The sequence below is a fragment of the Culex quinquefasciatus genome, chromosome 3 (genome assembly GCF_015732765.1).
Source record: "Culex quinquefasciatus strain JHB chromosome 3, VPISU_Cqui_1.0_pri_paternal, whole genome shotgun sequence".
NCBI classification, from domain to species: domain Eukaryota; kingdom Metazoa; phylum Arthropoda; class Insecta; order Diptera; family Culicidae; genus Culex; species Culex quinquefasciatus.
Window position 1 is genome coordinate 143,285,018 of NC_051863.1, and position 69,191 is coordinate 143,354,208.

The following is a 69,191-nucleotide window of genomic DNA, read 5'->3' on the forward strand; positions in this document are numbered from 1 at the left end:
ACTTTATTGATCGCTACTTCCCCGAACCCGGTCAGGCGGGTATGGCCGTTGCCCAGAACCGCGCGCGCGGGGAAATGATTTTCAGGGATGTGGAAAATTAGGGGAAGTGGCCATTCGGGAAAATGGTTTTTAGGGGAAGTCGCCATTCGGGGATGTGGCCGTTCTGGGAAATGGATTGTTCGGGGAAATGATTTTCGGGTAAATGACATTTCGGGAAAGTGTCTTTTCGGAGATGTGGCATTCGGGGAAATGTCTCTTCGGGAATGTGGGTTTCGGGGAAATGTCATAGATTCCTTAAAAAGTCATCTTTTGAGCCATAGTAGTACGTGATGGTGCACATCTGGTTGGACAAAAACAATTTGTTATAGCCAAATCGACCAATATTTTTGAAAAGCTGAGAAAATTTCCTATTGTTTTCTCTCTGAAACTTTGAAATCGGGCAATAAGTTTCTACGATACAGCCCTAATACAGCCTCACAAAAAAATCGAATCGATGAAAATGAATTTCTTTAAATGTCACCTAATTGTGTCCTAAAATTAAGTTTAGATTGCTCACAACGATAAAGCTTATTTTTCTGAGTACAATGACCCTTTGTTTGACCACAAAGAGTTTAAAATGGATTTTTAATTCAATTAAAAAAAAATTAACCTCTCGTTCCTTCTTGACAGAAAATGCCCTACTTGACAGCTCGTTCCAAGCGGACCATAGTTGATCCATCGAATGAATGTTTTCTTGTCATTTTATTATTTTTTTGCGTTAAAATGAAAAAAAGTGATCAGAAATGGTTTTTATTCGTGTTTTTTACCGTTGTACATAAAAATTTACATAGGGCTTTTAGGACCCTATCAGCCTACCAATTTCCAACTGACGATATCTCAGAAACTATTGGTACGATTTTCGTTTTTGTGAAATATTCTGCACTTTTGAAAAGCAATATATCAAAATAAAATATAATTTGGATTAAAACATGAAAAAATAAAAATTATCTATTTTTAGACATTTTCAAAAGTTAAGCTTGATCCTAACATTTTTGAAAATATTTATATTTAAAAAGATCAAAATATTTCCCTAAACATTCAATATTTTATCTCAGAAACTATTGCCCGATTTTCAAAGTTCAAGAGAAAAAAATATAGGAAATTTTCTCAGCTTTTCAAAAATATTTTTTTGATGTGCTTTTCATTCAAGAATTATTTTTGAAACTCAACAACCCTTTAAAAGAATCTAAAATTAATATCTTAAAGTACCTAGCTATAACTCGAAATCGGTAAAGTTTATCAAATTTAAAGTACATACTTTCGATTGAAAATTTGATTTTGCTAAATATTAAACAATTTTTTTTTGTTCACATTTTCGCTATAATTTAAAATAAAACACTATTTTTCAAAATTAGTTTCTCCTTAACCAGCTTTACACGCTGAAAAGATGTAGTTAGTCGCCTAAAACATATCAAAAAATAAAAAATTAAACAAAAAAATATTTTACAGGCCCATTAAAAAATATAATTTAACCCAAAAATGACGAACTTCTTACCACAGTATGTCGATTGAAATTTTTGCCCTTTGATGTTATGTATGCGAATTCTGTTTTGTTAAATTCCAGCGTTCAAAACAACTTTTGAATTCGAGCTGATACTTTGTAAACTTTTGATGCTCTATCATTTTAAACCATTTTTTTTTCAAAATTATTTTATTTTCAAAATCTTTTTTATTGCGTTAATTTATAGAGGGCAAAAGTTTACACTCGTACTACTTGATTTTTTTTTCTCAAAAGTTGTTCTAAGAGCTGTAAATTGGGGTGTATCCCATTTGGCATAATGCCATTTGGCATAATGCCGTTTGGCATAACGCCGTTTGGCATAATGCCGTTTGGCATAATGGACGTTTGGCATAACGGTCATTTGGCATAATGACCATTTGGCATAATGGTCATTTGGCATAATGATGTTAAAATTCAAAATAAAGTATAATATTGGAATTGCTTTAAGAAGACCACATTAGGTTGTGATAGCTGCCGGCGAAAGCTGATTTTTTCATTCCTTAAGATTTTTTTTCTTGATTTTAAAAACTGCTGGCTATGGGTGCCCACAACTTGAAAGGTTTGTTCAAAACGTTGCTCCACATGCTGAATATTGTTCCCAGGGCTATTTTAAGCCATTGAGCCCTAGATTGAGCCAAATATGTTCGACATTTATGGAGCCAAGAATTGAAATGACTTTTCTTCGGACTGGTCACTCTGGGTTACTCTGTGGTTAATATTTCCTTCAAAGAAAGGGACTTGACTTTTTTGAGTAATATTACCTAAAAAAAAATGTAAAAATGTGAACCTGATGAATATTCATCAGAAACTGATGAATATTCACCAATTTCTTATGTAAAATTAATCTATTTTTTTACACAAGATCTGTCACCATTTTCTGATGAATATTTCCATCATTTATTTTCTGTGTGCTAAAAAAAGTTGAATTTTCTTTCTAAAACTGAATTTTCTTTACTAAACAGAGGAGAATGCGCTTCAGCTGTGGTCGCAACTCAAGCGAGTTTTCCCTTCTTTTTAAAAAATATTCACCCATATTAGCAGTCAAGAGAGTTTTCCCTTCTTCAAAGAAGGGAAAATTCAACTCATGTTAGTAGTTATCTCAAATCAAAGAAAGTTTTCACTTCTTTAAAGAAAGATAAATTCAACGTGTGTCAGCAGTTAACACAAGTCAAGAAAATTTTCCCTACACAAAGGGAGAGAAAATTCAAACATATAGGGATAATTCAACTCGTGTTAGTAGTTATCACAAGTAAAGAGTATTTTCCATTATTTAAAGAAGAAAAAAAAACTCACTGACTTGTGATGACTACTGGCACAAGTTGAATTTTTCCTTCTTTAAATTATGGAAAATTCTTTTACTTGTAATAACTACTAACACGAGTTGAATTATCCCTATATGTTTGAATTTTCTCTCCAATCAAGAAGGGAAAATTCTCTTGACTTGTGATAGTTGCTGACACAAGTTGAATTTACCTTTCTTTAAAGAAGTGAAAACTTTCTTTGACTTGAGATAACTACTAACATGAGTTGAATTTTCCCTTCTTTAAAGAAGGGAAAATTCTTTGACTGCTGATATAGGTATTTTTTTAAAAGGAAGGGAAAACTCGCTTGAGTTGTGACCACCGCTGAAGCGCATTATCCCCTTTTTAATGAAGAAAATTCAACTTTAGAAGGAAAATTCAACCTTTATCAGCAGTTGTCACAAGTCTAGAAAGTGTCGCTTTCTTTAAAGGAAATATAAACCTTGAGTCAGCAGTTGAGTTGAGTTTAGAAAAAATGACCCGCAGCTTTTTTGGGTTAGATCCAAAGCTGAAGACGGTGAATTAATATGAAATTCTCACTTTTGTGTATATTTGAATGGAAGTAGCGCCACTTGCTGATAAAATATTCAATTAATATTCACCCAGTAATATGAACGAGTATATGTGGGTATGATCCCCTGGATGCACTAAGCTCGAATCACAATTATGAGCTTGATTGATTGTGACAGGACCTGGCGCTTTGACTTTGAAATTTAAATGGGATATAAACACGTATAATCAGTGCGTTTTGGTTTTGAGTTTTGAGTCCCTTAATGATTTTTGAATTTTTCATCAACCTCACAAGCTCATAGTCCATGTTCCAGGGCACAACCCAGGAACAACCAGGGAACCGAAGAGTGCGGAAAGATTCGTCAAATATTAAGAATGTTACAGAATTTATAACACCACCGCTGAAAACTTTCAACTTTTTCTTTAAGCTCTTCTGGCAGCACTTGCTGCTACTGCAGAAAAGATTGAGGCATGTAAACACTCACTGAGAATTTTGCTTGAGCCTCGACTCAATTCAGGCTCGATCTCGAACCAGATCGACTCGAGGCTCGAGCCAAAATTCTCAGTGGACAAGCAAGCTGTCAGAAGAGCTTAAAGAAAAAGTTTAAAATTTCCAGCGGAGGAGTTCTAAATTCTGTAACATTCAAAAAAGTGTATCGTTTTCTAAATGTCACGCTTTAAAATGTACTAAAAACTGCTGTCCTCATTCAAACTGTAGTGCCGATTGATCCCAGTCTATGGAATTGAAATAATTTTGAAAATTTAATATCATTATGCCAAATGACCATTATGCCAAATGGCCATTATGCCAAATGACCGTTATGCCAAACGTCCATTATGCCAAACGGCATTAGGCCAAACGGCGTTATGCCAAACGGCATTATGCCAAATGGCATTATGCCAAATGGGATACACCCGTAAATTGGGTTCTAAAATTAAGCTTAGATTGCTGATATTATTGTTTATAGCGATAGAGCTTATTTTTCTGAGTACATTGACCCTTTGTACGACCACAAAGAGTTTAAAATGGATTTTTAAATCAATTTTGAAAAATTATCCTCGCGGTCCTTCTTGACCATCCATCGAAAAAATGTTGTCTTGTCAAAAAAAATAATTTTGCATTAAAATGAAAAAAAAAGATCAGAAATGGTTTTTAATCGTATTTTTTACCGTTGTACATAAAAATTGACATAGGGCTTTAATACCCAATTCAATTTTAAGTTTGCATTCCTATATAAACGAACAGCGAAAATTTGAATCGTCATTCTTCGATGCTTTGCGCCATTTGCCGAGATTATGGAGCTTTTAATCGCGAATTGTATTGTACACAAACTTGCTGCAGGATCTTTTCTGGAAAATATCCGGCTGCAGTTTTATATCGTTTGACGTTTGCTGGGGGCGTCGAATAAATGAAAACAAATCACGTTTTAAATCACATACTCAGAGCTGTCAAAGTATTTTTTTAATAGAAACTCGTTCAAGTGCTCAAACCCGTGCAAACCAAAATTTAAATTTATTTAAGAGCGAGTCCACGAACAGGGCATACCCCTTTGTATGGGACGTCGTTTGGACCTCACCAATCTGCCTGAAATATTCAGGGGTTGTTTGTACATATATAACTAGCATCTGGCCAAAATATGAGCACTCTAGATCAACGGGAAGTGGGGCAAATCGGGACACAAAGTTTAAAGGTTCAAAAACGTCAAAAATCTTTAAAATGCTATAACTCAGGCAAAATTCAAATTAATTTCAAAATTCAAAATGCATCTAAAAGGGCTTAAAAAATGCAACAAAATGCAGGGTAGAGCATCTCAATTGGTTATTTCTAAAGGGAGTTATTGGCATTTTAGTGAAAAAATAGCATAATTTTCAAACTCAAATAAAAAAGTGTTCCATCCAGATATCAACTCGGTTCGACCTGCAGCTTGTAGGGGACATCTGGGACTACCATCTGAGATTGAGAACGCTTTGGGTAAGGCAGTTTAACATATTAAATAGACACTTTGACTTTTAGTGAATTTTTTGGTTGTAAATTTTTGCTCGGGGGACCCTTAAGATCAAAATTTTCGGTGATAATTTCATCATATTCGTGTTCTTGAGACAATTTCACAATAGAAACATGCATGAAAATGTTTATTTTCATCCATTTTAACCCTTTAAAAAATGAAAGTTAAAAAAAATCTTCGATTAACATTTACTGAAAATCAAGTTCGTTTCCAAGGATACTAGATGACACCAGAAAAAAGCAGCTTCTCAATTTTTATTAACTTTCATTTTTTAAAGGGTTAAAATGGATGAAAATAAACATTTTTATACATGTAAATCTTCGATTAACATTTATTGAAAATCAAGTTCGTTTCCAAAGATACTAGATGACACCAGAAAAAAGCAGCTCCTCAATTTTTACTAACTTTCATTTTTTAAAGGGTTAAAATGGATGAAAATAAACATTTTTATACATGTTTCTATTGTGAAATTGTCTCAGGAACACGAATATGATAAAATTATCACCGAAAATTTTGATCTTAAGGGTCCCCCGAGCAAAAATTTACAACCAAAAAATTCACTAAAAGTAAAAGTGTCTATTTAATATGTTAAACTGCCTTACCCAAAGCGTTCTCAGTCTCAGATGGTAGTCCCAGATGTCCCCTACAAGCTGCAGGTCGAACCAAGTTGATATCTGGATGGAACACTTTTTTATTTGAGTTTGAAAATTATGCTATTTTTTCACTAAAATGCCAATAACTCCCTTTAGAAATAACCAATTGAGATGCTCTACCCTGCATTTTGTTGCATTTTTTAAGCCCTTTTAGATGCATTTTGAATTTTGAAATTAAATTAAATTTTGCCTGAGTTATAGCATTTTAAAGATTTTTGACGTTTTTGAACCTTTAAACTTTGTGTCCCGATTTGCCCCACTTTCCGTTGATCTAGAGTGCTCATATTTTGGCCAGATGCTAGTTATATATGTACAAACAACCCCTGAAAATTTCAGGCAGATTGGTGAGGTCGATGCGAGATGGGTATGCTTTGCTCGTGGACTCTTAAATAAAAATGGAAAAACAGAAAAAATGCAAAAAGGACTAAATTTCATCCAAATTTTTCGGTGTACACCTAAACTACATTGATCTTGAAGTCTTGAACAACAGGTCCAAAAATCTGCGAACGCATCCCAACCCTCTCCACTTCGCTTCAAAAAGCAACACACCGACCGGCGCACACCTCGCCCATTACATCCACCTTGCCACCAACTGACAGCGCCGCGCAGCCAGAAGGGAGCAAAGAAGAAAGCCAAAAAGAAAAGTCGATTTTCGTGACTGGTTGCATTTACTGCTGGTGAAATTGCGTCTTTTTCGCGTACAAAACCCGCCCAAAAGTGCCGAAATTGTGCGCGAAAGTGTTCCCGACAGCGTAGGCAACGAGTTCCGCTAGCAGGATGTCCTCCCGGGAGATTGTGTAAGTGGAAAAAGTGGATTTTCGTTTGGGACGTTTTGCCGCCCCACTTCCCTTCCCGGTCTTTCCCTCTTTTTCACTTCATGACAAAACGTTTGCAAACGCAACTGTTGGGATGGTGGGGAGGGGAGGTAGCAATGGTTGTTTGTGGGGTTGTATCCATCTTTACGCCATGCGCCTCCCTCGATTGTCCCGCTACAAGTTGGGCGCGGTGGGTTCGATTGGGACGAAATGCGTTGTTTTAATTTATACTTTTAAAATTAAAAAAAAAACCAATAATCAAGCAAATTTTTCCACAGAATCGCCTCCGACAGTGACTCGTCCGCGGAGGACAAATCGCCGGAAAAGTTGGACTCCAAGAAGAGTTCGAAGAAGCATAAGAAACACAAGAAGCATAAAAAGTCGTCGTCCTCTTCGCGCCAGGAAAAGGGCGAAAAGTCCAAATCGAAAAAGCACAAAAAACACAAACGCAAATCCCGCGCCGAGGACGGCGAAGTCAGCGATTCCGCGGGAGAGGATGACGGGTCGCAGAACCACAAGAACGGCTCCAAGATCGACATCAAAAAGCTCGAGCACGCGGTTCGCGTCAAGCCGGCCAAGAATGAAGACGGCGGCAACTTGAAGGCCCTGCTGGAGAAGTCCAAAGCCGTGCCGGAGATTTCGACGGATCCGGAAAAGTTGGTGGCGATTCTGACGCAATCGCTGGACAAGGGCAAGCCGGACGTGGTGTCGGTGGAGAGTGACAGCGACGGGACGGCCGTTGAGGACGCGCCGAGTCCGGACGTGGCAGTTATCGAGGATGAGCTGAACTTGGAGGATTTGATGCGTCAGAAGGCACTGTTGCAGGCCCGGCTCGGGGAGTTTGCCTCGGACGAGGAAGAGGACGTGGTGGAGGAGGGCAAGTCGCGGAGGTCGTCGGACAAGCGCAAGAAGAAGCGAAGCGATGAGGTCATTACGATTGAGGGCGATTCGAGCGCGGAGGACGTCAACCGGCTGCTGAAGAAGGCTAGACAGCGGAGTCGGTCTCGAGGACACGAGGAACCACGCAAGAGGCGATCCCCGGACACGGAGAGACGCGTCGTCCGAGCGGAACAAGAATCGAAGGCCCGAGCGCGGCAGCAGGAGCAAGATCGAGAACGCGCCAGGGAAGATCATCGCCGCCAGCGTGAGCATGAAGAGTACAACCGAAGGATGGCCGAAGAGCGGTACGAGCGTGAGAAGGCACGTGAGAGGGATAGAGAGAGGATGGATCGCGAACGGGCGAGGGCGAGGCAGAGGGAGCGTGATAGATCCTTGGATCGTTACAACCGTGGACGTCCACTGGACCGCAGCCGTGACCGAGGAGGACGCCGTTCAATGGATCGAGGCAGGCGGAACAGCTCCAGAGATCGCTTCCGTGGTCGAAGCCGCAGCCGGGACCGTGGCAGGTACGACCGAGATGATCGAGGTGGCCGAAACGGACGAGATCGCGGAGGACGTCGCAAACCCGAGGACGACAAGTACAAGGACTCGCTCAGCGAGGGCCTGAAACAGCAGAAAGAGTCCAGCAGTGACAGCGAAATCGGGGACATTGACATCGACGACGAAGAAGACGAGGAGAAGATCATCGAGAAGCGCAGAAAGCAACGCGAGGAACTGCTCAAGAAACTTGGCGCCAACAACGACGACAGCAACCCACCGCCATCCGACAGTCATTCGTCACCCCAAATCGTAACAAAACAAGAACCACCACCAAAATCACCCATCAAACCACTCCCAGCCAGCAAACCCCGCAAAAAATCCAACGACTATTTCATCATCGAAGAACCGTCCAAAGCCTCGGACCGGCGACGCTCCAGCCACAACGACTCGCTGACCCCACCGATCCCCATCACCAGAGTGCAAACCAGCAACGCCGAAACCAAGAAGACAAAAGCCCAGCCGTCCCAACCCGCGTCCGAGGACGACGAAACCGAAGACGACGACGACCAGTCGAAGCAGGAAAAGTCCTCGAAGCGCGCCGAGTGGGACATGTTTGCCGAGCAGGACATCGATTCCAACTTTGACTCGCCCAGCACGGTGGTGGCGAGCAAGCAGGGCGCGGAAAACCCCGCCCTCACGGACAACTGGGACGACGCCGAGGGGTACTACCGGGTGCGCATCGGCGAGGTGCTCGACAGTCGGTACGTGGTGGCGAACTACACCGGCCAGGGCGTATTCAGTACGGTGGTGCGGGCGAAGGATCAGGCGCGCGGGAACGCGATGGTGGCGGTGAAGATTATACGGAACAATGAAATCATGTGAGTGAGCGTTTTAGACCATTTCTAGCTCATTGCTAAATGATGATTTTCTCTTTTTCTAGGCACAAAACTGGACTGCGTGAGCTGGAGACGCTGAAAAAGCTGAACGACACCGACCCGGAAGATCGCTACCACTGTTTGAGACTGTTCCGGCACTTTTTCCACAAACAGGTGAGTTACTTAAGTCAAATTCGTAAGTACAAGTGATTACACTGAACAAACGGTACTTTTTTAAAAAGTACGCAAGGTGAAGTTAACAAACTAATGCAGGTTGAACAAAGTTGAAAAATTGCATGGTTGCAGAGAAATTTAATTTTGAAGACAAAAATTAGTGGTGCTCTTGAATAACTATGAGCGTTAGGGTTAGAGGGTTAAGAAATGTTGCGCATTATTTTCGTGACTCCCCCAAGAAAAGTTGACAGTTCGGTATGATCGCGTTTGACGGTGTGCGGTGGTGCTAGAGGTTCTTTGGGGGAAAAATGAATTAATTTTTAAAAAAATCAAAAAGCTATAAATTAAACAGATTAGAAACGTTTATTTAAACCTTTTTAACTTTTTTTTATCATAAACTAAATTAAGAAATCAATAATTTAAAATTTCTTAAATAAAAAAACAAAATTAGAAATTTCTATATTCTAAAACTAGAAATACTAAAATTTCTAAATTATAGAGCAACTCCAGCTCAAATCAAGAATTTGTCTGGTACTTTTGTACCCGACCCCGGTCGATTCTCCAGACAATTTAAAAAAAAGCATCCATATTGTCCAATCCTTGTTAAGATACAGCGGTTTTAAAAATTAAAATCTTGAAAACAATAGCATTTTTTTTTTTTTGTTATTTTCTTCACGACAGACTTGATTTTTCAGCCTCGAAAATATTTTTACCGAAAAGCTTGTCCAATTTCCTATAAGTTTGACTTTGACAGCTTTTTAATTTAACTCGTTTTAATATTTACGTAAGCTTATTTACTATCCAAGTATCTACCACACTGAAAAAAATATTCTATTTTCAGTTATGAGCAATGTAATTAAGCTTATATCTGTAAGCCTATAAAACATAAAAATTGAAAAATCACATGTAAGTGTAGTTTATTTTTCTTTCAGTGTATTTTTTAAGAAAGCCCGTCCAATTTCCTACAAGTTTGTCTTTGACCAGAGTTACAGTAGTTTTTAAATTACAAAAAACAAAAATATTAAGGTAACTCACGCCCTTCGTAAATGTAATTTTCGAGTGCAACTGGCTCTATATACACAAAAATGGCTTATATAGGCCTTGGATAACATGTCTACAAAGTTTCATTGAAATCGGATAGGGTCGGGTACAAAAGTACCAGAAAAATTCCTCATTTGAGCTGGAATTGCTTTATAAAATTAATAAAATACGAAATTATGAAATTATTAAGGCTGGTACAGTCGACTCTCTGGTTGTCAATATCCAAGGGACCGTCGAGGAAGAGAATCATCAGTTTACAGAACGATGCAAAATGAAGACTCGATTGATAATATTTTTTCTTGATACCCAGCTATGGGAGAGAATCATGGCAACGTCCATCAAACAAAAACAAACTAATGTCAAACACCCTTCAAAGCTTCGTTTCGCCAAGAAAAATGTCTATGCAAGCCATGAGAAACTAAAATTTTTGACAACCGAAAGAAATTTTTAAAGCAAACGGAATCCAAGGAACCGTCGAGGAAGAGATCCTTCAAGCAAGAGAAAATATCGAGGAATGAAGATAATTGAAGTATGCAGATTGAAGGGACTGAAGAATTCATCGATAGATGGAGAATTATTGATATCGAGAAGATCGACAGCCAGAGAGTCGACTGTACAAATGTTTTTAAAGTTTTTATTAAATTCTGAAATGTTTAAACCTTATATTAAAAATATATATATACAGTGGACTCTCTCGTTGTCGATATTGAAGGGACCGTCGAGAGCGGGAGTTATCAAATTAAAGAACGAAAAATCAAAGCAATCTGTTTGAAGGGACTGAAAAATTTATTGACAGCTGGAGCTTTATTGATATCGAGAAGATCGACAGCCAGAGAGTCCACTGTATATATATATTTTTTATTGTTATGCCGTTGCAAATATTTTTCAAAGTTTATGTCCTTCGACCTTGGCCAGAGTCGAGGGGAGGGGCAAAAAAATAAAAAATACATATAACAGTTGAAATTACAAGCCATGGTATTAACATTTGAACACCTGCCCAGTTGTTTTGCAATCATTAGTTTGGGACCATCCATAAACCACGTGGACACTTTTTTGGGAATCTGTTACCTCCCCCTATGTATGTTTTCTTAAAACTTTCAAGTTTTTGAAAAAAATATTTTTTTGCCCCCCGATTTTTCGGAGCGATTTTGAAGGGGTGACATAAACTTTGAAAAATATTTGCAACGGCCTTATTTTTAAATTATTAAATTCTTAAATTCCTAAAATTCTTAAATATTAAAGTTTTTAAATTTTTAAACTTTAAATTTTTTATATATTTTTAATTTTTAAATTCCATTTTTTTTTTTTGATTTTTTTAAAATAGAGTTAGAAGGATTTTCGTAAATTTGTATTTTCGAATTTCTTAAGTTCCTCAATTTTAAAGTTTTAAAATTCAAAATGTTATTTTTTTTTAAATTTTTCATTTTCTAGTTATATTTTTTTATTCTAGAATTTTTAATTTTTGAAAAACTTAAGTTTTTGAATGTTAGAATTTCGGGTTCTTCGTTAATTTGTTTTTTTCGAATTTCTATATTTCAGATTTTAAAACTTTTGAAATTTCGAATTGTAATTTTTGACATTTTTCAGGCTTCGAATTTTAAAAATTTGTGAGCTATTGAATTTATAAATACTTTAATATTAAAATTATTGTGCAACTCTACATATTTTTTATTATGAATTTCCAAATTTCAGGTATTATAAAATGTTCAAATTTCCTTTATTATTTAGATTTTTTTTTTGTTTTTTGAAATTTCTGAAATGTTTGTTTTTCCATTTTTTGAATTTTTATTTTTGAATCAATTGGAAAACTTCACAGAAGCTCGACAGAAAGTTTAACTCCATGTTGCACTTCTAATTTCTTGAAAGAGGCCTAGTTCTCCAAGTTGCATAAATCATTTGTTCAAAACAAAATTCTTTTATCGCTCAATTAAATTCATTTAACTTCATTCATTTCATTTATCATCCCTTCCAGCATCTGTGCATGGTCCTGGAGCCGCTCGCGATGAACCTGCGCGAAGTGCTGAAAAAGTACGGCAAAAACGTGGGCCTGCACATTAAGGCCGTGCGCAGCTACACCCAGCAGCTGCTGTTGGCACTGAAGCTGCTGAAAAAGTCCGGCATCCTGCACGCGGACATCAAGCCGGACAACATCCTCGTCAACGACAACAATCTGGTGCTGAAGCTGTGCGACTTTGGGTCGGCGTCCGCCGTCGCGGACAACGACATCACGCCGTATCTGGTATCGCGGTTCTATCGTGCACCGGAGATCATTCTCGGTCTGTCGTACGACTACGGCATCGACATGTGGTCCGCCGGTTGCACCATCTATGAATTGTATACTGGCAAAATCTTATTTAGTGGTAAATCAAATAATCAAATGCTTAAATTTTTTATGGATTTAAAGGGCAAGATACCGAACAAGATCATACGGAAAGGCCAGTTTAAGGATCAGCATTTCGATCAGAACTGCAACTTCCTGTCGCACGAGATCGACAAGATTACCGAGCGGGTGAGGATCGCTTGTTATTCGAGCATTTCAGAATAATTTCATTGATTGTGCCCTTCCCCTTCGCAGGAAAAAGTCGTCGTCGTGTCGGTGATCAAACCGAACCGTGACCTGCAGCAGGAGCTGATTGCCGGCCAAAATCTGCCCGATGACCAGATTCGCAAAGTGGGCCAGCTGAAGGATCTGCTGGACAAGGTGTTTGCGCTGGATCCGGCGAAGCGAATCTCCCTGAACCACGCGCTGGCGCATCCCTTCATCCAGGATAAGATCTGAGCGAGATAATCCGCGAAGGTGGCCCAGCGCCAGAAGTGGTGGAGCGCTTCGTCGTACTAATTATATCAATGTGTGATAAGCCCCATAGAGGAAGAAGAGTTGACACGTTGACGATCTCTTGTTTTTACGATGCAAAAATAAGAGAGGTAAACAAACGATTGAAAACAAAAAAAGTAGTAAGAACATCAACCAACAAAACAAAAGCTTGTAATTGAACTAAGAACTTTGATCACGAATTTACAAACATGTAACGTTGTAGAAGTATTAGTTGTAATGTGATTAATTCTGGACGTTTTTGAGCAGTTGAAATTCGTTTTAACCAAACCATACACTCCGATAAATGGACAACAACAAAAAATAGCTAATTTTATGCAGGAAAATATTTTGTTTGCCACAAACAAAACATTTCCCCCCGGTTCAAAACTGCATCAACAACCAACAGACAAAAAGAGAAACGAGAAAACATAAAAAAATCTTAGCTTAGAATCTGAAAAAACTTATGCAAAGAAAAAAACAAACAAGATAAATAAAAACAAAACTTTAACAAAAAGCTACCACAAACAAAACCCGCCAAACCAAGTGTGTGTCTGTGTTCATGTGTATTTCGCTACAGAGTCTAATCTTCGTTTCAGCCGCGTGGATCACCTTACACAGTGGGCTGGCTGGCTGACGGCGGCGGCGGCGGCGGACGACTCGCCCTCCTACGCATGGCCGAACCACGCAGCACCACCACCAACCTCTCTTTGTCTCAGTCCTCGATCGTCGCCACCGCCCACACACGCATCCCGGAAGCCAAACGAGTGCTGTAAAGATGAAACAGTCCCTTCAAAAAAAAGTTAAGAATCTTTGGAGCAATTGTGCGTGTGCTGCTTGTGTGTGGGTGTGGGTGCGTGTGCACGCAAGGTTGAGCCAGTGCCTATTTTTTCCGGGCGCCGTAAGAGGTAGTGACATAATTGACATTTTCAAGTCATTCTTAGTTTTACGTTTCGTTTAAACTCCTCTATTTTACACTTTTATTTTTCTTACTCTTGCCTCCTTTAATCCCAAATGCCCATCCCAACTCTTCCAAATTTGTTCAAATTTAAACCAAAAACAAAAATCAAACAATCTAGCCATTTCAATACGATACAATTATCCTGTGAGCGAGTGATCTTCTGCTGTTCTTTTTTCTTTTCTTCTTTTGGTACTCTTTTCAGGTCTGAAGGACGATTTCCCCCCAATCATATGCGTGGCAAACTTAAAACCAACAGCGTTGAACAGGTAAGTATGTTTTGAATGTTGTTGAAATTACACAAAAAATAATTTTGTAATTTTAATTCAAATTACAAAATATTGAACCAAAAATGTCACGAAATGCTTAAGTCACCCTTACAATTATGTTTCTGCCAAAATTTTACAAAATATTTACGATTGCATGGTACTAGGTATATTGCTGACTGAAATTTTTTACGTGTTTTTTCTCACTCTTTAAAAAAACAATTTTCATATTGAATATTTGACCTTTTTAAAAAGTTAGTCTTGATTCCAAAGTTCAAAAAGTATATTTTTTTAGAAAAGATTAGAAAATTTCACAAATGTTTCATTATTGCGCGTACCGTAAACTGGGGTCAATCGGGACACATGGGGCGAATTGGGACAGCAGTTTTAACCATGTTGGAGCTCAATATTTTGATTTTCCTGGTTGGTTTCGGTTAGAACAGACTCAGGCCAACAAAATGTGTACATCCATTTCCAAATTTAAAAGCTATAAGTGCTCTAAAAACTGCTGTCCCTATTCAGACTGTAGTCCCGATTGACCCCAGATTACGGTATTCCCAAAAAGGCACGCGGAAAACCAGCCTAGGAACGACGCGACTTTCGGCCAATACGCGCCGTCAAATCCCATACTTCGCGCTTGGCATTGTTGCCAGGTATGTTTTTTTATTTCACTAAACTGCCCCTGATCGCATAAATGTCCCATATGCATTCATCACTTTTAAGTTACAATTATCCATGTCTCAGGCAATTTTATTGGAAATTTTCTGAACATTTTGAACAAAATGTATAAGAACTATTTAAAAATAATGATAAAAACCCGGGATTTTTCAGTTAATATTTTACTTTAATGTGAAGCCTTTAATTATTTTTTGTCAAAGAAATTTGATCATCACTTTAAAATGCTTAGTTCTATTTTACGAATTGTGGCACTAAAATTTTAAAAACTTGAAACTTGAATTTCACTTAGTGCTTAGTTTTGGCTGACGATGCGAATAACCCAACGGCCAACATGCTACTCTTATAGGAAATCGCCTTAAAAGAAGATTTGATATAACACTAAAACGCGTTACTTGATTTGGCATAATAGCCGAATTTTCGGGTCTCCTACGAAAGGCCGAAATTCAAAAAGCCGAATTACTCGAAAGGCAAAATTCTCATCAGGCCGAATCCCAAAAGGCCGAATCTCATAAGGCAAACCGCGCCCAAAAAGGCGGAAACGCATTCCAAACTTCGTTTGGAATGCGTTTCCGCCTTTTTGGGCGCGGTTTGCTATTATTATTTTTATAAACCAGAGACAATTTCACGTAAGTTAGAAGCATTGGAGTTGTAATTTTGATTTAAAAAATAATTGAATAAAACATTTTTGAATAAAAAATAGATCTTATTTACCCTATGATCGATACGTCAAATGCTGTATCAAGTAGGCGAAAACTTGTTTTACCCCTGGTCTGACAAAATACTAAATAATATTTTAATTAATTTTAAATGGCATTTTTTCCAATCAAATTCAAAATTCCAACACCTCAATCTAATGTAAAATTATCTGAGGATTCCGAATAGGTCAAAATTGAGACCAAAAAGTGCTTCTATGAAGGCCTACAGGGCAAAAACTAACGTTGTAAAATGTTTGTTCTAGAAAAATCGTAAAACTATGAGAAAATTTGCGATTGGCCAAAAAGTTAATACCGTAGGCTTATAGTTCATGAAATTCCCTAACTTTTGACCTATAGGAGTATGGGTGTTGGAAGCTGTTGCAAAAAGTTATTGAGGTTTTAAAAAAATCCATTTTTAACAGTAATTTGCAAAAGCTATGGGAAAAAGTCAAACCAATCCTGGATGTCTATAGCACATTTTGAAGGGCTTCAAAAGACCATTCGAATGCATCTAAGAGAGTTGGAATTGATGAAGTTTTACGGAAATGCGAGCAATTTTATGATTTTTCATGTGTTTTGGACCTCAAATTTCAATGCCCGTTTTAACCCACTTCCCTTTGTCGTAGAGGGCTCATATTTGGCATGAGTTCATCTCATGTATAGACAAACAAACCCGGAAAGTTTCATCCAAATTGGAGCACCTCGATACGACCTCTAGAACAAACCGAGCAGAATCTACAAATACTGCCTCTTAAGAAAATTTAAAAAAAAATAAAATTTGAAAATTTAATTGTTAAACGTTAATTCAGAAATCGGCGATTTTTTCCGTGTAATTATTATTTCTGAATAGTCCTCATCTAGACTACAACTTAGCTCAAGACACAAAATCGATAAAAAAATTCAAGATTTTCGAATATTTGCGTACCATTTTTGTATGGACAGCTGCAAAAAAGATGCAATCTAAACTCAATCGTAGGTCCCAATTATCCAAAGTTTCGATTATCCAGAGTTAGTTTTTGATTATTATTTTGCCTTCCTCACTGAGGTACACTGAGCAAAACTCACACAGCGCATCGAAGTGTTTCGCACATGATCTGACCCTGCAGTACAGAGCACTCAAATATCAATCGCAAAACACTCGAAATTGCGGTTATTGGCCATGAAATAATTTCAATAGTCAAACACTTGAATTTTAAATGGTGTTGAAAAATAATAGTACATACAAGCGACATTACATTACAGGTTCTCGCTTGCTAGTCGTGCACGCTACCACTGCGCCGGCAGGCCAGTTGAAAACGGGAGAGTTTTTTGTGCTACTCGTTCTAGCCTCGCTTCTAGTTATCGATAAAAGTCGCGCTAAAATCGATCAGTAAAACACATTAAATTCAAGTGGAAAATCACGTTGACTTTGAATAGTGCTTGTTTTGTGTAGATCTTATGATCAATTTCAAGTGTTTTCTTCATCACTTTGAATAGTTCAAGACAGTGGGTCAAATTCATGAGCAAAACACTTGAAAAGCTTGAGCCACCCGAATGACAATAACGTGTCGAAAAATATCAAAAAGTTAATCGCCCAAACACTTGCATTTGATAGTGATTTGGATTGATGTTGAAACACAAACCAATTAGATCTATGGTGTGGCTACACTCAAAGTCAGAAGTATCCCTCAAAAGGGTACTTTCAATCCTCAAAAAGGATACTTTCTATCCTTTTTTAATGTTCACCCGGCGTCACCCTTTGTATGTCAAATATGTCAAATTCAGTACATTTTCGATACCCTTTTAAAGGGTGACGACGGGTGAACTTGAAAAAAGGATACTTTTTACTTTGAGTGTATATTCAATCATTCTTGTTTGGGCACTTGAATCAAAAGTGTGGCGTATTTTCAGTGTATAATCCTGCTCTAAAAATGAACGTTTTATTAAAAGCTCAAAGACCCACCTTCATGTATACATATCGACACAGAATCGAAAACTGAACAAATGTGTGTGTGTGTGTGTGTGTGTGTGTGTGTGTGTGTGTGTGTGTGTGTATGTGACCATAGTTCTCACTGAGTTTTCACAGCACTGGCTGAACCGATTTTGATCAAACCAGTTGCAATCGACTTGGTATAGGATCCCATACATCGCTATTGAATTGTTTGAAGTTTCGATAACTAGTTCAAAAGCTATGTATAAAAATGTGTTTTCACATATATCCGGATCTCATTTATATGCATGTAAACGATGTCCGGATCCATCATCCGACCCATCGTTGGTTAGATAATCGTGAGACCTTTCCAATGAGTCCACAACATTGAAGATCTGGCAACCCTGTCTTGAGTTATGACCACTTAACTGCCGCTCCAATCTAGTCCGTCCCATATGTAAAAAGTGAGTGCTGAGATATCGCCGTGAGAAGCCCAGAAAATGTTTCACCTTTTTTTACATTTCTAATCACCAATTTTTATATACTTTTTTCAACAATTGTTTCAATATTGGTTCAAAAAGTACCCCTATCCTAAAATTTACTCAAAAAAAATAAAATTTATAGGTAAATTTGATAAATTTTCATGCTGGGACTGACCTGACTTTATTTATCCATCAATAAAGGCAAGTCTGTCAGGTTATCAAGGTAGGCTTGAACAATTACAACAGAAATTTGCCTGTCATTAAATGTTTGTTGGTTTGTTTTGGTGGTTTTCCAAATTATTTTTATCAAAGATCTAAAAGTTTGTTTGTTCCAGGTTTATTTAATTGGAGGATGATTCTAGAAAAGTTTCCAGCAGCGAAAATTTTGCCAGCAACGTTGTATTATTTCTATTTCTTTTGCTGCAGAACAAATAGATATTTGATTGCATGTATTAATATCTGAGCCCTTAAATTGAGTAATCCAGAATCGTTTAACGGAAGGGAACCTAATCCAGAACCAGACCATGGCTATTCATTCAAGAAGGAAAAGTACTGATTGTATTGAATATTAGCTCAATGGTATGTAGTTTATTTTATTACCGTGGTTATCCCATGAATGAGGAAAAAAAAGGCAAAATAAGTTTTCTACTATTACGCTTCAAAATTCAAAATATACCGTCAATATGAAAAACTTTGTGTTTTTAAGTTCTGCGAGTACTTAGGTACATAGTCTGAGTAAATATAATTATTTGACAATTTTTGCTGTTGATTTGTAAGACATTTTTATACAAGGAACTGACTTGCCTTTATTTTGCATATGGGACAGCAAAAAAGTGATTTTTATTTTGGATTTTTTAGAACAAACATAACTTTTTTATTAAATAGGCTTAAAGTAGAAGTTCAAAGAAGAAAATTTTTATGTTTATCTCAAAAGCGACAAAAATACATATGGGACGGACTTGATTAGAGCGGCAGTTAAGTGATATTTATGTTCTTTATTGCATCCGGATCTCACTTAAATGTATGTAAACGATGTCCGGATCCATAATACGACCCATCGTTGGTTAGGTAATCGAAATACCTTTCCAACGAGTCCACAACGTTAAAAATCTGGCAACCCTGTCTTGAGTTATGACCACTTAAGTTATATCTGTGTACTTATTTTTCTGGATCTAAAAAAATAGGTGAAATATGTGTCCAAACCACTCATATTACCCATTGTTGGTAAAAAGTGAGGAAGGCATCAACCACATAGGTGGATTAAGTGAGTTTTTTTTCTTACTTTTAACATTAAAATAGAGTTCTGGGATCTGTAAATTTGTAATGCAAAATAAAACCAATTTAAATTTGTGAGTACAAAAATTGAAAAATTGAAGAAATACAAAAAAAACGAAAAACACAAATTCTGAAATGTTAACCTTCTACTGCCTAAATTGTTTTGGAAATTTAGAAACTTTACTTCTCTTTTTTATATTTTTCTTGTTTCTTTTTTTGTATTATAATTTGCATTTATCTTTTTTTTTTATTTTATGTTTGTTCCTGATAGTTTTTGGCTTACTCTTCCACCTCCTATCATTATATTTCGCCTATCTAGTTTTTAAATGTTTTTACAGTCATTTTTAATTTTTTTGCTTATTTTTCACACTTTGGGGAAATATACCCATTTTAATCAGTTTAAGCCGTTCGACTAATTCTCATCACTTTTGCCGTTTTGCGCTATTAAATCAAAATTTTCAGATGTATCAACAATGGAGAGTTGCTTGCTCACTTTTGTTTGAGCTATTTATTACTTTGGAACAGTCAAAAACACTTTATGAAAGCTGAAATTCATGATCAAAGTACTGATAGGCCGATAATAGAAATAGGCTGAGAAATGGTATATTTCCCCTTCTATTGAACTGTTTCGTTATCATTTAAATATTGAAAAAAATGCAGAGGCATAATCTGGTACACTACAAAATTTACTGCATACATATTTTCACATAATAGAAAGGAAATGTTAGTAAGAAACACAGCCTAAGTCCCTTAAAAAATACATTCTTTTAAACATTGGCAAAGTCACATAAAACCAATGAAACTTCTGACCTTAGAATTTCCTTAAATTTTAAGAGTTCTTCTTTCCATTAATATTTCAAATACCTATCGAATACAAAATTATTGATACGTTTGTAGGTAATTTTTAGTCGCATTCAATTAGCAAATCCATAATATTTGATTGCAAATGCTATTTTTTTCTACAATAATTGAATCGATTGCTCTAAAATCTTTATATACACTTGATTCTACATTTCACTTTTTCAATCTATTTAAGAATGAAAAACCTTTTTAAAAGACATTCAACATGGAATCCGTCCGTGTGGATCATCATTGGCTTTTGCAAGTTTGCTACAAAACTATTCAAACCCGCTGGCGGTTAACAGAGTATTTTTTTTCAAATTTGATCAAAGAATCCAAAATGCAATTTCGTTTAGGAATATCTTTCATTTCTATTATCAGTAGAAGAATTGAACAAATTTCGTAAACTCAAATTATTTTTATTCCTATTCACGGTACTCGTTAACAACTTTTTTTTGCGCACAATTTTCGTAGACTCTAAACAGCCTACCAGCGTTTTACATCTATTCTAGTACGCTTCTATTCTACATTAAGGCACTCTCACACACTGTCCAGGGTCAACGGGATCAGCAAACACTCGGTAAGCATCTTACTGTTGGACAAGGCAGGTAAATTCTCCACCGGTTTGTACCGTATGTACAGCTTTAGCATTACGATCTTCCAATTGTTGTTGTCGTGCGGATCACGCCGCAGTCCGATCATGCTTTCGAACTCGCCGAGCGTCGCCAGTCGGTTGTCCACGCCCCGCCGGTTGCTGTAGACCACGCCCACCGAAAGCACCAGCACGCCACCCTCCGATATCCGGCCCTGGCAGCCGTCAAACATGACGTTCGGCACAAACTGGAAGCTGTACTGAAACTTTAAGCTTAGAATAAGGTTGATGATGTCCTTTTGTCCGCGGACCTCTTCGACGCCCTGCTGGCTTTCGCTTATTTCCAGCATCACCGAACAGCTCGCTTCCGGCCAGAAGGCGCTCTCGTCCAGCGAGTTGCGGTTCCACTTGAGAAAGAACCAGATTGTGAAATCCATCGCCAGCAGATTCACCGGGTACTGTTCGAGGCCCGGTTCGGCGGTGCTGCTGCTGCTGCCGCCGGCGTCCACATACCCAGGTCCGTTCGTGTTGTTTCCCATCGGTGGGCCACCGGTCGCGATCAGGTTCTTCATATTGCCGGCCACGAGCATGGTACTATTGGACGAGCTGGACTCTGCCGACGTGGACGGAAACTGGTGCTGCGGGTCGGAGTTGTTGGTGTTACCGGCATCCGGCGGGGCTCCGTACTTTATCCGCCAAAAGTTGAGGCACTGCTTTATCAGACTAGATTTTGTACTCTCCGGTGGTAGCTGCACGCTGTAGCTTTGCAGGTATTTGAAGATGAACTCCGGCTTCACAATGTTCTTCGAGAGTAACGAGGCGGCATCCCGGCAGTTTTCCAGCATTACGTTCAGTGATTCTGAAAGTGAGAATAGTGAATATTAATCGCAATAAACTACAAGATGCGGTTCAACGAACATTTTAGTCATTGTTTATTGTTTTAAAAATAAAAGAAACTCCCTATCTGCAGGGTGACCACTCAAATCCCATTTTGAAATTCCCGACTTTTTCCCGACTTTTCCAGAATCTTAAACAATAGGCATTTCTTATCTAAAGCGGTATACGCACTTCGGAAGGAACCGGTCAAGAAAAAAATCAAATGGGCAGCAGCGGCAGCGCAAGCAAGTCAGAGAGGGTGAAGAAAAGCCCCAAGAAATCGCTCTCTCTCCTTTGTTCTGCTGTTCGTAAAGCTGTTTCTTGACACCTTTCCTTCCGATCAGCATACTAGCCTTAAAGAATGATTTCAAACAAAAAACTCTTTACAAAAAGTCAATATAAATCATTAAAAAAAATCTAAAACTATTTACAATTTTCGTAAAAACAGAAATTTAACAACAAATTCCTCAAAAAAAAACATTTTTAAAAATTGAAGGACTCATTATTTTGACTCCGAAACATAAATAATTAGTCTTTGAAAAATAGCCCAAAGCCTAATAATATTTGTGATTTCAATGTTTATTTTTAAAATTGGCAAAAGTATAGTTTTTGGTACTTCGTTTCAACTGAAAATAAAAAAAAGTTAAAGATAACAAAATTTAAAATTTTATTTTTAATTTTAAAATATGATTGCTGTTAATATTATTTCAAATAATTTTGAAAATATCTAAGAATTCTAAAAAAAATGTTTTTACTAAGTTTCCTTTTGAATTTTGATAATTTTGGTAATAATTTTTTGAATTAATGTTTATTTATCTAGTTGTCAGTATTTAACTGCTTTATTTTTTTTTTCAATAAAAAAAACAGTTATTTTATGTTAAATGTTTGAAAGAAAAAAAATCTTTTCACATATCTGCAATGACTTAAACCAAAATTTGCTGGATTTATTTTTTTAACAAATTCAATAATTTTTCATTTTAAAAAAAAGTTCGTTTTTAATGAAAAAAATTAAATACTTTTTTCATTCAGAACGAACATCGAATTGATTTTTTTTATATTTAAGTTATCCGATAACTGATAATCAAGCTTTATCTTAAGTAATTTACCCATACTCACAACAATTCAAGAAAATCATTTAGAAAAAAAATATTTGAAATGAAAAAAAACCTTTTGATTCTCAAATAGATTGGAATAGTGAAAGAAACCTTAAAATTTTAAAGTAAGTTACTAAAGAAGAATTGAGTAAATTTATTTGAAAATTGTTCAAAATATTACAAATTTATTCAAGAATTGGAAAAAAATCATGCTGGTTTGCTTGGGATTCCCGACTTTTCCAGACTTTCTGACAAAAAAACGCAAATTCCCGACTTTTTCCCGATTTTTAGCGGATTTTGGCGAATTCCCGACTTTTTCCCGACTTTCCCGATTTCCCGACTTGAGTGGCCACCCTGGACTATCTTGAACAAAATCTCTTCAAAATACCACGCCTAAACCGTGATATTCTTGTCGCACGTGCAATTACCATAAATTTCCAACAATCGATCATCAAATATTCAACGAAGCGCGCAATAAAACCCGCCATCGAAAGGCGTGAACGACAAACGAATGAGACGAGAGAGAAATCGAAAAATAAGCCGGTTACTGGATCGGTGGAACCTCCAACTGACGTCAATGAAAGCCGGTTAACCGGTCCATCACCGGCCTCTTGAAATTCATCTTTTGGAACCTGCGCAGGTGGAACAGAATTCGTACGGGTTACGTATGACTCATTAGGGTGTAATATCAAAATCGATTTTCCAGCACAGCAATTTTTCAGTTCCTTCAGTTCCAGGGTCCTAAACAGTCCTCACGTTGCGCAAAGCGATTCAATTTTCTATATAAATTTGTATGGGAAAAAACATTTTTTTGGATTTTGATATTTATAAAATCCACGTTTCACGCTGTACTGAAACCGGATTCATATTCGGATGCTCTGGAAGGTGCTCTAAACTTTCCCGAAGAGAGTATGGTGCTAGAGCAACTTCCAGAGCATCCGAATATGAATCCGGTTTTAGTACAGCGTGAAACGTGGATTTTATAAATAACAAAATCCAAAAAAATGGTTTTTCCCATACAAATTTATATGGAAAATTGAATCGCTTTGCGCAACGCGAGTACTGAACCAATCGTTCCCAAACTTTGGGGAGTTGTTTAGGACCCCAAAAGGAACTGAAAAGTTGCTGTGCTCGTTAAATTTGGACAACTTTATTTTTTTCCATACAACCATATTACACCCTAATGACTCATGTCTTGCGTGTGACCTTAGGGGCAATAATCGAGTTTCATGTTTTTTTTTTGTTTAAACATTATTGGCTGCTACAAATATTGTTCAATTACAAAATTGGCAAAACAATTTTACTATCAAAACAATTCAAATTTAAAAAATAAATCAAAATTTAGAGAATTTGCAAGCAAAATGAGCGCTTTCCTAACACCGACGGGAAGACCAAATAACTAAAATGTAATCATCTGGCCACCGAATAAGTGCTTCTCTAACACGTATGTGAACTTCAGGTACCAATGCTCAGGGTGGTCACTCAAGTCGGGAAAGTCGGGAATTTGCCAAAATCCGCTAAAAGTCGGGAATTTGTGCTTTTTGTCAGAAAGTCGGGAAATTCACTCAATTCTTCTTTAGTAACTTACTTTAAATTAAAAGTTTCTTTAACTATTCCAGTCTTTTTGAGAATTAAAAGGGTTTTTATAAAATTAAAAAGTAATAAACACTGGATGTATTTGAATCAGAATATTATAATATTTTTTTCTGAATCAAATGTTTTTTATTTATTTATTTTTGTTTATCAAACATTATCTCTTTTTCTTACTCTAACTTAAAACAGCAATGAAGCTTATGAAAAATTAATATAAAAATTGAGCCTAATTTAAACGATTTTGGCTAGCGCAACGTATATGTTTCATTTTATCACAACGGTTTTCAACCTTTTTCGACCAATTCCTCCCTTGATTATTTTCAAGACCCCCTTCAGTTAAGCATAAGCATAAGCATAAGCATAGGTGCCCACCCGCAGTTGCTACTCCGTTATTGACCAGGACCTCCAGAAGTTACATCCACGAGCCGTGGAAGATGAGTGGGTGCTATCTTTCCTCGCTTCGCCACTTCTCAAAGGCCCCTATCATGCTGATCAATACCGGCGCCGGCCACGACCAGTGGTAGGGTCACGGGTAAGTGGATGGGAATGTTAGTCCGATACTTGAGTGATAGAGACCGCCCAATCGACTGCTTCTCCGACAAAGTATCACATGAGTTTTGAGGGGGTTAGTAGATGGGTATGAGGTCAGGATTCACGAGTGGCAGTGATGTGACCATGAGCATTTTGTTTATCGGTTGAAATTTTTAAATCTTAGGCAGCCGGCTGCGGAAAGATAGATAATTGATTATTTAAAATGTTTTATTTTTATCGAACGCGTGCCAGCCGAGCAGTAGTGCTATGGGCTGGACTTATCAGTATAATTTTACTGTTTTTACAATTTAGATAACGCGAGCAAATTTCAAAAATAGTAAATAAATGACGCTTTACTCTTCATAAAATCGATAGTTTGATGAGTTAATACTAAAACTGAAAGTTGGAATAAATTTTTACGATCATTTACGACGAAAATTATCGCGAAAAAACCGGACTGCGCGTCCCCAGAAGCACTGCACTTATGAAGGCATTATTCAATTATTATGACCAATCACCCCATGCACACAAATAACGACACAAAAGAGACAAACATTATCGCGAAAAAACAGGACTGCGCGTCCCCAGTAGCACTGCACTTATCTATTTTCAAGACCCCCTTCAGTTATAAATTTAGTATCAATTCACCAAAATCATAATTTTGGCTTCAATTCATGTAGAAGGATTGAAATTTTCATTACAAAAGGTGTCTTTGTTGTTTTATTTGTGTTTCCATCTGGAGTATTAGTTTTAAAATTATTTTCATTTTTTACAGCTTCCTGGAATTATTTTAAATCAAATGTTTACATACAAATTTGTCTACTCACTATATGATTTATTTAAATTATTCCTTATCCTATTCCTTTCCTGTAATATACCATCTCCTCATACCATATATGACCAAATTGCTTAAATTAACGAAACTTTCTAAAACAGCATGGGAACCATCTGGAGCATTTATATTTTAAATAACTGTTTTTTTTTTACAGCTTCCTGGAATCATCTTGATTGTATTTATTATATTTATTATATTTATTTTATTTACTATATTTATTATATTTATTATTTTTCATTATTACAAAACTATATGCTTATTAGATAATACACTACAGACTCACATTTACACTTACAAACATTCAAATCATTAAATACATTACGCACTCAACCATTTTCATCGGCCCGATGAAATTCCCCTAACCCCCATTCCAAACCTCCCAAAAATATTCCGTTCACTTTTAAAAGTCGCATGGGTTCCCTGCACTTTTGCCACTAGTGAACAACAAAAACATCCTCCCAAATCCCCACGGGACTGTATGGGCGTAGCCTTGGAGCACAGTGTGGAAATTTACGTTCTTAGATATTCTTGGTTGTACCGGGCAGCAATCAAATTGTCTAAGAATATTGAATTGACCATTGTGGCACCCCCTACAGCGTGGTGCAGACCCGTTATGCTATGCTATGCTAAGGATTGAAATTTTCATTACAAAATATCTTTAACTCTTGCAATAAAAGAAGATTTTATGGGAAAAGTTACGTAAATCAAACTTTGATCACAGGAGGCTGAACAAGAAAAAAAAAAGTTAACACGTCGACAAACAAAAAAAGGCAGAACGAAGTTTGTCAGGTAAGGCTTGTAAACCATAAAATCTTATCAAACTGTTTTCTTTTTTTTTTTTTTTTTTTTCTTTGAAAAACAAATGAAGCATTTAAAAACTAACAACCAGATAAATCAACATTAATTCAAAAATTCAATAACAAAATTTTCAAAATACAAATGGAAACTTGGTAAAATATTTTTTTTTTTTGCGCATTCGTAGATATTTGCAAAATTTATTTGCAGTCATATTTTAAAATTAAGAATAAAATTTTAAATTTGGTTATTTTTATATTTTTGTCATTTCCAGTTGAAACGAAGTATCAAAAACTACACTTTTGCCAATTTTAAAATTAAACATTAAAATTACAAATATTATTAAGCTGTCGGTTATCTTTCAACAACTAAAATTGTGAGTCAAAATAATGAGTGCTTCAATTTTTAAATGTTTTTTTAAAGAATTTGTCGTTAGATTTCTGTTACGAAAATTGTCAAGAGTTTTATTTTCATTAAGATTTTTTTATGGTTTATATTGACTTTTTATAACGAGTTTTTAGTTTGAAACCATTCTATAGATTAGAAATGTCTATTATTTAAGATTCTGGAAAAGTCGGGAAAATGTCGGGAATTTCAAAATGGGATTTGAGTGGTCACCCTGCGTAAGAGCCATTGGTAAACAGAGTCCTTTTTGCATCGGTATTCGACCTACTTACGAAAAACCAATATCAAAAATGCTTGAGATTGTTCGTCTACACGTCCTTTAAGTTTTGCTGTGTTTGTTTACCTTGGTAGTATCATCTAGTAACATTATACGCATTGAACAAGCTTTTTCAAAAACCCAACTTTTCAGAAAGCTCATTTAAAAACCTCGAAATAAACAACATTTGCGTGGCTTTGTCAATAAATTTACATTTTAGCTCATAATTTGAGCAATACAATGAGTTCAAACGTCGTTTTCGGTATGGTGATGTTATTTGACGTCCTTTATAAGACCCTTACCTTACAGTTGGTCTAAATCCATTCTAAAGCCCAAAACCATTCCCGTTTAACCCCCCCCCCCCCCCCTGGTCCATTCTGCCCCCTGCCCCTAATAAACGTTGAAATTGTATTGTTAAGCTCTTGGATATTTAATAAAGACTGATTGTTTAGGTTTTTTCTCTGAACCAACGTAATGAGTGCATAATTTTCTGGAATATTTTTTTAAATAAAATATTGTTAACTTTCTGTTTTAAATACTAAAATTGTCAACAGCTTGAGTTTTTAAAATTTATTTAAAATGTTGTTCAATTTCAATTTTTGATATCTAGAACTTTTTTTAATATGTCCTATCTCTGATTAGTTTTCAAAAAGACGTAAGAGCCATTGGTAAACAAAGCCCTTTTTGCATCGGTATTCGACCTACTTATGAAAAACCAATTTCTAAAATGCTTGAAAATTGTTCATCTCTGGAGCAACATTTGAAAGGGGCGGTACGACATTGCTCTTACGGCCTTTCGTTACACGCGTTTAAATGAAACGAAAGGCTGTAAGAGCAATGTCGTACCGCCCCTTTCAAATGTTGCTCCAGATCTACACGTCCTTCAATCGCCCTAAACTTAAAACAAATGAAATATTGTTTCAATTTGAAGAAAAACGAAAGTTAGTGCCGGAGGTCACGGTGGCCCTTACGGCTTTTTGAAAACTCACCCGAGCTATAAACATATGAAACACAATAGCTTATAGGACCTTTTTTTTTAAAAAAAAAACTCTAGATATTGAGATTTTTTAAAGAGTTTTTTTTTTTGGTTTGAAATCATTCTTTAGATAAGAAATTCTGTAATTCTGTAATTTCGGAATACATTCGTCCGGCTTCAGCTGAAGATTCATGCTGTCTCATGTTGCATGTTCGAGTGTAGACCTACGGAAAACCTTGCCGCGAGGAGAGGTGAGTGAACCAGTACACGAGCCACCTACGACATAATTCCTCGGGCGGCCCAGGTCAACTCGAAGTTACCCCAGGCACCCCCAGTGCAGGACACATTGGGGGTAGAAAGCGGATAGAATAAGCAAAAAATCAAAGCAGGCCGCGAGGCATACTTTTAAAGTGGTTTGTATCTGCAAAGGAATTTGTATTAACAAAAGGATCAAACATAAAAAGGCGATACTAATTAATACTTCCCTGCGACCTTGGAGGTCTCTCGGTTGGACATCTAGCCGTGAACACCAAGCTTGGTATCAATCTTCGTCAGTCGGTGTGGTATTGATCACAGCTGGTGTTAGTTTGACGCTCCGTCGTCGTCTGTTGTATCCTGCGGCTGCGTAGCAAGTCAGATGCTCGATAATTCAGTTTGAAACGAAAAGAACAAAAGAGAACACAAGAAAACATTAGATTCTGATAGTGAGTTTCAACTCAGATGTTAAGTGTAATATAATATTAAACATAAATAGTTCACTTCATGATTCTTTATAGACACTTTATTTATTTTGCTTTCACTATCACATTCACTATTTCTTCGGGTCGTCTAATTTTCGTCGTGTTCCCGTACTTGGAGAATTCCGCATAACTAATCACTGCTGGTTCGTAGTGTAATGTCGAACATGTTACTAGCTAACACAACAGTGACACAGAAACAGAACTTCACAAGCACGGAAATTTCCACACGACCTCCCAGTGAATTAATACCGAGCTTTAACTATTTTCATACTACTATTACCTAAAATGTCCAAAGCAGCTCAGCAAAACTCACTGGGAGCGTTCCACAATTTAGCCCCATCCGGGGGGAGCTTATCCCTTTGTACCCTCGTGTTTGTTTCCTTTGATCAGTAGTCTAGATAGTCCAACAATGTTCAGCACAAGTTTGAATCGAAAGAAATTGCTTCAACAGCTGAACGGATCAAACTATTGTTTCCCTTGCTGAACTAACTATGCTACTGTTACTAAGGAAACAAAAGGATAAAACATCATGATTTGATGTTCTAACAGGTACGTTCAACTAGCCAGCTGCGAGACCCATCAGCCCGGCCGGGAACCAGTCCATATCTGTCGAGTACAGCATACGGTGTGATTCACAAAATATCAAATACAGCGAACACAACACTAAGGCTATACATATGAACTGGCGGGATGGAAGCACGTGGACACCTCCCCCCAAATCATTCTTTAGATAAGAAATGCCTATTATTTGAGATTCTGGAAAAGACGGAAATTTGAAAATGGGATTTAAGCGGTCACCGTGAAATGTAAAATCCTGGGACAGAACTGCTAAATTCTAATAAAAACACTAATTGAATTGAATAATACATATCGACAGATTCGCAATTCGCAATTTTCAGTGTAAGAACGGGCCTTGACCGATCTTATACACCAGGTTCCCGACGAACACGCACTGCCCTTACACCTACATCTCACCCTTGCTCTGAGTCAGTACGAGCAACACGCTAGAACACGCTTTGAGTTTTCGTGCCAGGCATGCACACCTTCTTTTCCGGTTACGCATTTTAACTCGGCCGGGGGTGGTACATAACGTAGGGTTTGATGTAAGTATAAGCGCCTAACCATTTATAGTGTGCCTATCAACTTTCATTAAAGCAAAAACTGTTATATTTTTAGTTTGAATTCAAAAACTAATTGTTATTTACTGTGTATTGTTTTCTCCTGAAATCTTCCCTATTGTTGAGTCGTGTTTATCTGTTGCGATTTCTTTTGTCGCGGTGTTTTGTTACAATATTTTGGTCCTAAGCATTTTAGAAAAGTTTTTCAAAAGTACAATAGTAATATTTGTGTTAATCCTTTAATCATTCCATAAATTGAGTAAGGGCTCGAACCTCACTTTCAAAAAAGTTTCAAAACAATGGACAGTGAAGGAAATATACAATGTAAAGAATCAATAGTAAAGATAGTAATTTATGAAGTAGATAAAGAAATTAACAATAGTTAATAAATAGAGGTAACAAACAAGCTTAGATTGTATTGAGGGCAATTTACAGGGAAGATGAGAAATTATTGAAATAGATAAATAAAGAAAAGGCACATGATAAACAAAATTGACATTGCTGCCAAATTAAGGGAACGCAGACAGTTTGTTACAGCAGCATCAATTGGTAAAATAGAGTGGAAAAGCGTTGAGAAATAAGAGAATCAAATAAGTAAAATCGAAATCATATGGAGGATAGTAAAGAGAAGCCGTTTTAGAAAATCAGTGAAACAAAATAAACAGAAGATAGCTGTTAGCTGAAATGGAAAGAAGACAAACCCCGTTCTGCGATGCTCAGGTACATCCACAGCAATTGACTCAACATACTGCGAATCAAAACAATACCGTCTACAATCACAAATTACTTCCCTTTCCCACATTGTCGCGCCCCTTTCTTCTAGCCGTCTCTACTCTGACCCTCGCTGGTCAAAGGTTTACGAGTCGTTTCCACAGGCCACCAGCTAGGTTACACCTTGTCATCATGATGACCAAATCAAGCCAACGTGGAGGTAAGAAAATAGGACACTTGCAAGGAACAAGAGCCATGCTGTTTTGTCCAAACAGCACTACGGATGTAGTTGGGCTCCTTCCGGGATGTTCCTCGCCTAGGTGTGTCAACCGACGAGTATCATCAGTATCATGCACCCTTGGCGTACTAATACATATCTCGAGTTTTTTTTGAAAAGGTCCTATAAACAAAATTTCCAATTTTTGCTTTTTGGGTGTTTATAAAACCGCCTCGAGTCAGGGGTATTCAAAAACACCCAAAAAGCAAAAATTGGAAATTTTGTTTATAGGACCTTTTCAAAAAAAACTCGAGATATCGACAGATTAACGAGAAATTAGGAATGAGTAGTCACCCTGTAAAAAAACCCCCGATGACGACACCAACCGCCGTCGATTCATGTCGACATGATTGATATCTCGTTGTTATTCTGAAGATGAGCTAGAATCAGAAACCAACATAAAAAAAATCGCACTCGAGTCAATTTAAACCGAAAACCGGTTCCTCATCTTGGCCCCAATCAGGTTTCACGAGTTTAAACGCGTGTGGCGCATGTGTGAGATAGATGTTAAGCAGCTTAGAACGTGGTTCTTCATGTCGCGTCCTTCCCGCTATCACTGGTCATAAATCATCTTTTACGGCTGGGCTGCTCCCACGCAAAGGTGCAGCAGCAGAAAAGACAATCGCTCGCGCTATTAGCGATAAACAATTTTTCTCTTTTTATTTTTTGCGAAGGAAGGATAAAATTAGCTCTCGACGTCTCGCTTTTTGGCCACTTTTGACGTTGAAACATCTAATCAATAGACGCGAGAAAAGAGTTGAAGGGTGATTCTTCACCGTGCCCCACTGATAACGAGAGAGGAAATTATCGACAGTAGCAAGCAATAAGAGATAAAACGCGAACCTTCCCCCAACATGATAAGACTTCCTCTTGGATTTGGAGGAGGGAAGGCTCGCCAACCTTGAACCGGAAGTGACCACCAATCCCACACTACTCACTCTCGAGTGTAATCTCCTTGATGGTATTTTTAGAGATGATATTCCCGATGGCCAGCGTGACCTTCCGCACCTCGGGATCGGTTTGGGTGAAAAAATCGGCGATTCCATTGCGCTCGTGATCTGCCAAAATGACCATGCTGACTTGCTGTAGCTTCCAGGCCTGGACACAAATAAAAAAAACTTAACAAACAAACAAAAACAACGCAAACACTAAACTACAGAGGCACACCGCGCAGAGCCTTTAATCAACGAAAATAAAACTTTAACAAACTGGCGAACGGGACGGGGAAAAATAGAAACACTCCCGTCCCCGTGAGGAATACTGATTTGTTGTGATTAGCGCATCGCGATTTGACAGTTTGCCTCGCCTCCTTTTTCCGATGTGTTTTTTTCAGGTATATGTTAAGGCTGCCATTTTAATGAAACCAAAACATTACCAACACAACTAAACACCACGAAATTTCGATAGGGGCTACTCACAAATACTAACGCATGGACTAGTTTCAGACAGGGGCTACTCACAAATAAAACTGCGTGGGCTAGTAAGGTTTTGGTGACGGACGAGTCTACTGTCACTTTGTTCTGGCACCACCCCCTTGGTTTTTTTTCTTTTTCGGGGTCACGTTGCCGGCTGTTGGTAGCGCCAGTGTAGGAGGAATTTTGGGACGGTGGTAGCGCGATAGGGTGACCATACCAAGTCCTGTCGGCCATTTGGCGGACATGTTTGATTTAGAAATCATTAAATTCTTGGTTCAAAATGCATCAATCAAAAAATGGTTATCTTTGTGTTGTTTAAAGTAGCATTTTACATATCCAGAGTTCTTTTTGAATAGGTCCTATAAACACACAATAGGTTATAGGTCCTTTAAAAAAAAACTCTAGATACCGTCAACAGGGGTGACATTGGGTCTGGGGGGTGAAATTGGGTCATACAAAAATGCCAAAATTTGTATGACCCAATCTCACCCCCCAGACCCAATGTCACCCCTGTTGACGGTATCGTGATTATTTTTTCATGTCATATACACACAAAGAAAAATTACTCTAAATTTAAAAAGATCGTTCGTTGGATTAAAAGTTCGCGTTGGTGAATATTCGTAGAAAGTTCAAATTTTTCAATTTAAAAGTTGGAAAGTTTTTGATACTACTATGCATTTATGGAACAAAATCGTTGTATTGGTAAAAGTATTTTACTTTTAATTGGAAAAGAAACCTTTTATGGCAAAAATACACAACATTTAGCACTACAGAGATAATTTCAGAAAAATGTGCTTGGTTTTTTTTTTACATTTATTTAAAAAAAATTAAACTGTATGTTTAAAAAAAACATTTTTTATTGTATTTAACGCTTCTCCACTAGCTTCAGCTCAATGTAGGCCAATATTCGAGTCCAAGCTGTACCGATTCATACGGTACGCCACCGGTCACTTCCGAATACCCCAGGACGGTTCCGGATGGAGGTTTCGACGCGCGACAGCAGTTTTACACGATGGTCACGTTTCCGGCCTCAATCAGGATAGTCTTGGATGAGTTGACCGTTGATTCGGGAAGGGTGATCGACGTTTTCCGGCTGGGAACTAAAGTGCCTGAACGGGGAGTTCCCGATCCTGGAAGCGCATCCGAAACATGGAGTTGATGAGGCCCTCGGAACGGAATTCGATTTTGAGCACGTTACTTCGGGAATGACACAGTTTTTTTTTTGGCTCACTGTCCAGGTTCATTCGGTTGAAGCTGCGCCGTCGCGAGGTGAGTTTTTGTGGGCGGGATGTTGCTAAAAGAGATGGAAAGTAAGTGAAGTTGGCTAGCCACTGCACACATTCTCAATACTCACCGGTGTTGTAAACCGCCGGCAACGCGTGCAACATCTGCGCTGACCACCTCCGATTATGTAGCTTTTCGTCGTCCTCCTCTTCGTCGGATCCTTCTCCTCACCGTGAAAATAAACTTTCCCGTACTTGTCCAAAAACCGGAAGTTAATCTTCTTCAACGCAATCTCGTTGTTCACGCAACGCTTCGGCAGCGCCATCTCCTCGATGATCTTGCCCCAGTCCTCGCGGGAATTGCCCTTCAATCACCAATCCCGGGCCACCACCACCGAATACAACCGGTGCGAATCCACATTCCTCTCATCTTACAAAAACAAACAAAATCAATCACAAACCCCCCAAAACACCCAAGCTTCCTTCTTACGCATTCCGGCCGTGGAACAGCTGCAGTTCCAGCAGGAAGCTGGCCTTGTTCTTTTCGTGCACTCAACATCGTCCCGCTCCTACACCACCCTCCTTCGAAGGCGTTCCGCTGCTGCTGTTTGGCTCAAGTTTGGCTCACAAAGGTTTCCGCGTCCGAGTCCTGGCTGCTGCCGCGGTCGGCTTTGCTTTGTGTCCTAGGCTCACCAGCACCACCGGACCCACCAAAGTATTTGTTTACATTTGCGACTTAGGCGTACACGGTTACACGAGAACGTCAAAATGAAAGAAATTTTACAGTCGAATTAAAAGGAAAAACTTTTAAATCAGTGAGCAATGAGATTTTCAAAAACTGTAGCAGTAAAAGTTTTCATTTTTAAAACAAGAAAAAAACTTTTAATGTAGCAAATTTTAACAACTTTTTAATTCGAAAGTAAGTTACTTTTGTCATTACCGTAATATTTTTTTGTGTGTACATATGTCATACATATTATTCCTGGACCTGGAAAAAATATATTTAAAAATGGAAAAAATACAAAAAAATAAAAAATCCAAAAAACTAAAATTGTGAAATATTAAAAATACAAAACTCTAAAGTTCAGAAGTTTTGAAATTCTGGAAATGAATTTTGGAATTCACAAATACTATCAATTAATAGCAGGCTTGGCCGAATGGTTACGCAGTCCGCATTTTAAGTAGATGATCGATTTCCATCTGCTCCAACTTCGGCCTTAATCGTTGTTAGGCCGTTAAATCATTCATCAATTTGATTTGTTAAAATTAATTTTGAATTTGTTTGGTACAGTTGTATATGATATTGATTTTATTATAAAAAGGTTTTTGTTTTAAATCATTCTTTAGATACGAAATACTTATTATTTGGAAGTCGGGAATTTGAAATTGTGATTTGAGTGGTCACCCAACAATCCTCAAAAATCTTAATTCTTTAATTCCTTGATTTCTAATTTTCTAATTTTTTAATTTCCAAATTCTTAAATGCTGCCATTTTTGTCGCCATCTTTGGAGTCATATTTTAGGTTAAAAACTCAAATTTAGAGAATTTAGAGATAAGAAATTTTGACGAGGACTTTGGGGAATAAAGTATTAACATTTTTTTTGATTTTTGCCTTCCTCACCTCAATGAGGAAAGGCTTTAAAATCACTAGAAAAATGAACTTCTTTATTCGACCTCGTAGACCCACCTTCACGTATACCTATCGACTCAGAATCAAATTCTGAACAAATGTCTGTGCGTGTGTCTGGATGTGAGTCCGTGCACCGAAAAATATGCACACGATTATATCCGGACTGGCTGAACCGACTTGGACCGTTTTGGTCTTATTCGATCCGTCTTGGGGTCCCACAAGACCCTAGTTAATATTATGAAGTTTAGAAAAGTACTTCAAAAGTTTTGCAAAAAAAAAAGATTTTAACGAATGTCCGGAAGATTGTAAAAAGGGTGGTTTTTGTAAGAAAACCCGTCATGTTATACATTTTCAGAAAGGTATTTAAAAGACCTTTCTAACGAGTCCAAAACATTGAAGATCTGACAACCCTATCAAAAGTTATAAGCACTTAAGTGTTATTTATACACTTTTTTGAGGCCGGATCTCACATGTTTTGATGAAAAAGTTGTCCGGATCTATCATGCGAACCATCGTTGGATAGGTAATCAAAAGACCTTTCCAACAAGCCCAAAAGATTGAAGATCTGACAACCCTATTAACAGTTATAAGTACTTTAGTGTTTTTAATACACTTTTTTTTAGGCCGGATATTGATAAAAAATAAGTTTTATTTATAAAATTTTTTGAGGCTGTGTAGTGTATTCACTTTATGAATGCGAGGAAGGCACCAACCACCTAAAGGTGGATTGAGCAAGGTTTTTTTTGATATTTTTTATTTTTGAGTTTTATTTTTTTGATTTACTTTATTTTCGAAATTCAGCAGTTTTTCAAATTATAATTTGTTTGAATTTTTCAATTTAACCATTGTTATTTGATTTTTTATGAACTGTTCTTTAAAATTTTAGAAATTCGATTTTTTTAGCATTTGCTTTTTTTGAATTTTTGATTTTGTGAATTTGTAAATTACCTTGTAAATTGCAATTTTTTGAAATTTTTGATTATTTACAGTTTTGAAGCTTTGAACATGCATATTTTTACTTATATCCCTGATTTAACATTTTTTTTTAATTTTTTCAATTGCATAATATAATATTTTTGAATTTGTGAATTACCTTTTTATCTATTTTTTTAAATTTTACTGCAATGTTTTGGTAATGATTTTATCAAATTCGTGTTGTGACCTGGTGCACAGTTTATACTAACAGGCTATCGTAACCAATAAAACAACAAATTACAATTACAATTTCACAGTTGAAACGTGCTTATAATTTTTTATATTCATCCATTTCATTTACCGGCCCCACGACCGGCCCCCATCCGTAACCGGCGTCATCAACGTCATTGTTTTGTTTTAATCCTTCCCTCGATGGAGTTTCGTTTGAGCCGTACTTTTTTTTTCGTTCCCGTACTTTTATGCAACAATCTCTTTTACAGAAGTTCTCCAGAAATGCACTTTTTCAGTGGCAAAACGATTTTTTTTTGTCTTGCAAATATTGTGTAAGAGAAAAATTTCAATAGATTTTTTTTATTTCACCCCAGATTTCACCTTAACCTGTTCCGATACAAATTCGATTGGTAACCATCAAACTGCCAACACTGCTGTCATCAGGCGGTTCGTGACAGTTGCACAACATCGTGACATTTCACATTGGAACAGAAAATTTTCATCACTTTGCCCAATCTCACCGACGGTGCGCTGCGCTAACGTTCCCCGGAGAACCCAAAGATTGTGTAATAAATTGTATTATGAGTTGTGGCCGCTTCCAGCGTTAAATAAAAAAACACACCGAAACGAATGCATCGCAAGTAAAGTGAGCGCTAGCAAGTGACCGAAAATGGCTTACCGTTTGCTAACGACGGCCCGCAAGCTGGAATCGACGCTGACGGGGCTCGGCCGGCAGCATCGCACCACTGTCAACACGGCCGACTGCGATCAGGTTAGTGGCAAGGTTTGTTTTCGGGGTGAAGAATTTTTTCGAGGCTCTGTTTTTTGTTGTTGCAGTTGATCCGAAGTTTAAGCTATCTGCAGTCCAGCCGGAACAAAGTGTGGAACGATTTCCTGCACCGAATTCAGCTGTTCTGCGAGAAGCCTCCGAAGGGCTTTGAAAAGTACTACAAGTCGGGAGGGAAGAAGCCACCGGCGGCGGCGGCTGAGGCTACCGGGGAAGCTTCCGGCAAGAGTGCAAAGCCGGCGGATGGAGCGGGACCGGCCAAGGAGTCGCCGTCGCAGCCGCCGAAGAATGACTGGAACCTGGGGATGTTTGGACCGCAGCCGGCACGAGGCAAGCAGGGTGGATCGAGCGGTGGAGGTGGCGGAGGAGGTTCCGGCAGGCCGATTGGAGGTGGTGAGGGTGGGGACAAGGAAAAGATGATTATTTTTGGGGCGCTGGCAGGAGTGGCGCTGATTTCGACGATTGCTTACTTTGAGATGGGATACAAGGAGATCGCCTGGAAGGAGTTTGTCAACAAGTAAGTCACGACGGCTGGGGTGATAATTTTGGGGGGTCGAATTAGTAATTAATTTGTTTCATTACAGTTATTTAGCTCGAGGAATCGTTGACAAGCTGGAGGTCGTGAACAAGAAGTGGGTTCGCGTGAGGTTGACTCCAGGAAATGTGTCCGATTCCAACGTAAGAAATTTTGAGTGAAAGCAACAGCATTTTTATGAAACGCCAATCGATTCTTGCAGGGCACGCTCTGGTTCAACATCGGCAGCGTGGACTCGTTCGAGCGTAACCTGGAGAGCGCTCAGTCGGACATGAACATCGAGGCGGTCAACTTCGTGCCGGTTATTTACCGCAGCGAAATTGAAGCGTCCAGTTTGACGGGCCTGCTGCCGACGCTGCTGATCATCGGCTTTCTCATCTACATGATGCGACGCTCGTCGGAGATGATGGGCGGTGCGCGGGGTGGCCGCAAGGGTGGCGGTCTGTTTGGCGGGGTCATGCAGTCGACGGCGAAGCTAATCAACGCGAATGAAATCAACGTTGGATTCAAGTGATTTTGGATTGGAGACTCTTGCATGAACGGTTGATAACTTGAATTATTTTTCCGTAGGGATGTTGCCGGCTGTGAGGAAGCCAAGATCGAAATCATGGAGTTTGTCAACTTCCTAAAGAACCCGCAGCAGTACATCGACCTGGGTGCCAAGATTCCCAAGGGAGCGATGTTGACGGGACCGCCCGGAACGGGTAAAACCATGCTGGCGAAGGCGACGGCCGGCGAGGCCAACGTGCCCTTCATCACCGTGTCCGGTTCGGAGTTCCTGGAAATGTTCGTCGGTGTGGGACCATCGCGTGTCCGAGACATGTTCGCGATGGCCCGGAAGCAGGCGCCCTGCATCCTGTTCATCGACGAAATCGATGCCGTCGGTCGGAAGCGTGGCGGAAAGAGCTTCGGTGGACATTCCGAGCAGGAAAACACTCTCAATCAGCTGCTGGTCGAGATGGACGGGTTTAACACGACCACGAACGTCGTGGTTCTGGCAGCCACCAACCGGGTGGACATTCTAGACAAGGCGTTGCTGCGTCCCGGTCGTTTCGATCGACAAATCTTCGTGCCGGCTCCGGACATTAAGGGTCGCGCCAGTATTTTCAAAGTGCATTTGAATCCGTTGAAAACCTCACTAGACAAAAACGACTTGTCACGGAAGATGGCCGCGCTGACGCCAGGTTTCACCGGTGCCGACATCGCCAACGTGTGCAACGAGGCCGCCCTGATCGCGGCCCGTGACCTGAACGAATCCATCATCTTGAAGCACTTTGAGCAGGCCATCGAGCGTGTCATCGCTGGCATGGAGAAGAAAACGAACGTCCTAGCCCCAGACGAGAAGCGAACCGTTGCCTACCACGAAGCGGGTCACGCCGTATCCGGGTGGTTCCTCGAGCACTCGGACCCCCTCCTCAAGGTCTCGATCATTCCCCGCGGCAAAGGTCTCGGCTACGCGCAGTACTTGCCCAAGGATCAATACCTTCTAACCACGGAGCAACTGTTTGACCGAATGTGCATGACCCTCGGCGGACGCGTCTCCGAAGAAATCTTCTTCGAACGCATCACCACCGGCGCCCAGGACGACCTGAAGAAAATCACCGACAGTGCGTACGCCCAAATCACCCGCTTCGGCATGAACAAGCGCGTTGGCCAGGTCAGCTTCGACGGATCCCAACCCGGCGATCCAATGTACGCCAAGCCCTACTCCGAGCAAACCGCCCAGATTATCGACGAAGAGGTGCGACTGCTGATCGACAAGGCGTACGTCCGAACCAAGGAGCTCCTGATCAAGCACAAATCAGACGTCGAAAAGGTCGCCGAACGCCTCCTGAAAAACGAAATCCTCAGCCGAGACGACATGATCGAGCTGCTCGGCAAGCGGCCCTTCCCGGAAAAGTCCACCTACGAAGAGTTCGTCGAGGGAACCGGTTCGTTCGAGGAGGACACCACGTTGCCCGAGGGTCTCACCAGCTGGAACAAGGAGAAGGTCACCCCCGAGGAAGGCGATTCGAGCAGCAGCAGTAAAAAACCACCAACGGAACCGGCGAAGGCGTAATGAAAAAAGAGTAGTTCTTTAGAGACGCTTGTTGAGTGTGCGTTTGCCAGTGGAGTGACTTCTAGCAAGTGGCGAAAAAATAAATAATGTTACAAGTGTAATTTTGGTTTGTTTTTTATTTGGAAGACGAAAATCCACACTGCACACCATGCGGCTCCACCTAAAATAAAGCATAAGGCTACTCCATCAAAATATGTCCGATTAGTAATTTCGATGGAGACGCAGGCTACCTTTTAAAATACGGAAGAGTTGTTGCTAAATTAGGTCACGATTGATTTATTTTGTTGTCTTCCCATCATTGTTTGGTCTCAACAATTTGGCAAATGTTATCATTCACCTGGAAGCAGGGGACGATAAGGAATCAGCCTCATATTGCATCTCGGTGCAACACAATTAAGCTGGCTGACTGTATTGTTCGAACAAAGTGAACTCGCCTGATATCGACAGCTGATTGTTATCTGGATGCCTTTCATGCCAAGTTTGTGTTTTTGTGCGTTTTAAATTTGAAGCGATTTTTCAGTTCAAATTACTTATTATTATTTAAGTTTTTCACTTAAAGCTGAATATGCAACATCCGTATTTTATGATATAAGAAAAATAAATCGAAACAAAAAGCGGGCTCTTTTAGCCTCCCGGAAGGTAAACCGGCTGAACCGACAAGTCTTGCCCTAGAGAACGTTTGCATCGGATTCCAACGTTATCCAGAACTTCCAGACCCAGACAAAACCCCGATGCGTATTTAGTTGGTTGAAACTATATTCTCAGTAGGGTACTAAGAAAGTCTTTACTTGTTATGTACAACGGTAAAAAAACGCAATTAAAAACCATTTCTGATCACTTTTTTATTTTAATGCAAAAAAAAAACAAGACAACATTTTAAGATACCGTAATCTGGGGTGAATCGGGACTACAGTCTGAATAGGGACAGCAGTTTTTAGAGTACTTAAAGCTTTTAAATTTGGAAATGGATGTACATATTTTGTTGGCCTGAGTCTGTTCTAACCGAAACCAACCAGAAAAATCAAAATATTGTGCTCCAACATAGTAAAAACTGCTGTCCCAATTCGCCCCATGTGTCCCGATTGACCCCAGTTTACGGTAGATCAACTTTGGTCCCTTTGGAACGAGCTATCAAGTACGTCAAGTACGATAATTTCTGTCACGGTAGGCCGCGAAGTTATTTTTAATAGAGTCCTAAACTGCCGCTCAAATCGAGTCCGTCCCATATGTAACTTCGTCAATTTTGAGGTAATGATGCAGTTTGGTTCAAAATCATGTAAACTATCAGAAAACCCAATAAACAGACGTGCATTGGCACGCTCTGCACTGCACTTTCAAATTTAGCACTTACCTTAAGTGCAACGCGCACAGCGCTTGCCCAGTGCTAGTGCTTTTATTTAGCACTCCCGGATAGCACGCCAAATAAATTTAAGTTTAATTTCGTGTGGAAACTTTAAGTGGTGGCCAAAAAGAGACATTTTTGGGTCCCAAAAGACTACAATCCTCGATCTGTTTCCTTTATGTTTCCATTTTCACTGATTTTCAGGCTTCTCGCCATTTTCGAAGATTTTTCGCGATGAACTAAAAGAAATAAAATTTTGCTTGTATTTGCATAAGGTAACAAAAAATATATGCCTCACAAAGAACAGAACCATGGACCTTTCACATAAAAGTCTTAAACACTAGCACTGCACTGAATTTTCCGATAAAAACTAGTGGAAATATTTGCACCACATTCTAGTGATCGTGACAGAAGTTTTCGAATAAACAAAGGGCAACACCATCTTAGTTACCGTTTTAGTTAGAGTGCCAGGGCGAGTGCTATGATCAGAAGCGCAGTGCTATCCGTTAAAATAGCACGCGTGCTAACCAAGTGCAGTGCCAGTGCATGTCTGCAATAAAATTTAGTACTTTGTTCTAGAAAACCGGAGAAAATTCACTTTTTTGTGAAATTCTAACACGTAGCCTTATGGGCGGGACAAACTTGACATGCGTTTTTCTCGGCTTGCTGTTTTTACATATGGGACGGACACGATTAGAGCGGCAGTAAACTGCCCATGTTCGCATAAATGTCCCATATGCAAAAACAGCAAGCTGAGAAAAACGCATTTGAAGTTTGTCCCACACATAAGGCTACGTGTTAAGTTTTCGTGAAAAAACTTGATTTCCTCCTGTTTTTTAGAACAAAGTACTGGATGTTATAGGCTTTTCTGAAAGAGCACACGATTTTGAACAAAACTGCACCATTAACTCAAAAGCGATGAAAATGCATATGGGACATTTATGCGATCATGGGCAGTAAAGCCCTATGTAATTTTTTTTATGTACAATGGTAAAAATCACGATTAAAACCCATTTCTGATCACTTTTTTTAATTTTTATGCAAAAAAAATAATGTCAAGACAACATTTTTTCAATCGATCAACGATCTGTCAAGTAGAACCTTTTCTGTCAAGAAGGACAGCGAAGTTTATTTTCTAAAATTAATTTAAAATTCAAGTTTGAATCCTTTGCGGTCGTACAAAGGGTCATTGTACTCAGAAAAATAAGCTTTATCGTTGTGAACAATAATATCAAAAAATTAAGCCTGATTTTAGGACCCAATTCTTTGCAAGGCCTTAGCAACCAAAGGGCGAAATAACAATAGAGCATTCTATGTGCGTATGTATTGCGTGTACGTACACGAAAATAAAGTGAGGTTAAATTTTGTCAGCCAGCAAAACCAAATGGTGCGCTAGTGTGCGTAAGCGAAACGTCATAAACAGGGTGGCCACTCAAGTCGGGAAATCGAGAAAGTCGGGAAAAAGTCGGGAATTCGCCAAAATCCGCCAAAAATCGGGAAAAAGTCGGGAATTTATAATTTTTTGTCAAAAAGTTGGGAAAAGTCGGGAGTTCTGAGCATACTTGTTTGAAAATTATTTTTTAACTCTTGAATAATTTTGTAATATTTTGTACAATTTTCGTATTGAATTCACTCATTTCTGCTTTAGTAACTTACTTTAAATTTAAGATTCTTTTCACTATTTCAATATATATGAGTATGGAAAAGCTGTTTAGGACATTCAAAATCTTTATGAATATTGGAGTCTTTGACAAAGATTTTCATAATATTTTTTATGAATCAAATGATCGCTATTAATTTTTGTTCATCAAACAAGAGGTAAAGTTAATGAAAAACTAATATAAAAAAGAGCATAATTGCCTGCTTAGAATTATGATTCTATTTCATTTTGTTACATAATTGAATATTTGAAAACAGATTTTAACTTGAGTTTGGCATTGCTTTTTTAAAATATTTTTAATTGTTTAGTTTATCTAAATTCATTAAGGCCGTTGCAAATATTTTTCAAAGTTTATGCACCCCCTTCAAAATTGGTCTGAAAAATAAGGGGGCAAAAAAAATATTTTTCATGAAAATAGAAGTCTAATCAACTGAAAACAATCTAAAATCCATTTTTCTGCATTGAGTATCATATTTAGCATGTTTGGGCTTGTTTAAAAATGTTTTGAATTTTTATGAAATTCCAATGTACAGCACCGCAAAAAAAAAAATATTTTTCGCAAAAGATAAAATTTTCGGTCAATACTTAGATGTTTTGGAAACTGATGTTGGCAAAACAATTGGACAATATCCTGTCCTACATGCATTTGCATAGCATTGCATTTTGTGCATTATTACCATGGCTCGTAATTTTTCAATTTTTATACATTTTTATTTTTTTGCCTCATGATTTTTATTCCCTAGACAAGTTAGTTTTCATCTTTCGCTTTCATATATATTTTTTTTTAGTTTCCTTTAAATTTAAAAAAACATGTTAGGTTTCCTTTGTAAAAATCTCCGATTAGTTAAATTTTCTTATTTAATTAACTAATAATTCAATTTCCTCCGGGCCTTTTTACTTTGAATCAAAATTTCATATTTTCTTTATTCAGTGTTAAACTTACCTACACTAATTTTCTTTCACCTTCCCCCTCCCGATCCCCTATATCTTCCGGTGGTGTTCATTTGGTATGCAATATTAGTTCGGCCACTACCCTTTTTTCCACAAGAAACCGAACTTGGACTGACTTGAGGCCGCGTCCCCCACCTTGCTCCGTAAAACGAAAACGAAACGAAGAAAGTTTTTTTTGTTTGAAATCATTCTTTAAATAAGAAATGCCTATTATTTGAGCATTCTGGAAAAGTCGGGAAAAAGTCGGGAATTTGAAAATGGAATTTGAGTGGTCACCCTGCATAAAGCTCTATAACCAATATAAAAAATGCGAATTTTCTCAGCTTTTTGAGATGGACGAGGATGGAAACTTTTTTATTTTATAAAAATTTAAAAAGAAAGCTATTCTAAAAATGTTAACCTAAAAATGGCTATTACTCGAAATCGGTGCATTTTATTAAATATGTACGTTTTGATTTCAAATTAAATTAAACATTTAAAAAATAAATTTCGATACTTTTCAACTTCGCTTTTCTTTTTTTTTTGTAGAAAAAAGCCGTTGTATATTTTAATTTCAAGCAAATTTTAGTTTAGTTTATTTTTATATTCTTCAACCACTTTCGCTTTAGGGGACATTTTTCTGTGCACCTATTTTTCCGAATAAAAAAAAATTGGAATGGACCATCATGGACAATATTTAAAAATAAACTAACTGAGTCCACCTACGTGGTTAATGCTTTCCTCAAACTTTTCAAATTACAAATAATCTAGTTAAGATAAATTTTAAACAATAATTTGATAGTCGATGGACCTGAAATCGTTCCAAAGATGTGGGGTATAATGAATTTGGACTTTATGCTTATCAGAATTATAAGGGTTCGGGTCGAGATTCGGGTGTTTTCAGCACATTTGAAAAGTCTTTCAATTATTTTGGTTCGAACGATGGAATCGATTACTTTTTCGCAATAGAATATCAGTCTCACTTAAGTGGCCATAAGTTTGGATCGGATGACTAAATCTTTAAAATTATAACTCATTGGAAAAGGACTTTACATTACTTATCCAATTATGTGTCTCTTAAGTCGCCATAACTTTAGATAGGGTGACCAGAAGTTCAATGTTTATGACTCATGGGAAGGGTCTTGCATTTACCTATTCAATGATGTGTCACAAGATAGAACCGGACATCATTTTTATCAAGTTCACTGAGATTCGGCTTCAAAAAAGTACATAAATGTCACTTAAGTGGCCATAACTTTAGATAGGGTGACCAGGTCTGCAAAGTTTATGACTCATTGGAAAGGTCTTTTGATAATTTTTCTAATGATATATAATATGATGGGGTTCGGTGTAGGGTCAATTTTGTGACATCCGGATATTTTATACAAAACTATGTATTGAACTACTTTTCAAAACTTCAAAAAAAGTTTAACTTGGTATATGGGACCCTTCCATCAGATGAGGAAGTAAAATGTCGGTCCCGGCCTTGGTTGTTATGCCGTTAAGTCATTCCAGGTGTAGGAGTCGTCTCCATGCCATAAGTACAAACAACACACCAAACCAAGCCTACTCCGGTGGAATCGCTGGCGGCGGTTGGACTCGCAATCCAAAGGTCGTCAGTTCAAACACTGGGGTAGAAGGTTCCTTGGAGTAGAAAGAGGTTTGGGTGCTCTCCCCATTCAAGCCTTCGGACTCCTAGGTTCGAGCAGAAACTTGCAATAGGGGGATGGCGTCGCTATTTTTAGACCACGTTTTCCACTTTTTCTCATCGAAACCGACTACTTTATCGACTTCATTTTGCTGGGCGAGATAGGACGCCGTCTATTTTTAGACGATGACTCAGCACTTTTACACTCTTGCGCTTAAAAAAACCAGGTGGCAGCACGATGTAACGCCACGTCCCTATAGAGACCACAAAATACCCGGGGGTCGTTAATGTGGATGGTTTGTTTGTTTTTTGTTTTTATGGGACCCTAAACCGAGTCGAATGCGACCAATTTGGCTTAACTCGGTTCATCCAGTGCTAAGATAATTGAGTGAGATTATTGGTCACATAAATACAATCACACACACACACACAAACACACATACACAGAGGCAGACAGACATTTGCTCAGTTTTCGATTCTGAGTCGCAATGTTACATTAAGGTAGGTTTACAACGTTTTTATAAAAAGTCCATTTTCCAAGCAGGATTTTAGCCTCATAACTCGGCGGCAAAATTTATGTCCATGCTTTTCTATGGTACAAAAGTTGCGATTCAAAAATTTAAAAAAAATATGGATTTTGAGAAATTGATTTTTTGTAAAAAAAAAGGATTTCTGAATACTTTTCATCAATACCTACAACTATGCCCAAGACACCAAACCGATCAGAAAATTCCTTCAAATGATACAGATTTTACAATATTTACGTACCATTTTTGTATGGACAGTTGCCAGAATTGTATGGAGCCTTGTATGGGTGATCCAATGACACAAAATAGCTTCTTTGGTCATAGGGAAGGCCCTGAAAAAGTTTGGCTTGGTTTTGCTGGAGAATTGCTGTTTGGACCAAAGGAATCGATGGACAAAGTTTTATCCAAATAAAAAAAAGCAGATTTTGGAAAACGTAGGGAATTTCTCAAATGTAATTAAATAGTTTCAAAGAACAATTTTTTTGAACAAATGTTGAAACTCTCACTATTTTTATTAGGCTTGACATGTTTTCAAGAATCCTAAAATCCACAAAAATATCATATCTGAAAGGGTAAGAAACTAACACACCCTAAAAGCACCATGCGCCTCCACTACATTAACACCCCTAAACGCACCCCACCCAACGGTAGTTCATCCCCCTGTGCTGTGGATGTTCACGTGTGCAAACAGAAACATCGTCACACAGCCAGTCGCTAGTATAGCTGAGGAGGGCGCGTCAACCGAGAGTTAGTTGAGCTCGCAGTCTGTGTTGAGGCGGGATCCAGTGAAGATTGCGCGCGTCCACCGTTGCTTTTTCCGCGACCGAACAAAACGGAAACCGACCCAGAGTGTGGTGTAGTACACATTATAGGAGCTGATCTCATCATCGTCTACCCCAGCCGCCAGAACCAGGAGGACCTATAGAACTATATAGTGAGTGTTATCTAAATTGGTTTGCACATAGTTTGCCACTTTTGGCCGACTCATTTTCCCAGTATAAACCAGTGCAGGAAGGTCAATTGTGTAATTTTTAATTATAGAGTTGGAAATTTCATTGTTTGGAGAGGAAAAAAGTCAGTTTGAGGTAAAAATCGTCTTTTAAAGTTGATATAAATGTGATAGTCTCAACAATATTAGAACAAGTGCAGAAAAAGTAGTTGAAATGTGCAACAGTTCCTAAAAAAGCGAAACCTAACAAAAACAAAAGAAAATTTTGGCATCGATTGTGAAAATTCATCTTACGAGATAAATCATGAAAAATAGCATCATCATCATCGGAGAAAGGAAGATGACACAGTGATGACGATGTGGGGTGGCTGGTGATTCTCACGAGAGTACGCGGATCAATAATGGTTCATGCGCATTATGCTGGGGCCATGTGCTCCCCACTCGAAATTCATCCCCAGCATGATGAGTGGTGTGGCCACTATTTGGACTACAACACAACACTTACGGCTTTGCCGCTTTTGTTGCCGGAAAATGACTTTTTGATGTTTTCTCACAACATCCGGAACTAAAATGTTTTATAAATAAAGCTTAAACACTAATAACTTTTGAGTAGGTTTTCATATCATCAAAATAAATTACTCATGTGTTCTTTTGATTGCCCTTTAAACGATAGGTCACTTTTAAATCTGGACATCATGTTTGTCCAAATACCTGGATCCGGCTTTAGCAAAAATACTGAATTATCACTTAAGTACTCATAACTTTAGAACGGATTGCCAGATCTTAATCTTTTTGGCTTTCCGATGAGGTCTACAAGTTGAGAACGAAGGCTTGGAATTTCGGAAAAAAAATTCTCATAAATTCTACAATCATTTGATTGAAAAATCATTTAACAGAGGCAAATCCTCTTCTTTATGCGTTTGTTAGGTTTTAAAATGATGTTCAATTTCAGTTCAGTTCACTGTCGTTCTACGCATTATTGTCCCATGTTCAAAAAAGTGCAACTGAGAAAAACGCGATTGAAATTTTTCGATCGTTTTTTGTGTTTCTACGCATAATTGTCCCGTGTGTCCCTATTCACCCCATAAGTCCCTAATCATCCCAGTTAGCAGTTTATCACTCTTATTTGTAATCCTTTTGCTATACGATAGGTTATAAATGTACGTTACTGGGGTGAAATTGATAGAATCTACACACTAAATTTTTTGAATCAAGACTAACATTTCAAAAGGGCGTAATATTGAATGTTTGGCCTTTTTAAAATGTTAGTCTTGATTTAAAAAAAAATCCAAATATTGTTTTCGAAAAGATCGGAAAATTTCACGAATGTTTCACGACTTAACATTGAAACTCGGACCATTAGTTGCTGAGATGTCGACATTAGAAAATGGTGGATTGTTTGGGTGAGACTTAGAAAACTTCAATTTTCATGTTTCTTTTTCTTCAAGCCGCTGTATCTCAGCAACCAGCGGTTCAATCTTCAATGTCTCTTACACAATTTCATAGCAAATTTTCTGAACTTTAAAAAAAATATTTTTAGAAACGGTCACTCATGGTCACTATTTTTAAAAATATAAAAAAAATGCAAATATTTCGTTAAAATTAAAGTTTTGGTGGCTATATCTTGAAAACGGAGCCCTTTATCAAAAAATCTGTAAGGTACTTTTCGATTGCAAATTCAATTTCACATAAAAAAAAATTTCTAAAAATGATAACTTGGCGACAGATTTTTTGACCATGTTTCTCTATAGCTCAAAAATTGCGGGTTTTCTAAAACATATCAAAAATTCTCGAAAATCCAAAAATACGTATTTTGGGAAATTGAGGCAAATTTTTTTTCCGTGTACCTATTTTTTTCTCAATAGTCCTCAACAATACCTACAAGTTTGCCGAAGACACCAAATTGATCAGAAAATTCACGCAAAAGTTACAGCTGTTTGAATATTTACGTACCATTTTTGTATGGACAGCTGCCGAAATTGTATGGAGATTTGTATGGGTGAACTAATGACACAAAATAGGTTGTTTGGTCATAGGGAAGGCCCCCACAAAAGTTGAGCTAAATCAAAAAATACAAAAAATAAGCTCATGTGATTATTTTTTTCCGTGTCGAGTAAATTCACATTTTTTTATGTGTAGATTTATTAGCAAAGCGTTCAGTTTTTAATGTAAACTATTATTAAGAAAACATTCATAAATAGGATTGTTTGAATACTCTCACAGTGTCATGTTTTTTTTTCATATTTCATATTCTTTGGGCAATTTTACACGAGTTTATAAGTTTCAAGTTTTAAGATTTTGAAAAATATCTGGATTTATAGGTATTTTTAGTAAAATAAGATTCATAGTAAATTTGAACAATATACGAATTATGCTTCACAATTGGTTTTGAGTGCAACAAAAATTGTTGTTTTTTTTATGAAAAATGAGACATTCATATGAATTTTAATTAAACTTGGATATTTTTCATGAACTTAACCTCAATTACCATTATTTATTTGGCTGTGTAAGCGTCATTCAATATATTCATATCATATTTAAGCTCGACAATAAAAAATAATCGGATTAATCTTCGGATAATCGAGTCTGGACCGTATTATAACATTATTAACATTATTCTAGAGATTTTTTTCGAAACCACCAGTGAGCCATGGGTTTCCACATAGGAACATAGGACCTTTAGAAATAGTAAACAAGTATTGTTACTTTTAACCCTCTACAACCTAACCCCGCCTTTAGACGGGCTTCGATCTAAAAAATCGCCAAAAATCCATTTTTCAACCAATTTTTGATCTTTAAATAGCATTGGAAAGAAGAACTCTTAAAATTTTGGAAATGTTTTTGAAAATGTCATTTTTTTAGGGGTCAACTTTGGCTGTGTTTTTTAGTAACATTTCCTAAATTTTCAGTAAAAAGAAGTATGCAGTAATTTTTGTAGTGTCCCAGACTATGCCTCTACGCATTTTTTTACAATTTAAATGATGATGGTGCTGTTCTATACCAGAAAATGTGAAAAACAAGCAAAAAATTGAAAAATTAACTGTAAAAACGTGAAAAAATTAGATAGGCAAAATGTAATTATATTAGGTGGTAGAGTAGGCCAAATACTACCAAAAACAAACATAAACTAAACAAGATAAATGCAAATTAAAATACTAAAAATAAAACAAGAAAAACATAAAACAAGAGAAGTAAAGTTTTTCGTAGAACAAAAGTTGCTCAAAATGACCTCCGTGTTTACACGGGAAAAATAAAAATTTCCGAAAAAAAAATTTGGCAGTAGAGGGTTAATATCGTTTCTTTAAACTAAACCTCATTTTTATAATTATTTAAAAAAAAAATAAACATAGATGAACAATCATTTAGTTGTATTTTTGTTTAACTAAACATTAAAAGTAACCTTACTTATGGTCATTTTTGCGTAATATTCGGTTTGTATACTTTTGGGGTGAAATTTGAAGAAAGTGACTATCAGAGTTAATAAGTTTTATAAATATCAATTTGGCCGTGGACCGTGGTGTAGGGGTAAGCGTGATTGCCTCTCACCCAGTCGACCTGGGTTCTATCCCAGACGGTCCCGGTGGCATTTTTCGAGACGAGATTTGTCTGATCACGCCTTCCGTCGGACGGGAAGTAAATGTTGGCCCCGGACTAACCTAGAGGTTAGGTCGATAGCTCAGTCCAGGTGTAGGAGTCGTCTCCCTGGGTCCTGTCTCGGTGGAGTCGCTGATAGGCAGTTGGACTAACAATCCAAAGGTCGTCAGTTCGAATCCCTTGATGGATGGAAGCTAAGGTGTAAAAAGAGGATTGCAATTGGCTCAACAATCAAGCCTTCGGACACCTAGTTTCGAGTAGGAATCTCGCAATCGAGAACGCCAAGGCAATGCTATAGAGCGAATAATTTGATTTGATTTGAAATATCAATTTGCAGCGAAAATTCATAAAAAAACATTTTTGAAAAAAACGTACCTGCCGTTTGAATTATAATTGAGAAATAAATTTAAATCCTACCAATGTCACCCCGGTTAACGGTGATTAACATTTGATTCGACACCTTTTTTAAACGATTTGTTTTAGGCCATGGTAAATTTTTCAAAAAACGAAATTGATATAAAGTAATCTCTGAATTTGCATTTAAATTATGAGAATATTTCGTGGAAAAATGTTGATTTCAAATATTAAAACTTTTGTTAAAAGGACTGCAAGTTTGATATCTTTTATTGATATTTTTTGCTAAAAAATTGTATGCTTTCCCTTTTCATCGACTAACCCTTAAAGGATGACGCCGTCTAATACAAACCACCACCAACATTAGGTCAAGCTTAATTCCGTTCTATTTTCACGCGATACGACATAAAGATGTGTGTGGTCTCCCTTGAACCTCCGTTTCTTTCAGGTTTAAGGGTGCCTTCACACGCGAGCATTAAATTAAAGCACCCTCGTTGAAAACCGCGCGACCTACTTGATTGTGATAGGTTAGAATGACCATTAGCGCCAGCGAAAGCCACCCACAACCCGTCCACAGTGCACTTGGATTGTGCAGTATCACCGGTCCTAAATCAGCTTGCTTGGTTTACTACAATGTCACTTCCGCTTTTCGCCTTTTGTGACATTTCCCATTTTCTTGGCTCGATGTGGACGGAGTTTTGGATCTCAGCCAGCAATCAGGAGAAAATGGAAAGTGAACTATAGGACAGGGAGAAAGCGGCGTGATTGTGTGTGAGTGTGACTTTTTCGCTGTATGTGTGCGGGAATGGCAAACACTCCTTTCGCTTTCTTTGTTCCAGGATCAGCTAAAAGGACGACCACTGCTGCGACGCAGAGTATGACTAACTGTGAATGAGTCATCGATGGAAATAGAGCGTTGAAGAAATCCAGGTTTATGTTCTAGAAGTCTTTTATGTCTTGAATTATGTTGAAAAATGAATCTTTTTCCAATTCTTGCAGTTGCAAATTTATTAAATTTACATTACTATTTTATTGCTCAGGAAAAAATACTTTGAAACAAAGTTAAACCTTCTCCCTTGTGCTGAAATAGGACGTCGTGAATGAAATCGCGATAGGGCAATCGATCGACCGCGGCAAAATTCGCTCCATTTTCCGATGTAAATGGTGCACGCAGAGAGGCTCGTCCCGGCAGGGAATGCCCAGTATGGGAAATGTTTCATTCCATCACCCATGCGACACACCTCGTATATGGTCAATTTATCATAACCGGGGTGTATCACCATTACTAATTGGCGTACATAATTCACTGCATCACCTGCTCTGCTCTGCTGCGGCGAGTCAAGTTTCACAGTCAATGCATTTATATGGTTTATCTCATGTCTGAAGCTAATATTGACGACATTTTAAGCAATTCGTCAGTTCACTAATGGAAATATACTTATGACAACGTGATAACACACACCTTTTTTCGCCATCATCGCCGGTTTTCAAGCATGCTGACCATCAATCACATCTCGGAGAAACATGGCCAATTCACTTAAGTCACTTTTACTCACCCAAAGTTGACTCAGTCATTCACTCTTTTTTGAGGATCGGAAACCGCCACTGCGAGTTCCAAGACTCCTGTAGTTTTCGGTTTGCCACCCCTCAACCATTACATCATCACTCGAATTTAATGAGCCGTGCAGAGAGACGATTCTAAAGCTCACAACATGCCAAATAAATTTAGATATTACTTCACGAGACCGGCTGTAGCGATACCTCCCGCCGCCACCACGTGATTGTTTGGGTTGCAACTCACCACCCCCTTCCATCGTTATTATTTATGTACTGAATTCTCTGTACTCCCTGGTACATGAACTGACGATGTGTGCATCACTCTAAAAGACCACCGTTCAAATATTAGCACTTTGCTCTATTGCTGTGAGTTCAGATAAATTGCACGATATGGCGTTTGCGGTGACGATATCTGATGGAAGAAGGCTATTATGATCTATGAGGAGTGAAAAATCGAACGATGAGTTTGGGGTGATGCTTTGGTTGAACTCTCCAGAAAATTATTATTTTTTGCTTAAACCAGTTATATTTTCCGCAATCGAGGCGGTACAATGATTTATAAAACAAAAATGCTGCCATCTAGGGTGAATCGGGACAAATGGAATTAATTTGGACTGTCAACAGATAGTCAAACTATCATGTTTTTGTACAAAATTTGTATTTTTTGAGTGGTTTCGTTAAGAAAATTAGAGCGTCCAATTTCCCGTTCCGGGAAAAAATTTCACGGGAATTTAAAAAAAAATGTTTCCTTTTCCCCAGGAAATTTCTAAAACCCGAAATTCAAGCGGAAGTATAAAACTAACTTTTTGAAAATTAACAAAAAAAATAATAACAAAAAGCCAGAACCTAACTTGATTTCATTCATTTTAACCTATACAAATTTTGGGTTGCCATTTCAGTAAAATAATTAACTGAATGCGATTCAGTAATCATCACATTTGCTGAAATTCGGTAACAAACAAAAACATTACTGAAAAATCAGTAACTGCATATCTGTCAAACTAAAATGTCACTTCTGACTTATTGTTTGGTACTGCTGAGAGAAAGGCCTCTTTCAAATGTGTTGTTTTTTAATTTTTATTGTGATCTTTCAAAACAAAGGTAAGACAAATGTTAATAACAATTGCCTCGATGCTAACCCCCTGTTTTTTAGGTTTGGACGATTGATGAAATAAATAAATTAATGACAGTACTATTTTAATGACAAGCAAAATCAAATTTTGATAACTGAAATACCAGCAATGATTGCTGAATCTTCAGCAAATGCTCTGTCAAACTGCCACAAGAAAATTACTGAATTTTCAGCAAAATAATTTGACGTTTATTTTGCTGAAATTTCAGTTGTTTTGACAACCATATTACTGAAATTTAAGTAAATCATCTGTCAAAGAAACAAATATCAGTTTACTGAGAATTCAGTAAAATCTGAATTACTGAATCGTTTACTGAAATTACAGTAGATGAAAATTCTGTAAAACTTTACTGAATTTCAGCAAAAAAATTGGTGTTCATATTGAAATAATCAGCTCGTCTGTAAATTTCATTTCAAGGTTTATTTCAGATAATATTTATTTCTGAAGCAAAAAATCTTGCTAATTTGTTCGGCAACAAAAATTTCTAGGCATATTTTGGAATGAAAATAAACATTTTTTATTTTTGGCAACCGTTTTTTTACAAAAAATGTTGCTATATCATTTGAAAATAAAATTTTAACCCTCGTTTTAACCACTTCCGGCCAGCATCAAAATTAAGATTTTTTTAACGTTTCTGTTTACCGACCAAATTAAATGAAAATTGAATTGATATCATGAAAAATTTGTTTAATAGTATTCGAGAAATTACAGTTCGAAGCATTGGAGCGTAAAGGGGGAGCGTAAAAGGGGTTAAATATGAAAAACATGTATCGTTTAATTTAACCACTTGTTCCATTATGAAAATTTCTTTAAGCTAAGTCATTTATTAGGCAAAAATTATACCATAAAAGAAATCATAAAAAAATCCTAAAAAAAAACAACGTAGTATCATATGAAAGGTACACAAAAATGCAAACAAATGAAAAAACTCGCTTCAAATATTTAAAAACATTGAGTTGTGATTTCATGAAATTGTGTTTCAAGTAAGTAGCACGAGAAGATAGATTTTTAGGGTACATTCAATAATCATCTCAGTTTCTCCTGTCTCGTCAGAGGCGCTGGAGCAGAAATCCCACGTTAGAGGAAGGCCATGCCCCGGGGGGCGTAGTGCCAATAGTTTCGTTTTTTTTTTTCAATAATTATCTGATTATTCGTAAGGTGAAACCAGTAAGACTTATTGAAGAAAAAAGTTATTTGCCATTAAAAACATATTTTTTGTATGATTTTTTATACAGTCCAGACTCGATTATCCGAAGGCCTTGGAAAAATTTCACTTCGAATAATCGAAACCTCGGAGAATCGTTAAAAAAAAAAACGTTGTCATATTTTTGATTGTTGAGCTTTAGTTTGACCCCTTAATTTCTCTAAAACGATTTATATTTTTTAAATCCGGGATGAAATATTAAAAAAAAAACATTTTTTTCATTTAATAGACAATCAACCATTCAAATTAAACTAAAATGAGGTCGCAGAACTCGAATTTAATGTAAAAAGTAAGAAAATAAGAAAAATACGAAAAAAATGTTTGTTCATGATCCGAAGTCCCATACAAGCCTTAGGATAATCGAGCTTCGGATAATCGAGTCTGGACTGTAATCAACTTTAGCTGTCAATGTTATTCTTAAATATATTCTCTAGAATTGGTCGTAGAGAAAAATTTAAAAGTAATTTTATGTTTATGGAGCATGGATATGGACTGTTCAAACACTTTGATTAAAAAAATGATACTTCTCAAAAAAAAAAAAATACGAATGGTATTTTTTTGATTTGGTACAATTTGTCTTTCAAATAAAATTAGAAAATTCATATATTTTGTATGGTTTTACTAGCAGTCAAGCCATTAATTGATCCTCACACTCATGTTGACTTTAAAAGTTCCGTTTAAAATTTATTCCCAGGATTTCCCGGGAAATTTGTTGAAAGAACAAAAACATCAAATATTAGTAGGAGAAGTTGGGCGAAGTTTAACTAGCTAAGGAAGTGCTCGTTAAAACTCATTGAAACGTTCAAAATCTTTTCCTATAGGGCCACCTAAGACTTATTCATAAGAAATTTGAGTGATATCAACATGAATGGACCGATTTTCAGCGACTTTTCGGAAGAAATATACAATAATATCGAAAAAAAAAGTTTGCTCTAGTCCCCATGACGAAATATTTCGAAGGACTTCGAAAAATGTCGGGAAAGAGCCCTTCTTTCATGGTGCGAAATATCGGATTTGCCGATTTTTACATTAAGATTGTTCTAGAAAGCACACCGTGGATTCTTTTGTAAATTTCAATAAATTTCAAATATTTAAAAAAAAACTGTATCCGTTTTGAAGTCAAGCAAAACAAAACAATATAAACAGAGAATAATATGACGCTCTAACTGTACAGATAAGAATTGGGTGTTTTATGTGCTGACGCAAGCAAAATAAAAGTGCCATTTTTATCAGCAAACTGGACATTTTAAACAAGTCTCGATGAGTTGGTGTTCAACTAGCACACGAAAAAAGCTTCCAAGCCGTTCCAATTAGCACGCCGTGTTCAGTACAGTGCAAAGTGTACCTATCTATTTTCTACTTCAAGGAAAAATAAGTCAAACAACAACGCGATATATGATCTCATACCCGAAGAGAAGCTGACGAGCATATTGACATTAGGTTAAGCGCTAAAATTCAAATTCAAATTCACATCACACAGAAACGATCCACCGCGGGTGAAGCCACTTGTTGGGCGCTCAAAAATCAAAAGATAAAACAGCCGTATGTTGAAGTTATAACCTTCTCCAGATAATGTATTCTCACGTCGCCGTCCATCGGTACGGTGAAAAAGTCATAAATCTTAAAATTTATGCAGAAACTAATATTGCACCCTTTTTTCCCCTCCCGTATAGGTCAATCATAATGGCGGACAACCAGCAGCAAAACGGTTCCGACACGGTGGACAAAGCCGCCGTCGAGGTGGCCCAGATGGCGCTGGAAAGTAAACAACCGGAACCGGCGGCAAAGGAACCGGCCAGCCCGGCACCCTCGGGCAGTGATCCGGCGGCCAAAAAGGAGGCAAATGGCACCACCCCGAAGCCCGCGGCACCGGTCTCGGCGGCCGCCTTCCGCGAGCAGTTCAAAGCGTTCTCCAAGTTTGGTGACACCAAATCGGACGGCAAACACTTGACCCTGTCCCAGAGTGATAAGTGGATGAAGCAGGCGAAGGTAAGTATCTTGGAAGATGGTGTACGACATTTAAAGATTTACTTACGTGGGTGATTCTTACACAACAATAGTTCAGGTACTTAGGCATTGATTTGGTAAATTCACGTTTCGGTTACCTAGTGTTATATTGATGGAGACGCACGGTGTCTTATTTGATTTTTAAAATTATTAGTCAAATCTAGATTCTCTCAAGATATCTCTTTCAACTTACAACAAATCAACAACCAAAAGGTCGAGTACTATTTAAAAAAAAGTCGCCCAAATACCCTTCCACAACAAATATTTGATGTTTCTGAATCAATGTTTGAAATATTTAATTTTGAGATGGTCTGAATGATTTACTCTACTTATGTTGATGTTCTTTGGCTAATTATTTTTCCTTAATTTGTTGGATTTTAAAGGCCCATAAAATAGCATAATCGGGTTCTTTAACCTGATTCCTATCAGATCTGTGTTTCCAAACTCAATGTCTTTTTAATTAGGGTTTGTGAATTTTCACGATTTCACGGACAACGGAAAATTTGTGAAATTCCACAATTTACGCGAAATTCCATGAAATTCAAGAGTTTAAGAGCATAAGGTTGGTTTGACAATTTTTCAATTTAAAAACGTAATACAGTGGACTCTCTCGTTGTCGATATTGAAGGGACCGTCGAGAGCGGGAGTTATCAAATTATAGAACGAAAAATCAAAGCAATCTATTTGAAGGGACTGAAAAATTTATTGACAGCTGGAGCAATATTGATATCGAGAAGATCGACAGCCAGAGAGTCCACTGTATTTACTTTTTAATATGAAATTAATGCTATGAACAAACGATTGTCAACATTGTATTATGTTTATTTTAGTATTAAAAATGAAATTTTAAGCGAAAAACAAGGTTTATTAAAACTTAAATAATTTGAGCGTTACAATATCGTCCCCGTGAAAACTGGAAACTTTTAGCTTGAAAAATCACTTAATCCTTGACCTGATGCACAGTTTATACTAACAGGCTATCGTAACCAATAAAACAACAAATTACAAATTAAATTAAATACAAAAGCTTTTCGGTTGATGATTAATTTAAAATTTTATGGGTTATTTAAGCATTTTACACATTCCGCGAAATTTCCATGAATTTTTTTATTTTGGGATATCGGTCCCCGCGACAAAGTGCCTTATAATTCATAATTTGCAACTGACTGCAAAAAAAAATCAATGAAAATTTATATTTTATTAAGTATTTTTTGCCAATCCACTTTAACGACCCCCGGGTCTTTTGTGGTCTCTGTTGCAAGTTTCTGCTCATTTCTAGGCGTCCGAAGGTTATGTGTGGTGAGTCACCCAAAACCTCTTTTACGCAAATGGACCGATGTTTTACTTCCCCATCCGATAGAAGGCCAGGAGGATAAGGCGGGAATCGAACCCGCGCCCCATAGCAACTAAGGGTCCCTTAGTAAAGGATCGGCAGCTGAAGCCGCTAACCACCGCGCCACGGCCACAAAGAGCCGGTTCACAAGAGCGAACGAACCTAGGCTCACAAAAATGAACCGCGGTTCTTTTTAAACTCCGGTCTTTTTAAAGAACCGTTTTAAGATCCCGGCAAACTTCGTCCTGCCCTTTTTGGTTTCCTGACGTTTCTTGCTTGATTGCTTCTTCAGCCTCCTGTGATCAAAATTTGATTTTACGTAACTTTTCCCATACAATCTGCAAATTTTCCGGAATCGGTTCCAGAGTGGCCAAAGTTGTAACTTTTTGGCGTAAGAACCTTCCTTGGACTTATACGAACCCAACGCACCAAAGAGCACCTCGATCCGACGTTCCGTGTTGAATTCTCGGATTAGTTTTCAAAAAGCCGTAAGAGCCATTGGTAAACAAAGTCCTTTTTGCATCGGTATTCGACCTGCTAACGAAAAACCAATATCAAAAATGCTTGAAATTGTTCATCTACACGTCCTTCAAGTGTCCCAAACTAAAGATAAATGAAATTTTGTTTCATTTTGGAGAAAAACGAAAACAAGTGTCAGAGGTTACGGTGGCTCTTACGGCTTTTTGAAAACTCATCCGAGAATTGATTCGCGTTCGAACAAAACCGTCGAATTTTTTTATATATATAATTATATATATATAGATATTGATCCTTGCACTGTAACTTGGATTTGGCCCGCACTTTTCTCTCGCACTTTTGACAACAACATTTTCAAAAACTAGGCAACCAGCAGTTGTTTATTTACATTTCCAGTCGCAGTTTTCACCAAACTGGACATTCGCACTTTAAAATTGCGATTGACAGGTGAGCAACAACGGCTCGCTTTGATCATTTTTTGAGAAAATTTAAATTTCCCAAGCTAGTTTGACAAGTCGCAATAGTGCGATCGATAGCAATAATTTGGTGCGAAGTCCAAGTTAGTGAGAATTGCGCAATAATATAGATATATACAGCAATTCCCCACGAAAACAGCATGGAAAAAACAAAAGTGCTCGGATCGGGCTCAAAATTGTGTCTGGGTACCAAAATTTTTTTAATTAAAAGACGCAACTTTTGGTACCCAGACATGTATAGGTCATCGCTGAAATTTTGAAGTAATTTCAGTTTTAGTGAAAAAAGTTGATTTTTTGCCAATTCCGTCATTCTCCGGTTTTTGCGCGCGGCTCGTCAAAAAACACGGATTTTATTTTCAAAAAATCATATCTCGGAATCCTGTTAATGAACTCCTCCCATTTTTTAGTATGTTATGTAAAAATGTTCGGGGAATCCGATAAAAATATTTTCAGACATAGGCTCTTTGGTCCAGACACCGTCAAAACGGCATTTTAATGTTTCATACGCCCTTTTCATATGTTAGGCTAGATTTTTTAAACTTTTTACTATTTTTCATTGAAAGGCCAACTTATCACCTTTCATTTGCGTATAAGACGATTGAAATCGGTTAAAATGGCGAGGAGTTATGATTTTTCGAAAAAAGTGGTTTTTGCGAAAATCGACGAAAATGGCCATTTTTCAGACCACCCTAACACGGCGTAGGTCACCCTAATGGCCAAACAAAAAAATACGGGTCTAATTATTTCGGCCAGGGAACCCCCAGAAAAATTTGAAGCCCGATACGAGCACTTTTGTTTTTTTCCATGCTGTTTTCGTGGGGAATTGCTGTATAGATATATAAATTCGACGGTTTTGTTCGAACGCGAATCAGTTCAATACGGAGCGTCGGATCGAGGTGCTTTTTGTTGCGTTGGGTTCGTATAAGCCCAAGGACGGTTCTTACGCTAACTAATTGACACTTTGGCCACTCTGGAACCGATTCCGGAGCATCGGCAAATTGTAGTTACGTAAAATCATATTTTGATCACAGGAGGCTGAATAAGCAAAAAACCAAAAAACGTCAACAAACGAAAAAAAGGCAGAACGAAGTTTGTCGGGTAGGGCTTGTTTGCTATAAATAAAATTTATAGAATTTCCAAAAAATTGTAGTATTAAATTTGTTTTTGAGAATTGAAAATGAAATTTCAAATATTTTAATGCTTATAGAATTAATTCCAAAAGTAAACGATTTCCTAAACAAAAAGAAAAATACTTTTCATTGTACAACTGATTGTACATTAAAGTCTAACCGGAATAAAAATTTGAGCATTTCAAATTGCATAGTTTGTAAAATATTACCAAAAATCTACTGAATAGTTTTGAAATTTTTGAAAAAAAAAATCCTTTTGTCCGATTAAACTTTAACGTTTATAGACTTTATCGATTAATTCAGAATGTAGAAAAGAGTTCACCGAATATTTTCTCCAAATAAAATATCAGCATTAGTTCAATTCTTGCAAAAATATACGCAATTTTGAAATTTATATCAATTTTTTCAGCATCCTAGATTTAAGTTTTTTCCAACCATTCAATTACACGAATTTTTAGGTTTGAGTAGAAATCTTGATATAGAGACCACCAATACCAATGGTTTTCAAGGGCATATTCTCGTTTTCTGTTTCTACCTAATTTTGAAAAAGAGCGAAAGAGCCGTTCAAAAGAGCGGCTCTTTTTAATGAGTGAACAAAAATGAGTGGCTCCTAAAAAGGGCGGACCTCTAAAAAGAATGAATAAAATGTATTGGTCTAAGGCCATTTAAAATATTTTTTGAACATTTTGTTCATCGGTTCTGATCAAAAGGAAATTCAACAATTGAAAAAAGGTTCAAAATGCAGGCATACTGACAGTAGAAATTCCACAAAACAAATAAAAAGCGCAAAAAAACGATAACCCACGCAAAAAAATGCAATTCAAATTGTTTTTAAAAACCTTGGAAAAAAAAACCTTTCGGACACTAAAAAAATTAGAAATTTAAAATGCACGCAACATAAAAGCATTTATAAAATAATATTTTGGAAACGTTTTCTAGGTTGCATCACCATTTTTTGTATCACAGAAAGCCAACATTGTTTTTAGTGCAATCTGAAACTTTTATATGGAGGCAATTAATAAATAAACAAACAAAACGAAACACCATATGTCTCCATTATTTTCCACAAGGGTCAGAATGGTCTTGTTTATAAAATTAAGAATGATTTTTTTTAATCTAACCTATCTTTTTTGCCTCATAGGTCGCATTCAATTCAATTCACATAAAAAAAATCTTTCGTCTATTTCAGGTTATCGACAAGAAAATTACAACCACCGACACCGGCATTCACTTTAAAAAGTTGAAATCGATGAAACTATCCTTCGAGGACTACAACAAATTTCTAGAAGATCTCGCAAAGACCAAGAAGATCGAACTGGACGAAATCAAAGGAAAGTTGGCAAATTGTGGAGCTCCGGGAATCCATAACGCAACGGTACGATTATTTTTGTAAGTGCTGTTTGATCATCCTTAACTCTCTGATATTTTTTCTAGCCCGGAAAGGCGGCAGAAACGGTGGCACGGCTGACCGACACCTCGAGGTACACCGGCTCAAGCAAGCAACGCTTCGATGAAACCGGCAAAGGTAAAGGAATCGCCGGTCGTAAAGATCTTCCTGACGGTTCCGGATACGTGACCGGATACGGCCATAAGAATACCTACGACAAAACACACTAGATGTGTGTCGTTTCTACCTAACAAATCTCGCCCCTCCCTCTTCCATAAAAAAAAAACATTTAAATGAAACAAATATATATTTATAGATTGTTCATAACATTACACAAAGTGAAAAATTGGCTAATCAAAACTTCAATCCATTACGTTGATTGTTTCGTTTTTATCCAACAATAATGTTAAGTTTGTTTTGTTGAACCTAAGTTAAAAATCATCTGTAGAGAAACAGTTTTGCTCGTTTCAACTGCAATGTAATCGGAGGTAACTCTAGTCTTCATAGGTTGAGTAAGAAAATGGTACAGTAAAATCAAGGATACAATAGTACATATAACAAGTTCATCATCCCCAGTAAAAGTTGACCACACAAGCCATTAATTTAATCGTACCTTAATTTACACCTAATTGATAAAGAACACAAACTAAATCGAAAATGATATTTAAGAATAACCCAGAAGTAAAATAAAATATACTCGTATTTTCCTGCTGATAACATTCAGATAAAAAAGGTCTTTTTATTCACTAGTTATTACAATCTAAAACATGTCCTGAACACAATGCTGTAAATTGTATTACAAATTCGTATTAAATTTTAATTACTCGATTTAAGGAACTTATCCAGACTTATCCAGATTTTTAAGCGAAGATGGCGTTACGAATGGTGCACGTCCGAAATGTCAAAATCGCACAGTGGTACCAACATTAGAAAAAAAGTGTGGTTGTCAAGCCATGGCGCACCTTTTTTGTAATGTTGGCACTACTGCGTGATTTTGACATTTCGGGCGTGCACCATTCATAACGCCATCTTCGCTTAAAAATCTGGATAGGACCATAGATCGGAAAAAGACGGTAATTCTTAAAGAATTTGTTTATTTATCATAAATTCATTAGTACTTTGCACAGTCGTGTGACTGTTGTGTAACAATGTACATCTAGGGTTTTTTTCTCAAAATTTATTGTCCCTAAAAGAACACTTAGCCAGCAAAATCTAATCATAGGCTTGTGAATTGATCTCAGTTGGAAGATTCTCAAAATCTCTGAATTGCAGCAGAACTTTATAATTCGAATAGAAACACTAAATAATTAATTGGTTGTATAAAGCATTTTGTAATAGAGCAATTCCATGCCAAATAGGGAATCGGTTGTACCCGACCCTCTCCGATTTCAATGAAACTTTGTAGACATGTTATCCTAGGTATATATAAGCCATTTTTGTGTATATGGACCCAGTTACACTCGATAATGACATTTGAGAAGGGCGTAAGTGTTTTAAATATTTTTGTATTTCGTAATTTAAATATTGCTATATCTCGAAGCCGTTGCATCGTATCAAAAAGTGGTCAAAGACAAACTTGTAGGAAATTTGACGGGCTTTCCGAAAAAAATACACTGAAAGAAAAAAACACTCCACTTTTATGAGATTTTTTGATTTTTAAGTTTAAAACTCAAATTTGAAGGTGAGCCCACGATTTTTTTTCGTTCAAAATTTTTGTGAAGATAGCCTAAGATGTTACAAAAAGACTCACGAAAAATGCAGGATGGAGCAACTCACCTAAAAAATACAAAATCATTTACTGAAACTGTTTTTTTGAAAATTGCTCTAAACATCAAAATTTTCAAAATCCGAGTACGGGAATCGATTCTCCAGACAATTTTACATAAAAGTCTCCATATTGACCATTGTCCTAAGTCCAATCCTTGTGAAGTTACAGCGGTTTTAAAAATAAAAATGTTGAAAAAATAGGTTTTTTGATGGTTTTTGGCAATTTCTATATGACAGACTTGATTTTTCAGTCTCGAAAATATTTTAACCGGAAAGCTCGTCCAATTTCCCATAAGTTTGTCTTTGACCACATTTCAATTGGATGTATGGGCTTACATTTACAGCTAATAACATTGCTCATAACTGAAAACATAATATTTTTCAGTGTAGTATAGTAACCTGAATAGTAAATTATCTTATATCTGTAAGCCCATACATCCAATTGAAATGTGATCAAAGACAAACTTATGGGAAATTGGACGAGCTTTACGGTAAAAATATTTTCGAGACTGAAAAATCAAGTCTGTCATATAGAAATTGCCAAAAACCATCAAAAAACCTATTTTTTCAACATTTTTATTTTTAAAACCGCTGTAACTTCACAAGGATTGGACTTAGGACAGTGGTCAATATGGAGACTTTTATGTAAAATTGTCTGGAAAATCGATTCCCGTACTCGGATTTTGAAAATTTTGACGTTTAGAGCACTTTTCAAAAAACAGTTTCAGTAAATGATTTTTGTATTTTTTTAGGTGAGTTGCTCCATCCTGCATTTTTCGTGAGTCTTTTTGTAACATCTTAGGCTATCTTCACAAAAATTTTGAACGAAAAAAAATCGTGGGCTCACCTTCAAATTTGACTTTTAAACTTAAAAATCAAAAATTCTCATAAAAGTGGAGTGTTTTTTTCTTTCAGTGTATTTTTTTCGGAAAGCCCGTCAAATTTCCTACAAGTTTGTCTTTGACCACTTTTTGATACGATGCAACGGCTTCGAGATATAGCAATATTTAAATTACGAAATACAAAAATATTTAAAACACTTACGCCCTTCTCAAATGTCATTATCGAGTGTAACTGGGTCCATATACACAAAAATGGCTTATATATACCTAGGATAACATGTCTACAAAGTTTCATTGAAATCGGAGAGGGTCGAGAAAAAAGTACCTAAAAAATTACTGTTTTGGGCTGGAATTGCTCAATACCTTTCATCTTATTTTATGCTTTAATTTAAATTTTAAATTTAATTAGTGTTTATTAGAATTTAACAGTTCTGCTCCAGGATGTTACATTTGCAATTCAGAGATTTGGAGAACCTTTCAACTGAGATCAATTCATAAGCCTTTACAGGGAGGGTACATGTTTCTAAGTTTAGATTTTGCTAGCTGAGTGCCCTTTTAGGGAGAATAAATTTTGAGAAAAAAAAACCCTAGATCTATGTTTTTGTTTTAATTTTGATAGAATTCCTGGTCCTAGCTGATTTAGGATGGTTCAAAACACCATGCGTCTCCAGCAAAATGTACTGGAAACATATTTCTATGGAGACGCATGGTACTCTAACCCTCTACCACCCAAATTTTTTTTCGATTTTTTTTATTTTTCCCGTGTTTTTGAACAACTTTTGTTCTACGAAAAACTTTACTTCTCTTGTTTTATGTTTTTCTTGCTTCAATTTTAATATTTTTATTAGCATTTCTCTTGTTTAGTTTATCTTTGTTTTTGGTAGTATTTGGTCTATTCTACCAGGTCCTATCATTACATTTTGCCTTTCTATTTTTTCATATTTTTACCTCTGTTCAATAAATATTCGAAAATCTGCAACATCTGATTTTTCTTATCGATTTGGTGTCTTCGGCAAAGTTGTTGGTATTGATAAAGAAAAAAAGGAACACGGGAAAAACGTTTGGGCGATATTTAAATTAACTTTTTTTTCACAAAAACTCTATTCGGTTTCAAATTGTTTTTCTTTGTAAAAAAAAATATTTAAAAATCGACAAAAATTTAAAATTTTGTTTATTCGATCTTTTTAAAAAAAAACTCTGGATTGGAATCCGATGTAATTATGTATACACTGAAAGAAACCAACATAGCAATCTCAAGTGTTTTTTCACGTGAGAGTCTCCAAAAATCAACACAATAAATTCACGTGCTTTTCCTTTGACCCACACATGTTTTTCATGTCAAATGGATGTGAAAATCATTCAATATTAGCTGATTGCTATCGAAAGACCTCTCACTCTTCTAGATTAGCCCCATTCGACATTTCCTTTAATTTCGAAGTGAAAAGCACGTTAGATTGAAATGTTTTGGTTTTGAGGTGCGTATGGCCAAAATTCTTCATTAGTAAGATGGCCACAGACGATGATGGTGCAAAGTTTGCTTTTAGGATTGAAAAGCTCCTTTTTGCTAACAAATTACGGTTTTTTTTATATTTGTGCGCTGATTGTAAGTAAGAACCAGAGAAACCCATCATTGAATGAAATTAATGCGTATTAACTTTATTTTTCCAGAAAATCGGCCAGAGTTCGTCCTTGGAACCTACTCCGGAGCTGTTATCCCGGACGAAAGATTGGAGCGGTGTTTGTCAAGATTCGTCATGGACATCAAAGGCGGACTTCGGATCCGCCAGCTGCCGGATCGAGAAGTGTTTGAGGTTGTCGGTGACGATACATCGGCCCAGCAGGGCTTTCTTTTTGAGCGCCTCGATGGACAAAGCTCAGCACAACGCCGTCGGGATCTGGTCCGAACACTTCAATGCTGTGTAGCAGAGCAAATTTAATGCCAGTGAAGTGAAATGTATAGTTTAATGTTATGTATCCAAGAAGATGTTTGGTTTTGAAAATAAAAAATATATATGTTTGAAACACTGAAAATATGCCACACTTTTTATTCAAGTGCCCAAACACTTGAATGATTGAATAAAGTCACATCGTAGATCTAATTGGTTTGTGTTTCTACATCAATCCAAAACACTATCAAATGCAAGTGTTTGGGCGGTTGAATTTTTGGTATTTTTTAACATGTTATTTTCATTCGGGTGGCTCAAGCTTTTCAATTGTTTTGCTCATGAATTTGTCCCACCGCCTTGAACTATTCAAAGTGATGAGCAAAACACTTGAAAATGATCTTAAGATCTACACAAAATAGGCACTATTCAAAGTCAACGTGATTATCCACATGAATTTAATGTGTTTCACTGATTGATTTTTGCGCGACTTTCATCGAAGGCTAGAAGCGAGGCAAGAACCAATAGCACAAAAAACTCTCCCGTCTTCAACTGGCCGGCCGGCGCAGTGGTAGCGTGCACGACTAGCAAGCGAGAACCTGTAAATCGCTTGTACGTACTTTTATTTTTCAACACCATTTAAAATTCAAGTGTTTGGCTATTGACATTATTTCATGGCCAATCACCGAAATTTCAAGTGTTTTGCGATTGATATTTGAGTGCTCTGTACAGCAGGGCCAGATCATGTGTAGAACACTTCGTTGAGCTGTGTAAGTTTTGCTCAGTGAACCGAGGTATAAATTTATTGTAAAAAATAAAGAAACCCCCTCTCACCGTTTTAAACACCTGAAAACCATTGGAAAACCGTTCGATTCAGACTACAAAATCATTTAACATTAATGAGAAAAGCATTGCAAATTCATAAGCGTTGTCACATGAAGTTAACGTGTTTTGCTTTTGAATTTACCCTGTCGCGTGATGAGAATTTTCGAAGTGATTTGCACATGACATTCACATGCCAAGTCGAATGGGGCAAATTCACGTGTGAAACATGTGATATTGCTATGTGCCTTTCTTTCAGTGTACCTAATTAGCTATGTATTAAAGCCCGTCGTGATCCGGCCCATCCGGTTCTGTACAAACTTCAAAGTATTTACACTGAAAAAATCCAACATGTCAATTTCATGTGCTTTTTCACGTGAGTGTCTCCAAAAATCAACACAGTAAATTCACATGCTTTTCATTTGACCTACACATGTTTTGCACGTGGAATGGATGTGAAAACAACGATAGTTCAACCCATCTTGGTCCACTCTTTTTTCATGGGATTTTCATGTCTAATTCACACGAATTGCACTTCGATTCGCCCCAACTGACTTATCCTTTGATTTTCAAGTGGAATTCACGTGAATGTCAAATGTTATAGATATTGCAGTTGGCATGGTGAAAATTAGTTCCAAGCAAGATGGCTACATGAATAGTATGAGAAAAGAGCTCGCACCTTCAAATTGTTTTATTTTGCTAGAAAAGTGTACTTTAATAGTTAAAACTATACTGCAAAACAGAGGTAATCATTTTCTATTTACATCTCTAACAAAATATACGCTAAGCAGAAAATTTTCTGATATTTTCAGGTCAATTGATTGATGAGCCTGAAAGGTTAACTTGAATTCCTGGGAAACTTGCTGCGGACAGAACAGTTTCCATCGTCCGCATCCTGCCACCGCTGCTTATAGTGGCTTCCTAAAGATTACTGCGGATGACGACAAAGATCCAAAAATTATCAAGGTTTTCCGGAATGTGCACCGGAGCCAACGTTCGCCAATCGCCCGAAAAGTGAATTTTAACGTGTGAAATGTGAAGTGAAAAAGTAAAATGTTGGTTTATTTGTAAAGGAGACCTAAAATGTAATTTGCATTTAAAAAATAAAAGCGAATAATGTATGTGATGTATGAAACGTATTTTTCTTCAAAAAACAAACCACTCTTTTTTAACTTTTCACTTGAAAAACAAAAGAAAATCATTTGATTTGAATGTGCAATCCATTAAATTTTCATCAGCATTTCATGTGATAATCATGTGCGATGACAAATGAAGCTAACGTGATTTTCACTTGGTTTGAATATGTATCATGGTTGAAATTTTCTATGTGATTTGCACATGATATTCACATGCTAAACCGTATGGGGCAGATTCACGTGTGAGACATGTGATATTACTATGTGCCTTTCTTTCAGTGTAAATTTTAAAAGTATTCCGGTGATATAAGGACTACACTGAAAGAAAGGCACATAGTAATGTCACATGTTTTGCACATGAATCTGCCCCATTCGACTTTGCATGTGAATGTCATGTGTAAATCACATAGAAATTTTTCATTGAACCACGCAGTAAATTCAAATGAAAAACACGTTAATTTCATGTGACGAACCACATGAATTTGGAAAGCTTTTCTCATAAATTTTCAATGATTTATTTGTGGACTTCAAATGGTTTTCTGGTGGTGTTTTGGTGTCTTAAAAAATTGATGGATTTTCTTTAAATAAATTTATTACACGAATTCATTTTAATATAACGTTTATTATTATTTTTTTAAATATTTGAGATTCACAATGGACATCATGGACGGCCTACGGATCGGCCAGCTGCCGGATCGAGAAGTACTCGGCTAACTTGAGACCCCTCTCAAAACAACTTGACCGTCGTGGTCCAGCAATAATATTTGAGCGCCTCGATGAAAATGTATGGCCCAAACTTGAGCCACTTGTGGTAGATCCGCATAACACCGTCGGAATCGAGCATAGCTTGCAATCTTTTAATCGGACTTGTAGCTCCATATCAGGAGCAGATTCCGAAGATGACCGCTAGCCGGAATTTAGTTTTCTGAAAAAAATATTTAATCTGTATTAATTTCGAAAAATCTTACTGTTTCCTTTGTTTTTTCTTACCATCAGCGTCAAAACTCAAATTCAAACCAAAATAATTAAAAGAACTCAGGAAAATTGATCCCTAAATGAACATTTCACTACGGAGAGCAAATTTTGCTCCACCACCGTTCGTGGCCATCTTACTTATGAAGAAATTTTCGCCAACCACATTCAAAAACAAAAACATTTCAATCTAACGTGGTTTTCACGTTAAAATCGAAGGAAATGACAAATGGGGCAAATCTAAGTTAAATTGATT

At 37.2% G+C, this 69,191-nt stretch overlaps 4 protein-coding genes across 8 annotated transcripts; 3 read left to right on the forward strand and 1 right to left on the reverse strand.

The window, feature by feature from the left end:
* The first annotated feature begins 6,625 nt into the window (after positions 1-6,625).
* Positions 6,626-14,301, forward strand: LOC6038255 (serine/threonine-protein kinase prp4). Of its 3 annotated transcripts, none has more exons than XR_005278400.1 (6): positions 6,626-6,807; positions 7,104-9,083; positions 9,146-9,254; positions 12,268-12,804; positions 12,871-13,220; positions 13,707-14,301. XR_005278400.1 is itself a non-coding variant. In XM_038262284.1 (6 exons), the coding sequence occupies exons 1-6, from the start codon at positions 6,788-6,790 to the stop codon at positions 12,893-12,895; spliced, it is 2,601 nt and encodes an 866-aa protein (XP_038118212.1). In that variant the 5' UTR covers positions 6,626-6,787; the 3' UTR covers positions 12,896-13,532. The 3 variants fall into 3 exon arrangements, 2 of the variants coding, with proteins under 2 accessions (XP_038118212.1, XP_038118211.1); XM_038262284.1 differs by lacking the exon at positions 13,707-14,301 and having other exon boundaries at positions 12,268-12,629; positions 12,700-12,804; positions 12,871-13,532; XM_038262283.1 differs by lacking the exon at positions 13,707-14,301 and having other exon boundaries at positions 12,871-13,532.
* Positions 14,302-20,613: 6,312 nt separating this feature from the next.
* Positions 20,614-32,305, reverse strand: LOC6038254. Its single transcript, XM_038262297.1, has 3 exons — positions 32,218-32,305; positions 31,948-32,105; positions 20,614-21,661 (listed from the first exon to the last, which is right to left on the reverse strand). Exons 2-3 carry the CDS (start codon positions 32,081-32,083, stop codon positions 20,751-20,753), a joined length of 1,047 nt encoding a protein of 348 aa, XP_038118225.1. The 5' UTR covers positions 32,084-32,105; positions 32,218-32,305; the 3' UTR covers positions 20,614-20,750.
* Positions 32,306-36,893: 4,588 nt separating this feature from the next.
* Positions 36,894-39,906, forward strand: LOC6038251 (AFG3-like protein 2). The gene is made up of 5 exons (XM_038262285.1): positions 36,894-37,196; positions 37,262-37,728; positions 37,796-37,889; positions 37,949-38,256; positions 38,317-39,906. The coding sequence occupies exons 1-5, from the start codon at positions 37,095-37,097 to the stop codon at positions 39,803-39,805; spliced, it is 2,460 nt and encodes an 819-aa protein (XP_038118213.1). The 5' UTR covers positions 36,894-37,094; the 3' UTR covers positions 39,806-39,906.
* Positions 39,907-46,635: 6,729 nt separating this feature from the next.
* LOC6038249 (tubulin polymerization-promoting protein homolog) lies at positions 46,636-62,245 on the forward strand. Of its 3 annotated transcripts, none has more exons than XM_038262306.1 (4): positions 46,636-46,846; positions 56,377-56,692; positions 61,316-61,501; positions 61,561-62,245. In XM_038262306.1, the coding sequence occupies exons 2-4, from the start codon at positions 56,387-56,389 to the stop codon at positions 61,741-61,743; spliced, it is 675 nt and encodes a 224-aa protein (XP_038118234.1). In that variant the 5' UTR covers positions 46,636-46,846; positions 56,377-56,386; the 3' UTR covers positions 61,744-62,245. The 3 variants fall into 3 exon arrangements, with proteins under 3 accessions (XP_038118234.1, XP_038118235.1, XP_038118233.1); XM_038262307.1 differs by lacking the exon at positions 46,636-46,846 and adding an exon at positions 47,033-47,247; XM_038262305.1 differs by lacking the exon at positions 46,636-46,846 and adding an exon at positions 56,000-56,301.
* Positions 62,246-69,191: the final 6,946 nt, after the last annotated feature.

Excerpts from the sequence above, each read along its gene's own strand:
- LOC6038254 (XM_038262297.1), bottom strand. The coding sequence starts at position 32,083 with ATGGTCATTTTGGCAGATCACGAGCGCAATGGAATCGCCGATTTTTTC. Across the intron at positions 21,662-31,947 it reads CAAGGAGATTACACTCGAGA|AATCACTGAACGTAATGCTG; the intron begins GTGAGTAGTGTG and ends TCTCACTTTCAG.
- LOC6038251 (XM_038262285.1), top strand. The coding sequence starts at position 37,095 with ATGGCTTACCGTTTGCTAACGACGGCCCGCAAGCTGGAATCGACGCTG. Across the intron at positions 37,197-37,261 it reads ACACGGCCGACTGCGATCAG|TTGATCCGAAGTTTAAGCTA; the intron begins GTTAGTGGCAAG and ends TTGTTGTTGCAG. Across the intron at positions 38,257-38,316 it reads GAAATCAACGTTGGATTCAA|GGATGTTGCCGGCTGTGAGG; the intron begins GTGATTTTGGAT and ends ATTTTTCCGTAG.
- LOC6038255 (XM_038262283.1), top strand. The coding sequence starts at position 6,788 with ATGTCCTCCCGGGAGATTGT. Across the intron at positions 6,808-7,103 it reads ATGTCCTCCCGGGAGATTGT|AATCGCCTCCGACAGTGACT; the intron begins GTAAGTGGAAAA and ends ATTTTTCCACAG. Across the intron at positions 9,084-9,145 it reads ATACGGAACAATGAAATCAT|GCACAAAACTGGACTGCGTG; the intron begins GTGAGTGAGCGT and ends CTCTTTTTCTAG.
- LOC6038249 (XM_038262305.1), top strand. The coding sequence starts at position 56,276 with ATGTATTCTCACGTCGCCGTCCATCG. Across the intron at positions 56,693-61,315 it reads AGTGGATGAAGCAGGCGAAG|GTTATCGACAAGAAAATTAC; the intron begins GTAAGTATCTTG and ends CGTCTATTTCAG. Across the intron at positions 61,502-61,560 it reads CGGGAATCCATAACGCAACG|CCCGGAAAGGCGGCAGAAAC; the intron begins GTACGATTATTT and ends TATTTTTTCTAG.